We start from the raw sequence: 70792 nt of genomic DNA, 5'->3' as shown, positions 1-70792 counted from the left end.
TCTACTTTTGTTTTTGCTTTTCAGTTTGCACTCTCCAGTGGGTTAGGGCAGCACTACCCAATCATTTTTTTTTTTTCATGTTTCTCTTCTTTCTTCTGCCCACAGAGCCTTTTAGATATTTTTTCTTAATTGCCCTGCACTGTGAAATTTTGATAACACAGATATACTGTGTATGTATTTATGTACTCTATGAATATCTTTTCTCTGTACATAAAAAAAGAGGTGTAAATCTTACTCTTTGTATTCAGTGTAGTTTAGAATTACATAAAAATTTAAGCTATAATTTAAATTTAAAAGCTACTGAATTTTTTTTTCTTTATAAACTCAGTTTTCAGAGTGATTTTTAATGTCATATGTTTACTTTTATAAGTAGATATGTATCCAATTACATATTGAAATAAAATTTACATAAATACTTTTAATAATACCAAGATATAGACTACTTAAAAGTCATTCAAAGCTGCTCAAATCATTGAATAACTTAAAAATAGTTCTTTAATATTCAAAGTATTTATCATTGAATTTTCTTCATGTCAGAAAATAATTTTTAGTTTTACTGCCTGCTAGATATTCATCTGGATATTATCAACATTTTTTCTCTTTAATACTTTGACATATTGAACCATCTTTGTAGAATTTTGTAAGAAATGATAATATTTTTTGTATTTTATTTACAAATAAATTTTCCATTTTTATTTAATTTCTGGACCCCAAATCACACTGACCTTCAAACATAAGCAACATGCATGAGACGGACAATGGTTTCTCAGAAGTACAGAAAGGGAAATTCTCACAATATGACTTTGAGATCAAGCAAATGATGGAAAGTCCTCCAGTTACCTTAGGTTGTACCACTGATCTTGTATACAATTTGTTTATATTCCATAAACTCTATCTCACTGCTTCTCTTATGTATGATACACAAGAAAGGCCAAAGACAGAAATAAATACTAAGGGTTAGATTTTCTTGTATCAGGTTGAGCTTTGACGTGTAATAATTAATCATTGTAATGACAAGATTTGTTCATATTCCAGAAAACTAATGTCTGCATGCGTGGAAGTAGCATTATCCCCAGTGAGAAAGCATGATTTAGGAATCACCATCCATGTGAATCTTTCTCTCTGTTCCTTTGCATTAAATTTCAGATTTCCCAAATGACTTTCAAGTTCCAATCCAAGTCTATTGTTTTCAAATAAAAGGAAATCATCTTTGTAATTAATTCAGAATGGGGTAAATGTTGATTATTTCATGGGAAGATTTAACTTTTGGCTTTGCTCCTGAATTCTTTTGATTTTGCAGTGGATTTTATGTTGTCTTGTCCCCTTATGTTCCAAACTTCAAGTAAGAGGTAAGTGACCATCTTTGGCAAATCAGCTCTGTAGTGACTGAACTCTGTCTTCTTCTCTGTGGTATCCTCTGTACCAGGCCCAGTGTAATCGCTCAACAAGTTGTTTTGTGGTTATTTACTTATTTATTCACTTCTGGATGCACTGGGTCTTCACTGCTTGCCTGGACTTTCGTCGGTTGTGGCCAGTGGGGATCGCTCTTCCTCTCAGTACCCGGTTTACTTGCTGTGCGGTCCTCCTCAGGCTCTAGCGTGCAGGCTTCAGGACTTGCAGCGTGTGGGCTCTAGAGCAGGGTCTCAGTAACAGTGGAGCACTGTCTTAGTTGTTCCGTGGCAGGTGGACACTTCCTGTACCAGGGATTGAATCTGTCTCTCCTGAGGAAAGATTCTTCTTCACTGCACCATCAGGGAACTCCTCAACAAGTAATTGTAGCTGAAGCAGTTTCTCAGATTTCCTCCTACTACTGGAAGGCATTTGCAAGTGACCCAGCTATTTTTCTTCATCTGGACCCTATTTCCTGGAATTATAATAGACAGCATCTGGTATTTCCACTCTATTCCTGCTGGTACCAGTCATACTGAGTTTGTTGCTAAAACCAGTAGGAGTCTCCTTCCTTGAAGGCACATGTGGTCTGGGGGTTCAAGTAGCAAGTGCAACACATTTTGCAGCCTTTACCCAGCACTATGTTAAACTCCAGAGAAGGCAATGGCACCCCACTCCAGTATTCTTGCCTGGAAAATCCCACGGACAGAGGAGCCTGGTAGGCTGCAGTCCATGGGGTCACTAAGAGTCGGACACGACTAGGCGACTTCACTTTCACTTTTCCCTTTCATGCATTGGAGAAGGAAATGGCAACCCACTCCAGTGTTCTTGCCTGGAGAATCCCAGGGACGGGGGAGCCTGGTAGGCTACCGTCTCTGGGGTCACACAGAGTCAGACACGACTGAAGTGACTTAGCATAGCATAGCATATGTTAAACTCAGGAGGATGCCTCACCCCTAATTGTCCTCAACTAGGTCATGATTCCAGAAGACATCTACTTCTACTGCATTGACTGGGCTAAAGCCTTTGACCTTAGAATCACAACAAACTGTGGAAAATGCTTCAAGAGAGAGGAATACCAGGCCACCTTACCTGCCTCGTGAGAAACCTGTATGCAGGTCAAGAAGCAACAGTTAGAACCGAACATGGAACAAAGGACTGGTTCCAAAGTGGGAAAAGAGTACACCAAGACTGTATACTGTCACCCTGCTTATTTAACTTATATCCAGAGTACATCATGTGAGATGCTGGGCTGGATGAAGCAGAAACTGGAATCAAGATTGCCAGGAGAAATATCAATAACCAGATATGCAGATGACACCACCCTTAAGGCAAGAAAGGGAAGAGGAGCTAAAGAGCCTCTTGATGAAAGTGAAAGAGGAGAGTGAAAAAGCTGGCTGAAAACTTAAAACATTCAAAAAATTAAGAACATGCTTCCTGTACCATTGCTTCATGGCAAATAGATGGGGAAACAAAAGAAAGAGTGACAGATTTTATTTTCTTGGGCTCCAAAATCATTGCAGATGGTAACTGCAGACATGAAACTAAAAGACACTCGCTCTTTGGAGGAAAAGCCATGACCAATCTGCTGCTGCTGCTGCTAAGTCGCTTCAGTTGTGTCTGACTCTGTGTGACCCCAGAGACAGCAGCCCACCAGGCTCTACCGTCCCTGGGATTCTCCAGGCAAGAACACTGGAGTGGGTTGCCATTTCCTTCTCCAATGCATGAAAGGGAAAAGTGAAAGTGAAGTCGCCTAGTCGTGTCCGACTCTTAGCAACCCCATGGACTGCAGCCCACCAGACTTCTCCATCCATGGGATTTTCCAGGCAAGAGTACTGGAGTGGGGTGCCATTGCCTTCTCCGCTAGACAGCATATTAAAAAGCAGAGCTGTTACTTGGGCCTAAAGTTCTGTATGGTCAAAGCTATGGTTTTTCTAGTAGTCATGTATGGATGTGAGAGCTGGACCAGAAAGCTGAGTGCCAAAGAATTGATGCTTTTGAACTGTGGTGTTGGAGAAGACTCTTGAGAATCCCTTGGATCCCAAGGAGAACAAACCAGTCCATCCTGAAGGAAATTAGTCCTCAATATGCAATAGAAGGACTGATGCTGAAATTCCAATTCTTTGGCCACCTGTTGTGAAGAACTGACTCATTGGAAAAGACCCTGATGCTGGGAATGATTGAAGGCAGGGGGAGAAGGGGACGACAGAGGATGTGATGGTTGGATGGCATCACTGACTCAATGGACATGAGTTTAAGCAAGCTCTGGGAGTTGGTGATGGACAGGGAAGCCTGGTATGCTGCAGTTCAGGGGTCGTAGAGAGTCACCAGTGACTGAACGACTGAACTGAACTGAGGTCCTGACAGAAAAGAACATGCTGGGTGTTGTACACAGAGCCATGTATCTGAACTCAAACTCTCCCTGATGCTCATAGCTCACAGCAATGAGCAGGCAGTTTACCACAATACTCTCTGGTGGATGTTTACCAACATGGCAATTACTACTACACAGGTCAGGAAGCAACAGTTAGAACTGGACATGGAACAACAGACTAGTTCCAAATAGGAAAAGGAGTTCATCAAGGCTGTATATTGTCACCCTGTTTATTTAACTTACATGCAGAGTACATCATGAGAAACGCTGGACTGGAAGAAACACAAGCTGGAATCAAGATTGCCGGGAGAAATATCAATAACCCCAGATATGCAGATGACACCACCCTTATGGCAGAAAGTGAAGAGGAACTCAAAAGCCTCTTGATGAAAGTGAAAGTGGAGAGTGAAAAAGTTGGCTTAAAGCTCAACATTCAGAAAATGAAGATTGTGGCATCCGGTCCCACCACTTCATGGGAAATAGATGGGGAAACAGTGGAAACAGGGTCAGACTTTATTTTTCTGGGCTCCAAAATCACTACAGATGGTGACTGCAGCCATGAAATTAAAAGATGCTTACTCCTTGGAAGGAAAGTTATGACCAACCTAGATAGCATATTCAAAAGCAGAGACATTACTTTGCCAACAAAGGTTCGTCTAGTCAAGGCTATGGTTTTTCCTGTGGTCATGTATGGATGTGAGAGTTGGACTGTGAAGAAGGTTGAGCGCCAAAGAACTGATGCTTTTGAACTGTGGTGTTGGAGAAGACTCTTGAGAGTCCTTTGGACTGCAAGGAGATCCAACCAGTCTATTCTGAAGGGCATCAGCCCTGGGATTTCTTTGGAAGGAATGATGCTAAAGCTGAAACTCCAGTACTTTGGCCACCTCATGAGGAGTTGACTCATTGGAAAAGACTCTGATGCTGGGAGGGATTGGGGGCAGGAGGAGAAGGAGACGACAGAGGATGACATGGCTGGATGGCATCACTGACTCAATGGACATGAGTCTGGGTGAACTCTGGGAGTTGGTGATGGACAGGGAGGCTTGCAATTCATGGGGTCACCAAGAGTCGGACACGACTGAGCGACTGATCTGATCTGATCTGATCTGACCTGAGATACTTCAGAGACTCCTCACAAGGAATGATGAATGATCATTTCCATGCTCTTATTTTATTCCATTGCATGGCTGGTGAGCTTCATTTTAGTTTCGCTTCCAGTTTTTGACATGTAATAATTAAAGCCTTACAACAGGTTGAAAATCTAGAGTTTGGATCTGAATCCCTGGTCTCCTTATTTTGCCTACTAACCTGCTCATTCTTTTTTGCTCAGTGTGACTATTTTCTTCCTTCTACATGCCAAGCATGTAGACTTTAAAGACCTTTATGTTCTGAATGGTTAGGACCCCACCAAAGTCATATCATGAGGTCGTAAACCCCAAAGTAATGATATTAGGTGACAGACCTTTTGGGAAGTGATTAGGGTGTGAGGATGGAGGCCTCACAAAAGGAAATAGTGCCCTTATAAAAGAGTTGGATAAAAACTAGTCCCTCTCCTGCCCTGTGATGATACGAGAGAACTCTGCAGTGTGAGACCTGAAGCAGGCTCTGACCACAACTGCACCAAGCTGACACACAGTTCTCGGATATCCATACTTGAGAACTAACTTGCAGCAATACATTTCTGGTCTTTGCAAACTACCCAGTCTATGCTATTTTGTTGAAGAAGCTTGAATCGTAAGATATTACGTGCCCTGTTTTATCCTCAGAATACCTCCGGAGTCTGTAAAATTTCTGAAGGGAGAGAAATTATCTTACTGAACGCCGTTTTCTCAAAGTCGAGTCTGGGCTGAAACATTTCTTGAGCTCAATCAATATTCAAGTAACATCAGTTCACAAGGATGGTAATGATAGGAGAAACAATAAACCCAATATCTATTAGATATATATGATGTGAGAACACAATAATTTAGAGATTCTTCATGTTTCTCCAAGGGAAGATATGATGAAATATTGTGTGAGATACTTTTTAAAGATCATTTGCAGAAATATTTTCTTCAAGTTTGCATTTTCAATATTTGGAAGGTATGGTGAGTGGAGGACTCAGTGTCCACTTTTCGTTCAGTGATTCTCAAGTGCTTGCAAGGGGCTGCCTGATCACTCTTTCCTTGTCTCCCTCAGGCAGTAAGGAAACACTTTGTCTACACTTGTAGATGTTTTCCTCATTGGCCTATGCCTTTGGGAGTCAACCTGAATGCTTCTTTCAAATAGTCTATGATCCTGTGAACTCTGAGTGACAGCTCTGTCGTCTTCCCCAAGCTGAAACTGTGAAATAAGAGTTTAAATCAGACTGTGTGCAAGCAAGAACATTGGTTTTCCCCTTGCACACCCACGCAGAGCTCCATTAGGACAAATAGTGCGCAAAAATGAAAAAATGGTCTTGTGCACTGAACTTGTCTCCTTCTGTCTTAATCATCCAATTATTTCCAAATTTCCTTGCAGTGAGACTCCCATGAGGATAAGTCCGGGCCGGGTAATGTGAGCAGAAGTGCTATTACCCCTGTGTAGCCCTGGCCCTTGGAAACATCCCATGTGATCCACTAATCTTTTCCCTTTGCCTTCAAGGAGAATAGACTCAAGTACTACAGACAAAATTGAAGTCATGTGTTAATGATGGAAAAATTGCAAAACAAAGGGACCCATTTCCCTGACTCACTTTTTGGAGAAGAGCAAACTAGAAGATTCACTTGATCAAGAAGGCCTGCGTTGTGCTCTTCAAAGAAGGAAAGAACGGTTTTCTTTAGAATCAAATTCCTGACCCGAGTTTCTGTTTACCTCTTACAGAGGCTAAACATTAGGTTAACTGACAAATACCTTTAACAATATACTCTCCTAAAAACTTCCATAAAAAAGTAAACTTCAGATGTTGAAAATAGTAAATACCCCCAAATACATAAAGATCTTTTACATTATGTTATAAAATTGTTTATTTTAGAAAAGAGATTTTGTTTTTCTGTCTAAATGTTTTTGTAAAACTAGGATTTTTATTCCAGATATTTTTCAGCTTGTAAGCAAACGGAAGTCCAGATCACTTTGGAGAATTAAGAAAACAATCTGATTGAGGAGAGAGTTGTCACAAGTATAATTTTCATTGTATCTGTTGACGTTTCTTGAGGATTCTTACATGAGGGAAAGGCACTTTTCAGTTTCCACTCTGACAACCTCCCAGGCACAGGGGCCGTATTCCTTTTCCTTCAGGTAGAGATGGATTCCTTGGACATACTTCCGGACAGCAATTCCCAAATCAGGACAACCCAGAGTCACTTCTTCCAGCTGTTCCAGGCTCTGACCCAGGCTGGAGTAGTTTGTCGAGGAGGGCGCTGTTCCAAGTAGCACAGCTACTCCCCGTGGTGAAGAGGTCGAAGATCTGCTGGAGCGCCTGTTGGTGATAACAGGTGCCTTGAGTCATCTGGATTGGGGTGATATTCTCTCTTCTCCAAGGAAACTTGAAGTCGTGTCTGTGGTCTAGGCATGACTGAGAGGGGATCGTTTTCATCTGTCTCAAATGTATGAAGATATTTTTGTTGTCAAGAGGACAAGCAGGAATGGAGCAGAGCATCACTCCTGCCACTAGCAAATAGATCTTGGCCATAGGGAGTTTCCACAGTTTATTGGAAAACTATTTATAAACTGGAAAATTCTGAAAGAGAAGGGAATACCCGACCACCTGACTTGCCTCTTGAGAAACCTGTATGCAGGTTAGGAATCAACAGTTAGATCTGGACATGGAACAACAGACTGGTTCCAAATAGGAAAAGGAGTACATCAAGGCTGTATATTGTCACCCTGCTTATTTAACTTATATGCAGAGTACATCAGGAGAAATGCTGTGCTGGAAGAAGCACAAGCTGGAATCAAGGTTGCTGGGAGAAATACCAGTAACCTCAGATATGCAGATGACACTGCCCTTATGGCAGAAAGTGAAGAAGAACTAAAGAGCCTCTTGATGAAAGTGAAAGAGGAGAGTGAAAAAGTTGGCTTAAAGCTCAACATTCAGAAAACTAAGATTATGGCATCCTGTCCCATCACTTCATGGGAAATAGATGGGGAAACAGTGGAAACAGTGTCAGACTTTATTTTTTTGGGCTCCAAAATCACTGCAGATGGTGATTGCAGCCGTGAAATTAAAAGACGCTTACTCCTTGGAAGTAAAGTTATGACGAACCTAGACAGCATATTAAAAAACAGAGGCATTTCTTTGCCAACAAAGGTCCGTCTAGTCAAGGCTGTTGTTTTTCCAGTAGTCATGTAAGGATGTGAGAATTGGACTATAAAGAAAGTTGAGCACCGAAGAATTGATGCTTTTGAACTGTGGTGTTGGAGAAGACTCTTGAGAGCCCCTTGGACTGCAAGGAGATCCAACCAGTTCATCCTAAAGGAGATCAGTCCTGGGTGTTCATTGGAAGGACTGATTTTGAAGCGAAACTCCAATAATTTGGCCACCTGATGGGAAAAGCTGACTCTTTTGAAAAAACCCTTGTGCTGGGAAAGATTGAGGGCTGGAGGAGAAGGGGATGACAGAGGATGAGATGGCAGGATGGCATCACCGACTCAATGGACATGAGTTTGGGTAGGCTCCGGGAGTTGGTGATGGACAGGGAGGCCTGGCATGCTGCGTGGTGTTCATGGGGTCGCAAAGAGTTGGATACGACTGGACGATTGAACTGAAGTGGACTGAACTGAACTGATACAGAGTTTCCGTGATTCAGTGGAAGGCCAACAGGGGGCGTGCGGACACCACTAATCAATGAGCGAAAGGTTTCTTCGCCCGGTCCTGGGAGAGCGCTTCTCTATGAGGCCGCAAGAGGGCGCAGGATGTCTTCTTATCGGTTTTTTTTAGGGAGTTTGGGAGTTCTGAGACTTCGTTTCAGCGGGTTTGGCAGCCAGAGTAGAAAGGCGTCGCTGCTCAGAGATCAAGTTGGGGCTCCTTTAATAGTGCACTAAGAAATAGCTAAGAGTCGGAGACGACCGAGCGACTTCACTTTCACTTTTCACTTAAATGCATTGGAGAAGGAAATGGCAATCCACTCCAGTGTTCTTGCCTGGAGAATCCCAAAGACAGGGGAGCCTGGTGGGCTGCCGTCCATGGGGCACAGAATAGGACACGACTGAAGCGACTTAGCAGCAGCAGAAGCACCAAGAAATTTTCAATCCGCACAGAATCGGACACGACTGAAGCGATTTAGCAGCAGCAGCAGCAGCAGCACCAAGAAATTTTCAATCCGAGCCCTCTCCAGAGATGTTTTGTGTGATGGCAAGCCCGGAACCTTGCATTTCTGGCCGTCCAATGAAGGTTGTGCTTTCTTTTCGCACAGAAACTAGAGCAAGGCCATTTTTTACAAAGAAAAGGCGTTTACTGAGGCGTTTGAAGCGGAGAATTAGAGCGAGTTGGGGCCGATTTTACAGATTCGGGCTCGTTTCTGGCGCGAAGAAGGGACAGCTCAGGGAATGGGGAGCTTGGCGGCGGCTATGGGACGACTGGACGGTGTTGCGGACGCCCTGGGGGCGAGTCCGAGCGCGGTCCCCACCCGGGCCGAGGACGGGGGACCTGTGCGCCCCTGGAGATGCTCTGGGACTTTTAGGGTGTCGTTCAAGGAGCTGGCCTTGAAGTGAGGGAGTAAGTATTGAACAACTGAAAAGTAGGAATATTAAAAAACGAACAGGAATGTATGCCTTTAAATTTATACTTAATTATATTTGTCTCATTAAATATTTTAAAACTTTTATTTTTGCAATATTTTTATGAAAACATTTTAAACATTAGATATATGATGTTAAATGTATGAGTATTAAAACATTTATTTTAATTAAAATATTTTAAATATTAGGTATATGTTATTAGGTATGAATATTAAAATATGTATTAATATTTATTCGTATTTTATTAAATTCTTTTTAAGCTATGGTTTATTCATACTGAAACAAGAATTTAATATGATTTTACTTTCCTGGCTTTAATGGAAGCAAACTCAATATATTCAAGATCACTTCTATATTTGACAATTTCTTGTGACTCTGTGACAGTCTTAAATAATTTTTATTTAACCCGAGTTTCTGAAACACCACTGCCAGCACCCCACCTTGAGTGTAGTGTAGAAAAGAGAATTAGTGCAGATGTCCCTGGTCCAATGAGCAAGACTGAGCTTTCAAGGTAAGAGGTGCAAATCTGATGTCTGGTCTGGGAACTAAGATCCCACATGCAGTGCTGTGCAGTCAAAAAGAAAGGAAAGAAGGATGGAAGAGAGAGAGGAAGAGAGGAACCAAAGGAAGAAGAGGCAGTGTCCTGTACAAAGCATTGAGGGCATTTACAGGTCTGATCTTTTCATTTTCTTTGGGAAGAATTTTATTGGTGAAATGAAAATCGCCCAGATTTCATTGACAATGTGAAGCCTTTCTTTGTAAGACACATATGGTCTTGCAAATAAAAGGGCATTTCTTGTCTTTCTTGAAAATTTTGATGTTTTGTTTAGCATGTATATTTTGGCACTTTCGTTTTTTAATATTGAATTTATAATACTATTTATCTTGCTGTCTTAGACTTGGTGCCTTTTTACATATCACACTTAAGAGAAGTCCTTTCTCACTCTGCCCCAGTACTAACCCAAGAAATAGCTTTAGAAGTACTGTTGCCATCTTCCCTGGATGAAAGTATAGGAATGTCACATTTCGTTCCTGTTTCATTGTATAATCAATTTCCTGGTCTCTGTAACCATTAAAAAAATATTTGTCTTAAAATAATATCACCAAAGGTGGTCTGAGACTAACTGAGCATGATGTAAGGAACCGTTTCAGTTCAATTCAGTTCAGTTGCTCAGTCGTGTCCGACTCTTTTCGACCCCATGAACCGAGCACGCCAGGCTGCCCTGTTCGTCACCAACTCACAGAGTTTACCCAAACTCATGTCCATTGAGTCGGTGATGCCATCCAACCAAGGGACTGTTTACCTCATTTATACTCTTCACAGAGCAGCCATTATTTTGTCAGACAATTTTTGAAAATGCTGGTTCTCTGCAAAAGAATTCAAGGGCTGTAAGATTTCTTTCTATAATGTTCCAGGACTGCCATAAGCCTGGAATCTTGGGATGTGCTCCTTCAGAGACTTGCTGGCTGCCCTCTATCCTAGACTATGCTTTTGAGGGGGGGGCCCTCAAAACACAGCATTTTAACCATTTTCCTTCTCTCCATATCTTTTTTTAAAAAAAAATCTCTTTTTTTTCTATTAAGAAAAAATATTACCTTTAGACTGCCTTCATCTGATTTCCTCTTCAGCCACCCCTTACCTTTTGGTAACTACAAATCTGGTTTCTTTTTCTCCCAGTGTGATTTTGAAGTATAACATAATCTGTGTCTTAAAAAGTAGCATCAGAGGTGGTCTAACTGAAACTAACTGAGGTTGAGGAATGGGACGACTTATCTCATTTATTAACAGAGTTGCTGCTGCTGCTAAGTTGCTTCAGTCGTGTCCGACTCTGTGCGACCCCATGGACGGCAGCCCACCAGGCTCCCCCGTCCCTGGGATTCTCCAGGCAAGAACACCGGAGTGGGTTGCCATTTCCTTCTCCAATGCATGAAAGGGAAAAGTCAAAGTGAAGTTGCTCAGTCGTATTGGACTCTTAGCGACCCATGGACTGCAGCCCACCAGGCTCCTCCATCCATGGGATTTTCCAGGTAAGAGTACTGGAGTGGGGTGCCACTGCCTTCTCCATATTAACAGAGCAGTTGTGTTTCATTAGACAACTTTCCTAGAATCTGTTTCTCTGCAAAGAACTTCAAGTGCTGTGGGATTTCTCTCCATAATGTACCAGGCACTGATCAAAAGAGAGGAAACTCCGGCTCCTGGGCTCCTTCAGAGTCCTGAAGGCAGTCCCTCTCCTAGAATTAACATATGGGGCCTCAATATGCAGACCCTTGACAGTGTTAAGGGACTTTCAGGCACAGCTTCTCTTGGTTGGACTGAGGGTGGAGTAAACAGGTGACTCTTGGTTATATTGATATAAAGACTGCTATCATTCACTAATTTCCACGTGCTCAGCCTGTAATTTGCAAACTTTATATTATTTGGACTATACGATGTCCTCTGTGATGGTACTAAAGTTGTCTTCATCTCTCAGGAGAGGAAGTGAAAGTCTGGTGTCGGCTACACTCAGGACCTCAGTTAGTGTGAGAGTAGAGCTTCCTGCTGCTCCCAGTCCCTCCTCCGTCAGCTCTGAGTACTGGCCCTCAGCTGCTCTGAGCTCCTGCTGCCTCCTTCCTCCTCATCCTCCCTCCAGTGTCCACTCTCCTGCTCCCAGGAGGGCAGACACCATCCCTGCGTGACTCTCCTGGAATCCACATCTCCAGGCACACTGTCCCATGTGTGTGTGGTCAGCACACTTTGATACAGAATGAAGAGAATTGTATGAATTAACCCATGTTCAGTATTATGCCACTATTATCGTAGACCATCAGAAAATGAGAGCTATGGTCCTGTAAATAATTGTGGAAGAATTAAAACCTTATGTATTAGACCTTAAAAAGAAAATGCAGAGAGTTGTGGCTAGATTTATTTTGGTTCAATTTAAAAACTGTCAAAATAGACTATGGAGTCACACCTCTAAGTTCGCTTTTAGACTAAAGAAAAGAGTTAGACTGAGCTTCAGGTTTTTATTTCAAGCTGAGTTGACTCATATAGATGAATATCTCCTTTTGGATTGAGACTTTTCCATGAACAAAATTTCATTTCCAGTGTAATAACACAAAAGAAGCATCGAAGCTGTGACGTTCTCCGATGCCCAGAATAGAAGGGAAGTTTTTTAGTGGAAACAAAATTGAGAAAAGTGCAGAAAGTGACAATTCTGACCTATTTACAGATCTTATTTGCAGAAAGGTGCTGAGAACAGCTGGATAAAGCCTGGCACAGCCTGACATCTGCAGCATCACCAAGCCCACCAGATGCCAACCCCTTCCCTGATGACATGGAGGGTGGTGTTCTCCAGCCTCCATGATCATCACCATTGCCACCCTCTGAGAGACCAGGAATCACCCAAACTCAGTACTTCTGTGAAACTGAGGGCTACAGCTCAACGAGGTGCTCTAAGCTGCCTTCCCTGCGCCCCAGCTACCGGGAGGGCACCACAGAACTCCCTGTAACAGACCAACTGGCCTTGCTCGCCCAGCACACCTGTCTCCAGGTCCAGCGCCTCGAACTCCAGCTCCAAGTTCACGGGGAGAACCGGGGAGTCCCTATAGGCAGGAGCCTCCAGCTGAGCTAGGTGCTGCTGGGGCCCAGGGAGTGCGTGGGGCCCCAGGAGCAGTGACGAACCTTCCTTTTTGGGCCACACTAATACAGCCAAAGTACGTCCATGGCGGTGAATAAAAGATATGGTGGGTGTGCATGACATACTTCAGCCTATTTCAGATGGTGAAATATCAAAGTTTTGGCTTAGCTTCTGGTTCAAAATGGCAGAATAGAAGGAAATGCACTCATCTTGTCCTGTGAGAGCACCAAAATCGCAACTAGCTGTTGAAAACCATCCACAGGAGGACTCTGGAGCCCACCCAAAAAAGATACCCCACATCTAAAGCCAAAGAAGAAACTGCAACAAGGCGAAGGAGGCACTCAATCACAATAAAAATAAACCTCATACCTGCCAGATGGGAAACCGAGAAACTGGAAAACAGTAATACCAAAAAAGTTCTCCCACTGTTGTGAATGTTCTGAGCCTTATGTCAGGCTTTCAAGCCTGCAGATCTGGCAAAGGGACTGGGTATCCCCAAGGAATCTGACTCTTAAGGCCAGTGTGATTAATTACAGGACTTCCACAGGACTGTTGGAAAAAGACTCCATTCTCAAAGGGGACAAACAAAATCTTGAGTGCACCATGACCCAGTAGAAAGGAGCAGTGACCCCACAGGGTACCAAACCAGACCTACCTACTAAAGGTGGAGTCTCCTGTGGAGGTGGGTCAGCAGGGACTTGCCGTGGGGACAAGGGCACTAGCAGCAGCAATCCTGGAAGGTGGCCCTTGGCGTGAGTCCCCTTGGAGGTTGCAGAAAATCAAACACTTCATTCATTAATAATGTTTCTTACTTTTAGAGTACAAGAAGGGCAAAAATTGGCTTCTGAACTCTTTTGGGATTTGGTCTTTCACTAGCAATGCAGAGGCTCCATGAGGTGACATTACCAGCAAGGATGGACAAGGGACTTTATGGAAAAGAGAACTAGGATCCAACCCGAAACAGCCCAGGACTGGAGAGCAGAACCACACACTTCACAGCCCCTGCTCTTTGCTTCCTGCCTCTGTGTGTATTTCATTATCTGCATTGATATGATTTTTCTATTCTTTCCCTATTTTTCGTGTTTGTATTAGATCAAAGCATTTTCTACTAATCTTGCTTTCTCAAAGAGTTTCTTCCAAAGTCATAGCAATACTTTTAGAAGTATGAAACCCAGAAATTGGTATTCTCTTCAGCATACAGCAAAGGAAAGTTCTCACACTGAAAGCACTCTGAAACTAGCACCCAAGTTGAAAAGAAAATACCTTTGTCAGGGGCCAGCACCTTTCCATGCTGCCCTCCAGTCGCTGTCTCAGGGCGGCTGTCCTGTCTCGTCCCTGAGGGCAGCCACTCTGTGATTCTCACGGTCCTGATGATTTCTGCCAGGAGGGCTTGATGCCTCTTGTGTCATATGGACTCACTGAATCCAAACAATAGTTGTATGAAAACTACACTCATGTCCCCATATTAAAGATGAGGAAACTGCCCTGCAGAACCGTTCTCCTGGGTTCCCTTATCCTCCTGCTCTTGTGTGCTGTTAACACATGGCCGTTCCATCGCTGCTCCCTTGTGCCATTCCCTCCCTTTTAAGACTGAGGTCATGGGACTCCATTTTAAGTCCTTTTCTCATTCCATACTCTCGTCCTATTTGATGAGTTCTTCTGTTACGCCTTATACTTTATGAAATTGCTTGTAAATTGCCATCTCCAATATCCATTGAACATTTGCACTGAAATGTCTATTATAAGTAGTTACCTTTTATTTTTATGTCCTTTTATTTTTACATCACAGCTTGATCCACCTTCTACTGGGGGAATTACATTTTTCTCCCTTTCATTGTAGCATTCAAGCTAACTGATAGTCATTTCTACTACTAATTATACTATTTTAAAAATAGTTAACATTTTATTATAAATTAACTCATTATTGTTTTTTAGGTTCAGTTCAGTTCAGTTTAGTTGCTCAGTCGTGTCCTTCTCTTTGCCACCCCATGAGCTGCAGCATGCCAGGCCTCCTTGTCCATCACCAACTCCCGGAATTCACTCAAACTCACATCCATTGAGTCAGAGATGCCATCCAGCCATCTCATCCTCTGTGATCCCCTTCACCTGCCCCCAATCCCTCCCAGCATCAGAGTCTTTTCCAATGAGTCAACTCTTCGCATGAGGTGGCCTAAGTCCTTGTTCAGTTTTAGCATCATTCCTTCCAAAGAACGTCCAGGACCGATCTCCTTTAGAATGGACTGGCTGGATCTCCTTGCAGTCCAAGGCACTCTCAAGAGTCTTCTCCAACACCACAGTTCAAAAGCATCAATTCTTCAGTGCTCAGCTTTCTTCACAGTCCAACTCTCACATCCATACATGACCACTGGAAAAACCATAGCCTTGACTAGACAGATCTTTGTTGGCAAAGTAATGTCTCTGCTTTTGAATATGCTATCTAGGTTGGTCATAACTTTCCTTCCAAGGAGTAAGCGTCTTCTAATTTCAAGGCTGCAGTCACCATCTGCAGTGATTTTGGAGCCCAAATATAAAGTCTGACACTGTTTCCACTGTTTCCCCATCTATTTCCCATAAAGTGATGGGACCAGATGCCATGATCTTCGTTTTCTGAATGTTGAGCTTTAAGCCAGCTTTTTCACTGTCCTCTTTCACTTTCATCAAGAGGCTCCTTAGTTCCTCTTCACTCTCTGCCATAAAGGTGGTGTCATCTCCATATCTGAGGTTACTAATATTTCTCCTGACAATATTGATTCCAGTGTGTTTCTTCCAGCCCAGCATTTCTCATGATGTACTCTGCATATAAGTTAAATAAGCAAGGTGACAATATACAGCCTTGACGTACTCCTTTTCCTATTTGGAACCAGTCTGTTGTTCCATGTCCAGTTCTAACTGTTGCTTCCTGACCTGCGTACAGGTTTCTCAAGAGGCAGGTCAGGTGGTCTGGTATTCCCAACTCTTTCAGAATTGTCCACAGTTTATTGTGATCCACACAGTCAAAGACTTTGGCATAGTTAATAAAGCAGAAATAGATGTTTTTCTGGAACTCTCTTGCTTTTTCCATGATCCAGCGGATGTTGACAATTTGATTTCTGGTTCCTCTGCCTTTTCTAAAACCAGCTTGAACATCTGGAAATTCATGGTTCACATATTGCTGAAGACTGGCTTGGAGAATTTTGAGTATTACTTTACGAGCGTGTGAGATGAGTGCAATTGTGCGGTTGTTTGAGCATTCTTTGCTGTTGCCTTTCTTTGGGATTGGAATGAAAACTGAGCTTTTCCAATCCTGTGGCCACTGCTGAGTTTTCCAAATTGCTGGCATATTGAGTGCAGCACTTTCACAGCATCATCTTTCAGGATTTGAAATAGCTCAACTGGAATTCCATCACCTCCACTAGCTTTGTTCGTAGTGATGCTTTCTAAGGCCCACTTGACTTCACATTCCATTAAATGTGAATGTTACTTTCCGTTAAAAAAATCAAAGTTACAAAAATGATTGGATTCATTATCTTCACAGCTATGTCCTGAGAGCAACACACCACTGGGGTAGAGAAAGTATATTTTTACTTGTAATGGGAAAATTATAAAGATGGGGGAAGGAATTGTAAAATGCATTCTTTAATCAAGTTGCATATTCAGTCTTAATGTGTCTTTTTTAAAGAAAAACAAAGGAAGTTTTTTATAGTAAGGTTTAATGATATATATATATATAAACATATACAAAATATATTTTTCCCTTAAGTATACATACATAATTTTATGAACAAAATAATTTAATTCTTTATACATAAATAAATAAATATTAAATTAGATAAATGTCCAAATAGATAAATAAGTGGATGGATCAGCTTGAATATCTGCGACTGAGTAGTGCCTGTAGAGTAGATCATGATGTCACTTAATATACCTGAAATCATTTTACAAATTGATTCAGTTCAGTGCCTGATGACAGCAGAAATGAGAGTCCTTGGCAGCACAGGAAGAAGTGTGGTCTGTTGGTCCGAGACAATCATTTCCGTGTTGACCCAGGTGTGTGTCAGTCCTTTCTCCTGAATCTCTCCTGCAAGTTTGTTGAGGAAGAGAAGGCTCTCATGACTTGTGCTCTGACAACCTCCCAGGCACAAGGGCTGTGTCTCTTCTCTCGCAGATAGAGAGTGAGTCTGTGGAAGTATTTCCTCACAGCCAGGCTGGAGTCCTCCTTGAGCAGGGGAGCCCCTCGCAGCCCCTCCTCCTGCCTCAGACAGGCTTGCAGGTCAGTGAGCTGCTGATGCAGTGCAGCGCGGAGCTTGTCCAGGAGGCTCTGGTCCCACGTGGTGGCCAAGCCCTCTGTGCTGAAGAGCTGGAAGGTGTTCTGGGTCACCTCGTGGAGCACAGAGATGGCTTGAGCCTTCTGCAACTGGCTGCCACCCAGCGCCTCCTGGGGGAATGCGAAGTCATTTCTGTCCTGCAGGCAGGAGGAAGGGGAGACCCTCCTCAGTTGTCGCAGGAGTGTCAGGACCCTCCTGTTGGCCAGGCTGTGGGTGTGAGGCAGGTGGCAGCCCAGAGAGCAGATGGCATTGCAGCTGAGCAGCAGCAGGGCCAGGAGGAAGGACCAGGCTGGGGCCATCGGGATCCTTGCAGATGCTTCTGGTCTGGTGAGGTGGGTGACTCTGTGAACCTGCTCTTTTTGTTACCTGAAGACCTTCTTTCAGGCCTGTGTCTTAAATAGGAGCCCATGGTTTCCATTTTATGAAAGTTCCGTCTTTTGTTTTTGCTTTCAATTTGCACTCTCCAAATGGGTTACGACAGTGTTTCGCAAACATTTTTTTCATTATTGCCTTCCCTTCCCCTATTGACAAAGTCTTCTGAGATTTTTTTTTCCTAATTACTCCCACCATGAAATTTTGACAATACATTTATGCTGTGGATCCATCTTTGTACTCCATGCATATCTTTATACATAGAAAAGGAAAGTGCAAAGCTTCCTTGTTGTATTCACCCTAGGGTTAACAATGCCATAAAATGAAAGGTGTACAGTAAATGTAAAAGCTGCTGAGTTTTATTTAACTTTATGAATGAGTTTGAAGAATGACTGTTAATGGAGAATATTTACTTATATAAATAGTAATGTATCAAATTACATATTCATATGAGATTCATATAAAAATATATAATAATACCACAGTATAGATAGACTTAAACATCTTTCAAAACTCAAAATCATTGAAAATCTTAGCTTATTTTCTTAATATTTATTTTGAAGTACTTTTAACTTTGTTACATTTCAGAAATCAATTTTTAATTCCCTGTCTGCTGAATATTCATCTTAATTTTATAACATTTCTTTCTGTTTAGCTCTTGACATACTTATGGATGTTCTTAACAACTTTGATAGGAATAAATAATAAAATATTGTGATACCAATCCAATGGAGGAGAATGAAGAGGAACTAAAGAGCCTCTTGTTGAGGGTGAAAGGGGAGACTGAAAAGCTGGCATAACACTCAACAGTTAAAAACCTAAGCTTCTGACATCTATGGCAAATAGATGGGGAAAGAGTGGAAACAGTGACAGATTTTCTTTTCTTAGTCTCCAAAATCACTGTGGACATTGACTGCAGCTACAAAATTAGAAGACACTTGCTCCTTGGAAGAAAAGCTATGACAGAACTAGACAGCATGTTAAAAAGAGTAAACATCACTTTGACAACAAACGTCTGTATAGTCAAAGCTATGGTATTTCCAATAGTCTTGTTTGGATGTGAGAGGTGGACCATAAAGAAGGCGAGTGCAGGAGAATCAATGCTTTCAAATGATGGTGCTGGAGAAGACTCTTGAGAGTCCCTTGGACAGCAAGGAGATCAAACCAGTCAAGAAATCAACCCTGAAAAACATTGGAAGGATTGATGATGAAGCTGAAGCTCCAACATGTAAGTAAACGTTAGTTTCTTAGTCGTGTCTCATCTTTGTGACCCCATGGACTGTAGCCAGCCAGTTGCTCTTCTGTCCATGGAATTCTCTGAGCAAGAATACTGGAGTATGTTGCCATTCCCTTTTCCTGTGATCTTCCTGACCCAGGGATCAAACCCGAGTCTCCCACACTTGCAGGTACATTCTTTACCATCTGAGCTACCAGGGAAGCGCTGTACTTTGACTATCTGATGTACAGAGCCAACTCATTGGAAAAGACCCTGATGCTGGGGAAGATTGAGGGCAGGAGGAGAAGGGGGCTATAGAGGAGGAAATGGTTGGATGGCATTACCAACTCAGTGGTTATGGATTTAAGCAAACGCCAGCAGATGGTGAAGGACAGGGAATCCTGTCATGCTGCTGTCCATGGGGTCGCAAAGAGTCAGACAGGATTGAGCACAGGATTTAGCAACTCAAAAATAGCAATAAAATATCCTTCCCTTGAGCCCTGGACAGTGCGCTTCTCCAGGTAGCTGTAGGAGGGCCAAAGAGCTCTTTGTCTCGGGTTCCTTTGGGATGCCCACCTTGGAGAGTTTGCAGTTCTGGGCTCTGCAGACTGTCAGGGCACAGCATCCTGAGTGAGTCTTTTGATCCTGATTTATCACTGGGGGGGAAAACTTTTTGTTTTCACAGTGCTGAGAGCTGGAGAGGGAGCCTTGTAGCCCCCAGCGACAGTGTTCTCTGGTTGGAAGCTCCGAACCTTGCATTTTCCAAGCCTTCCCTAGAGTTTTTTGCTTTATTTTTCAGGAAGGATTCCATTTACTGAACTGCTTCAGGAGAGGAGTCAGCGAATTGGGGTCAAATTTACAGATTCGAGTCCCTTCTGGCGCCCTCCAGCAACAGCTCAGAGACAGGGAACCTGGTTGTGGTGATGGGACCTCTGGAAGGTGTCCAGGATGTCCTGGGGGTGAGTCAGAGCACGGCTACCACCAGGGCCAAGGACCGGGGAGCTGTTATTTCCTGCCTTAAGAATATTTATCCCTGTACAGATTCAATTAAAAAGAATATTTCCTGGCCTATTCATGGATAATAAGAAAAAAAATTTAGAACATGAAACCAACAGATTTCTTCTTGAACAAGTTGGCAGGAAAACTCAGGAATTAAGGGGAAATATTTTAATTCTCAAGATACTGAAATTTACTGACTTTCACCAAAACATGAAGTTAAGCAAACTGGTTAATTTCACTGCCCCCTCTCTGACTGGTTACTGATTAAAGGAATGGTTCATGCAAATATTTAGATCAAGCCATGGATAGGGAACAATTGGCTAAACAGTTAAATGATTTTTAAAATATCCAAGTGTTTTTCAAAAATATTAAAATAAAAATTATTTTAGGTTTTTTTTTTCTCATTATCCCTTGGGAAGAACCAGAAGGCAGAGCATTCTTCCCTGTTGCCTTATTTTTCTTGCTGTTTCCTTTCTTTCATCAGTACTCTTAATGTCCTTTAGATGGACCAGCATTCCTCTCTCTGATTCAGACTCTATGGTTTTTACTTGTGAGTGCAGATTATCAGTTTTCTTTCTGAAGAAGGGGGTTGAGAACAATTACACATGACAATGTCTTCTCTGTCATGTATGCTTTGAACATGAAATATTTACATACAACCTCAACTAGTGGACTGCAGGCGCTAAATGTGCCATGCCCTGGGTCTTGGTTCAGGCTGCTCTAACAAGGTCCCAGAGTCTGGTGGCTCATCAGTGATAGAAGTTTATTTGTCACAGTCCTGGGGGCTGCAAGTGTGAGATCAGGGTGCCAGCAGGGTGGAGTTCTGGTGAGAACTCTCTTCGGGGTTGCAGACTGCCAGCGTCTCTCTATGTCCTCACATGGTGGAGAGCAGAGACGAAGCCAAGTGTCTTGTGAGCCTCATGAAGACAGTAATGCTGTGCATGAGGAATCCCCCCTCATAACCTCCTCTAACCCTAATGATTTCTCTAATATCCCACCTCCTGATATGATCACATTGTGGGGGTAGATTTCAATATATGAATTTGGGGAACACACACACATTCAACCTGTTACATGGTAACAAGAAGATACCGAGGCATTGTGTTTATTGCAGATTCATTAGAATATATTTCATTCTTGATATTTATTTGAGGATAACACATTCCTTGATGCTGTCATCCCTCTTTATGGCTCATTCATCCTGAATTGATTACTAGTTAAATGTTACAATGCTACTGTGAACATGATTACCAAGAACTTGCCAAACAAATTCCACAGACTTTCAGTCTTTATAAAAAATCATGTTGACACCAATTACAAATTCCTTAACCCTTAAAAGGGACACTTAATCTTTCCAACATAGTTGAACCTGAGTTGTAAATAATCTCATTTCCAGGAACCACCTGCTAAGACTTTATTTGAATAAAACAATCTAATAAGAAAATGACATGTCCAGGTTTCAAAACCTATTATGTCAAATTCCAAACTCCACCTCTCTATCCATACCATAAATACCTGTGCAAATTGTATGTATTGAACCATCGCTTATTTTCCTATTTCACTAACACATGTTGTGCCTTTGTTTTCCTTACCTTGCTGTTACAGTACTCTATATTTTCATTAGTTTATCATCTACCTCCAAATTTCTAGATGAATTGAGCAATAGACAAAGTATCCTGATTATTTTATGTAATAAGCAAAATGAAATTATCAACTGGTAATTCTTTCTGAGAGTCTAAATGTGACTGACAAAATTAATATTTCTAATAATTATAAAATAATCATATTTAACTGTCCAAGATGATTCTTATAGATTGCTCAGTTAACCATCACCATAAACTTGAGATGCATGATAGATAAGACCCTTGAGAATTATAGCCATTGCAAGAGATTGGATTACAAACATTTTAGTGAGTCTCTGTAGGAAACAGGCTTCCCTGGTGGGAGAGAATCTTTCAGTGGATTAAAGAATCCACGTGTCCATGCAGGAGAGGGGTGTTAGATCCTGGATTGGGAAGGTCCTCTGGAGGAGGAAATGGCAACGCACTCCAGTGTTGTCTGGGAAATCCCATACAGAGAAGCCTGGGAGGCTACAGTCCATGGGGTCACAAAGAGTCGAATAAGACTTAGTGACTAAACAATGAGAACAACTGTAGAAAACACCAAGCTGACAGGGCTCTTGTGGATTTAGGTTAAAAATACTTAATGCTACCAAATTACATGAATATGGGAAAGGACTGGAAGAACAGAAGACGACATATAGTAACAGGTGAAACGTTAGGGATGGAGCAGAGTATCCCCGTTGCCATCAGCAGGGAGACCAGAGTTTCAGAAATTCAGCACTTCATCTGGGTCTCAGTGAAACAGCTCAGGTCCTGCACTAAGCTAAGTCTCCAAGCTCCCTTCGCTGCGCCCCAGCGGCCGGGATGTGCACCTGAACTCTCAGTAATGGACAGGACGCACCTCCAGGTCCAGCGCCGCGAACTCCCGCGCAGGATCCAGGGGAGAACCGAGGAGTCCCCGTCGACAAGCGCCTTGACCCCTCAAGGCGCCGCCATAGCCAAGCGAGCCCTTGGGGCCGCGGGAGCAGTGAGGAAACTTCCTTTTTGGTCCCACTGCCCAGGGGAGCTTTAATGCTACTTTGCTCAGATTCTTAGATTTCTGCACCTGCCCCCATGTCCTCCCTCCCCTTTCTAGGAGGAGATTTTGGCCAGAGTGGTTTACACGAGGCCATTTATGAAGCGATTGATGTCTGGAAATCAGAGCATGTTGTGAAGTATTTTCAAATTCAGGATTGCTTCTGGGGAGAAAGACTAATTCTTTCAGGGATTCAGGGAAAAGGGAAAGGCACCTGAAGTCTGGACAGGAATCTAGGAGATATTTGGACCCTCTAGTGGGAAGACTTGGGGACAAGACTGAGACTTAATTTAAAGGGAAAATTATTTCATTTAATATTAATATAAATGGTTAATTTCTCTTGCAATGTTAACTGGTTAAAAAATATTTCAAAATTTATAGTGAAAGCCGTTCAGTCATGTCTGACTCTTTGTGACTCCATGGATTATACAGTCCATGGAATTCTCCAGGCCAGAATACTAGAGTGAGTAGGAATTCCCTTCTCCAGGGGATCTTCCCAACCCAGGGATCGAACCCAGGTCTCCCACATTGCAGGCAGATTCTTTGCCAGATGAGCCATTAGGGAAGCCCAAGAACACTGGAGAGGGTAGCCTATTCCTTCTCCAAGGGAATCTTTCTGACCCACTCATCAACCTGGGGGCCCCTGCATTGCAGGTGGATTCTTATAATTTATAAGTAATTACAAATAACTTAAACTTTATAAGTCTTAAATATCAAGTTAAGATATTTTCTCTAAGACCAAGCAAAATTTCAAGTTCTTGGCTTCAGTGCAAACAAAATTATCAATAATGTTTCCAAAATTGCTTCCTAGTTTATCTCATTTCATTGTATGAGCCGTATTTGACTAAGAATGCCAAAGAATGCTAAAACTACCTCACAATTACACTCATCTCACATGCTAGTAAACTAATGCTCAAAATTCTCCAAGCCAGGCTTCAGCAATCCATGAACCGTGAACTTCCAGATGTTCAAGGTGGTTTTAGAAAAGGCAGAGGAACCAAAGATCAAATTTCCAACATCTGCTGGATCATCGAAAAAGAAGAGAGTTCCAGGAAAACATCTGTTTCTGCTTTATTGACAATGCCAAAGCCTTTGACTGTGTGGATCGTAATAAACTGTGGAAAATTCTTCAAGAGATAGGCATACCAGACCACTTACCTGCCTTTGAGAAACCTGTATGCCGGTCAGGAAGCAACAGTTACAACTGGACATGGAACAACAGAGTGGTTCCAAATAGGAAAAGGAGTCTGTCAAGGCTGTATATTGTCACCTTGCTTATTTAACTTATATGCAGAGTACATCATGAGAAACACTGGGCTGGAGGAAGCACAAGCTGGAATCAAGACGGTGGGGAGAAATATGAATACCCTCAGATATGCAGATGACACCACCCTTATGGCAGAAAGTGAAGAACTAAAGAACCTCTTGATGAAAGTGAAAGAGGAGAGTGAAAAAGTTGGCTTAAAACTTAACATTCAGAAAACTAAGATCATGGCATCTGGTCCCATCACTTCATGGCAAATAGATGGGGAAACAGTGGAAACAGTGGCTGACTTTATTTTTCTGGGCTCCAATATCACTGCAGATGGTGACTGCAGCCATGAAATTAAAAGAAGCATGCTCTTTGGAAGGAAAGATATGATGACCTGGACAGCATATTAAAAAGTAGAGACGTTACTTTGTCAACAGAGGTCCATCTAGTCAAGGCTATGGTTTTTCCAGTGGTCATGTATGGATGTGACAGCTGGACTATAAAGAAAGCTGAGTGCTGAAGAATTGATGCTTTTGAACTGTGGTGTTGGAGAAGACTCTTGAGAGTCCCTTCGACTACAGGGAGATCCAAGCAGTCCATCTTAAAGAGATTAGTCCTGGGTGTTCATTGCAGGGACTGATGTTGAAGCTGAAACTCCAATATTTTGGCTACCTGATGGGAGAAGCTGACTCATTTGAAAAGACCCTGATCCTGGGAAAGATTGAGAGCAGGAAGAGAAGGGGACAACAGAGGATGAGATGGCTGGATAGCATCAACAACTCAATGGACATTAGTTTGGGTGGACTCTGGGAGTTGGTGATGGACAGGGAGGCCTGGCGTTCTGCAGTTCACGGGGTTGCAAAGAGTCGGACACGACTGAGTGGCTGAACTGAACTGAACTGAACAGGTGACCCAGTAACTATCATAAATAATTAATTTCAGTTTACAAAATCCCTTTTTGTCTCATTTCTTTCAAACAAGGGTCTTCCCTTGTGGCTCAGACAGTAAGGAATCTCCCTGAAATACAGATTCCAGATTGCATCCTTGGTTGGGAAGATCCCCTGTAAATGGCAACATACTCCAGTAGTTTTGCCTGGAGAATCCCATTGTAGAGGAGGCTGGTGGACTTTAGTCTATGGGGTCACAAAAAGTCAGACTTTACCTAGCAAGTAAACATAAAATGGTAAAAAATTCAAGAAGTTCACCTTGATAATATTTAATAAATAAAACATTGTTACACATTTAATTAAATAAAAATGTGAATGTATTTGTTAAATTTTAATACAATGTAAACAAAAATATTTTATGTGGAAAAATAAATATGAGGAGACAAAACAATAAATATAACAAAATAAATAAGCAAACAAACAATAAAATAAGGGCAGTCTTCACTTCGGGACTGATGTACCTGCAGTCAAAAAAATTTATATATATTCATTTACTACTGACAAAGTATTGGCTGAAGTAATTCAATAAATTTTGTGGCTAAAGCAGAAATCAAGAGTCTTCTAAAATGGCCGCAAATGAGTGTGCAAAGATGATGGGGCATCTCAGTCAGTGAGAGTCATGTCAAGGTGAGTTCAGGTCTCCATCCATCATTCTTAACCTTTCTTGCAAGCTGGTTGATGAAGACAAGGATCTCATGATTTCCAGTCTGACGATTTCCCAGGCGCAGTCGCTGTATTCCTTCTCTTTCAGGTAGACATGGATTCCATGGAAGTATCTCTTCACAGCCAGTGTGGGGCCCGTCCTTCCCAGGGCAGAGTCTTCCTCTCCCATCACCTGCCCCAGGCAGGCGTCCAGGTCGTCCAGCTGCTGATGGAGTCCAGTGCGGAGCTGCTCCAGAAGAGTGGTGTCCCAGGCAGCAGAGGAGCGCTCTGTGTGGAAGAGGTTGAAGGTCTGCTGGAGCATCTCATGGAGCACAGAGATGTCCTGGGCCTCCTGGAGCTGGCCACCCTCCACCGTCTCCTGGGGGAAAGCGAAGTCTTTTCTGTCCTGCAGACAGAAGCGAGGGGAGAGTCTCCTCATTTGGCCCAGGAGCCTGAGGTTCTTCCTGCCAACCAGCACGTGGTTCTGAGACAGGTCACAGCCCAGGGAACCTCCCGGGCCATAGCTGACCAGCACCAGGGCCATCAGTAGAGAGAGCATGAAGGCCATGGGGAAGATGAGGCTGCTGCTGGGCTGGCTAAGACGGTGTCTGGTGGAACCTTGAGGTAGGTTCTCTGATGTCATGCTTTCTAAGCAAGGCCATTAAATAGAGAACACGGTAATTTTCATTTTCTAGTCATTTCTATACACTTTTACTTCCTCTTTTGATTTTCATGTATTTATTCTGAATATGGTCAAAGAAATTGTAATCCGTCTAAACTATTAATTTTATCTATTTCCCAATAACTTAAAATGTACCCATCCAAATGGATATTTATCAATAAAATGAGAAAGGTCTTTGTCTTACATCAGAAATGATGTAGCTTTCTTAGTACAAACATTATCACTCTTTCTCTTTCATGAGTAAATGTAGCTCTTCTCTGTTCCATGAACACATTTTTGGCCCTGATCCTAGGCTCAATTTCTGTTTCTTACTTTACTTTGGAAGGCAGGCTCTGTATTTATCAGGCATTTACCAGGTCACTCTAGCAAAGAAACTGTTTGAAACAAAGGATGGGTTTTCTTTAGTGTTTGATTCAGAGAAGAGGCTGATTATTGTGAGTCCATGAGCTCCTCCCATGTTTCTTTTCCTTCTAGAACACGTTCCTGCAGGTCCATGTGGTTGTGCTTCAGGGAACCATGAAGTCAGGACTATTACAGACATCACGCTTTCTTTCCACCATTTTCATACTGGACACCTATTGTCCTTTGCTGGCCCGGCCATTACTCCTACCAAGAATTCTGGTTCTTCTCAGATAATATGGGTGGGGAGACTCTAATTCCAGGATAATTGTATTTCCCCAGCAGCACCTCACTCACAAAGGAGAGATCACATGGAGCCACCCCCTGTCCTCTGGAGTGACAGAGTCCCCTTGCTCACCTGCTGGACTCCCTCCCTTAGGGTAGGCTCACCACATCCTGAGGACTCAAAAATGTCCTTTCTGTGGAGGGCTTGTTTACTTGTTGTGAAAATAAATCGTCTTCCTGAACCATCAACTCTCACCTGCAGTGTTTGTGTGAAGGACCCTAGTTCTCAGTGGTGACCTCCTCTTCTCTGACCCGATTCCCCAGGTGTCCAAAGTGTCAGCAAAGCTCAGTCCTTGAGAGCAAAAGTGCATTTGTGCAAGTTGGTGGAGGAATTTCCAACTGCAGTCATTCTGCTTTTAGTAGATAAATAATATCTACCCTGCTAAGTATAGTTTTTATTATTCAACTCTTTTACTTTAACTATTCAACACTTGTTCTGCTCAAACTTTCTGAGCTGGAGGATGGAGATTCAGTATTGGTGTTGTCTCTTGTTGGAAGCTTATGTCACAGAATCTAGTGAGTTACAGTTGTTCATTCAGGCAGTTGATTCCACCAGGCATCTCTGTTCCTCTGTCTCTGTTCCTCTGAGAATGCAGGGCAGTGAGAGCCAGCCTACTAGATCAGGAGAAATAGTCTTCTTTCCTTGAGTGTAATTTTTCATTTAAACTTTTTATATTCATTTAGTGACTTCTTTTGGGTAGGCTCTGGGAGTTGGCAGGAGAAGGCAATGGCACCCCACTCCAGTACTCTTGCCTCGAAAATCCCATGGGCGAAGGAGCCTGGTAGGCTGCAGTCCATGGGGTCGCTGAGGGTTGGACACGACTGAGCAACTTCACTTTCATTTTTCACTTTCATGCATTGGAGACGGAAATGGCAACCCACTCCAGTGTTCTTGCCTGGAGAATCCCAGGGACAGGGGAGCCTGGTGGGCTGGCTACCGTCTATGGGGTCGCACAGAGTCAGACACGACTGAAGCGACTTAGCAGCAGTTGTGAGTTGGTGATGGACAGGGAGGCCTGGTGTGCTGCAGTTCATGGGGTTGCAAAGAGTCGGACACGACTAAGCGACTGAACTGAACTGAACTGACTGACTTATTGGGCAAGATTTGTCTCATTGTTCCTGTTGTGGTTGCAATTCATGATGACGTGAGAACAACAAAGGGAAGTAAAGAAAGCCAGAGGGGCTGCATCTCTATCACTTTCAAGACGTCAGGTTTTTTTGTTTCTCTTTGCAACTTTTCTAGAAAGTAAAATTGTACAGTTTTTTTGTGGGCAACAAGAAAACAAGAGTAAGTCTCAATGTCATGAATATGAAAGAAGAGAAGTGGTTTTCCCCTGACCCAGCATGCATTGGAGAAGGAAATGGCAACCCACTCCAGTGTTCTTGCCTGGAGAATCCCAGGGACGGGGGAGCCTGGTGGGCTGCCATCTCTGGGGTTGCACAGAGTCGGACACGACTGAAGCGACTTAGCAGCAGTTGTGAGTTGGTGATGGACAGGGAGGCCTGGTGTGCTGCAGTTCATGGGGTTGCAAAGAGTCGGACACGACTAAGCGACTGAACTGAACTGAACTGACTGACTTATTGGGCAAGATTTGTCTCATTGTTCCTGTTGTGGTTGCAATTCATGATGACGTGAGAACAACAAAGGGAAGTAAAGAAAGCCAGAGGGGCTGCATCTCTATCACTTTCAAGACGTCAGGTTTTTTTGTTTCTCTTTGCAACTTTTCTAGAAAGTAAAATTGTACAGTTTTTTTGTGGGCAACAAGAAAACAAGAGTAAGTCTCAATGTCATGAATATGAAAGAAGAGAAGTGGTTTTCCCCTGACCCAGCATGCATTGGAGAAGGAAATGGCAACCCACTCCAGTGTTCTTGCCTGGAGAATCCCAGGGACGGGGGAGCCTGGTGGGCTGCCATCTCTGGGGTCGCACAGAGTCGGACACGACTGAAGCGACTTAGCAGCAGCAGCAGCAGCAGCAGTGACGTATTCTGAGTTAGCAAACTTCAGTGCAGCACAGCTGGGGACACGTCTGAGGTAGAGGGAAATGATGAGGCCAATATGAACAACAGAAAGGCTGGGACAGGGCTGCTTCTTACAGAAGCTCAAAGGACAAGTCCTTGATCTGTTGACTGCCGTCAGCTTTGTAAGACCAGCCACCTAATTTTTCTTTTCTTTAATCAACATTTGGTCAGTATAAGGGGAGAACGAAGAAGTCACACTCACCAGGTCACAAGAGACAGGCAATCAAAGCCCCAGTTGCTCGAACACTAATCCTCTCTGGCAGGGTCAACAAGACCAGCCTTGCTGAGCATCTGCGTAGGTGATAAATCCACCTGGGCAAAGAGAATATGCTTTGAAACAACTAGAATGAAAGGGAAGTAAATGATTCCAAAAGATCCTGATCGTAGTCTAGCTAATAGTAGTTATGACATTAAAAATAATAACTGAATTTTATTGATTACTAACCCTAATGATCTCCCTAATATTCCATCTCTTAATACTATCACATTATTGGGTTGGGTTTCTGTGGGGTTTTTTAAAGAATATTAAAAATATTTATTTCATGTGTTTATTTGGCTGAGGCATGTCTTAGTCAATGTATGCTGGTTTTTGGATCTTGGTTGCTTCGTGCAGGATCTTTACTTAAGCCATGGGAAGTCTTGCTTGCCATGCAGAACCTAGTTTCCTGACCAGAGATCCAGCTCAGGCTGCCTGCTTTGGGAGCATGGAGTCCTGGCCACTGGACCATCATGGAAGTCAGGGGGTATGGTTTCAATATATGAATTTGGGGAACACACACACATTCAGTCTGTAACACGGTAGTAAGGAGATACCAAGGTATTGTGTTTATGGCAAGGATTCATTAGGGTCTATTTCATTCTTGATATTATTGAGGAGTAAGAACACATTCCCTGATGCTGCCCTCACTTTTTATGGCACATCCATCCTGAATTGATTACTAATTAAATGTTACAAGACTACCGTGGACATGATTACCAAGGACCTGCCAGACAAATTCCACAGACTATCAGTGCTTATCAAAAATGACAGTGACAACAACTACAAACTCCTTAGCCTTTGTGAGGGGCTCACGCAATCCTTCCAACAGAGTTGAAACCGAGGTAATATCTTTGTTTCGAAGAGCCTCCTGCTAAGACTCTATTTGAATAAAATAATCTAACAATGAAATGGCAAATCCAGTTTTCAAAACCTAGTATGTCAGATTCCAAACTGCTTATCTAGAGCGTCACACCTGCACACACTGCATGTGCTGAGCCCTCACTTAATTTCCTATTTTATTTCTAACACAAGGTGCACTCTTGTTGTTTCAAACTCGATGGTACAAACCTCTTGTTTCCATTAGTTCACATCTACCTCCAATTCTAGATAAGCTGAGTGATTTACAACACATCTGATTATTTTGTATAAGAAGCAAAATGAAATTATCAACTGGTAGTTATTACTGAAAGTCTAAATGTGATTGACAAAATTAATAATTCTAATAATTATAAAATAATCATATTTAACTGTCCAAGATGATTCATATAGATTGTTCAATGAATCCTCACCATAAATTGGAGATACATGATGGACAAGATCCTTATGAGTTATGACCCCAGCAGGAGATTGGATTACAAACATTTCAGTGAATCCTCTGTAGAAAACACCAAGCTGATAGCTTCATGAATGTAAGTAAAAAAACTACTGAAATCTTTTGAGAGGGTAACAGACAAGAAGGCCAGGGGTTTCCAAACAGAGGAAACAAGCTGCAAGTGTCAGACACTTTCTTTCTCTCTCTTCAGCGGCAGGAGGAAACAAACTGGTGTTAGATTTGTTCCTCTTCTCCATACACATTTAAAAAGAGGTTTCTCTTAAAATTCTGTGTTTCCATAATGACACCTGGTTCCACCTGAACTGAACTTTTCCCAAACCTTGAGCTAACCAATGCATTTTTCTTATGGAAATGTTTGTCTTAAGCTGTTAATGTACTGTGTATTTACCCTAGACTCTGTGTTTAAGTCAGTTCCACCTAAAGGCTCAGAACCAACTTGACAAACCAGTATGTTATACTCATACAGTGTTCTCCTAATCTGTGTTAATGAAACTGTATATTTGTTTGAAAATCTGCCTTTCTTCAAGATTCATGTCAATCGTTTTATGGCCAGGAATGACTCACCTGGTGCCAACGTTGTCTCAATGCATGTTGTGGGTGAGGGGCCTGGTGCCATTCTCTGAGTTTTGAGACATTTCCTTTCTCTAATTAGCAGAATGCTAGTAGCTAGTAGCTATATAGGAGAAGGCAATGGCACCCCACTCCAGTACTCTTCCCTGGAAAATCAAATGGACAGAGGAGCCTGGTAGGCTGCAGTTCATGGGGTTGCTAAGAGTCAGACACGACTGAGCACTTCACTTTGACTTTTCACTTTTCTGCATTGGAGGCAACCCACTCCAGTGTTCTTGCCTGGAGAATCCCAGGGACGGGGAGCCAGGTGGGCTGCCATCTCTGGGGTTGCACAGAGTCGGACACGACTGAAGGGACTTAGCAGCACCAGCAGCAGCAGTAGCTATATAACATCTGGCTGAAGACTAGCACGGGGCACTCTTTCTGCCCCCTTCTGATGTCTATGTCAGAAGCCTTCTCTATCTCTTTTATACTTTAATAAAACTTTATTACACAAAAGTTCTGAGCGATCAAGCCTCGTCACTGGCCCTGGATTGAATTCTTCTTCTCTGGAAGCCAAGAATCCTGGTGTCTTTCGTGGTTCAGCAACAAACTTTTGCTTCCAAATTATATGAATTTGGGAAATGACAGAATAGAAGACGACCTAAGCTAACCGGTGAAATGTGAGGGATGGAGCAGAGCCTCCCCATTGCCATCAGCAGGGAGACCAGGAGTCCAGAAATTCAGCCCTTCACCTGGGCCTCTGTGAAACAGTTCAAGCCCTGCACTAGTAATCTCCTGAGCCCTCCAAACTCCTTTTGCTGTGCCCCAGCGGCCGGGAGGGGGCGCCCGATCTCTCAGTATGTTTGTTTGAAAATCTGCCTTTCTTCAAGATTCATGTCAATCGTTTTATGGCCAGGGACCGGCACCTCCCACCCGGCGGGACCCGCCTCCAGGTACAGCGCTGCCAGCTGGGGCATCAGATCCACAGGGACAACTCGCGGGTCGCCGTGGGCAGGAGCCGCGACAGGAGCGAGGCGCTGCCGGGGCCCAGGGAGAGCTTGGGGCCGCGGGAACAGAGAGGAAACTTCCTTTTCGGGCCCCACTGCCCAGGCGAGCTTTGCGCCGCGTCGCTCAGAGCCTTTGATTTCTGCACCTCCAAATTCTAGATAAGCTACCATTGCGTCCATCCTCCCCTTCCTGGGAGAAGATTTTAGCCAGAGCGGTTCCACCGGTGCCCTTTTATGCCGCGATTGACGGCTGGAAATCACAGCATGTTGTGGTATGTTTTCAGATTCAGGATTGTTCTGGAGTGACTGAAAGTCCTTCAGTCTGTCTGACTCTTTGCGACCCCATGGACTATACAGTCCATGGAATTCTCCAGGCCAGAACACTGAAGTGGGTAGCCTTTCCCTTCTCCAGGAGATCTTCCCAACTCAGGGATGAACCCAGGTCCCCCACATTGCGGGCAGATCTTTACCAGCTAGCCACAAGGGAAGCCCTTGTTTATGGGGCAAAGGAGTAATTCAGGGAAAGGGGAAAGGTATCTACAATCTGGGAGGGAATCTACTAGATATTGGGACCCTCCAGTGGGAAGACTTGGGGACAAAACTGAGACTTAAAATGAAGCTCCTTGGTAAAGGGAAAATTATTTCATTTAACATTAATATAAATGGTTAATTTCTCCTGTAATGTTAATTGGTTGGAAAATGTTTTAAAATGTATAAGTCTTCAACTCACATCAAATTCAAATATTTTCCTTATGCCACAACAGTACTTTAAGTTCCTGGCTTTAATGGAAGCAAAATCATCAGTAGTGTTTTCAATATTACTTCTTTGTCTATCTCTCTTCATCTGATTGAAAGCCATATTTGACAAACTTATGACCCAGTAACTACTTAGAATAACTCATCTCAATTTACAAAATCCTTTTTTGCTTTCATTTCTTTTAACCAAAGGTCACCTATTAAGCATTTTTTTTTAGTCAGTTTGTCATTGGAGAGTTTCATGAACTTTTCAAAATGTCTTCTCATATGGATGCATTGTTTTAAAAATTGCAGTTAAAATGCTTTTGATTTCAGCATAATGTGTGCTCAGTAGACACCAACTGTGAAATAGGCAGTGGGCATATGATTCCAGCATGCGTCTTTGGAAGACATCATCATCAAGATAGATTTTTAAAGGCCTGAAAACTAGAGCAGGTCATGACCTAGTTCATCAGTTTGAACAGAAGACAGTTCTGGGCCCTGAACACAGCAAACCACAAGTGTCTTTGTCACACATGAGACTCAGCCTGGATACCAGCCAGATGGCAGGAGTGCAGTGTGAGTGTGGAGCCTGGGATCTGGTTGAGGACCTTGCAATCTGTGTGTCTTCTAGCTGGAGATCACGGAGTTTGAACAAAAATGAGTCATGACCTTCTTTACGTGAGTAAAGTCACAGTGCAGGAGCAGCGGGTGCGTCTGTGTGCATCAGAAATTCACCGGGAAGCCGCGCTTCCAGTGGGTGTGATGGGGAAAGGCTGTCCTCTATCCTAGTGCAGCGGTCTTAGAACCAACGTCTCAGCTCCACAGCTCTTCTCCTCAACCCTACTCTGTGATGCTGGGGCTCTAGTTCCTTCCAGTACATTTCTCCTTTGCCTGCGGATTGGTTTCCTTTCCCATACCAGTTCCAAGGGTGGACTAGAAGGCTGGAAGGAATTTTCTGTTTTCCTGACTGGAGTATGACTGATAACAACCGCCATCAATTAGGAAAAGGAAAACTAATGGTTGCTGCTAGATGCTATGTGTCACCAGTCAGATTAGCAAAAACTAAAAAGGATGATAAGATCCTGTTTTGGTCAATGAGTGAGAACATATAAGTGCTTATATGGTCTTGAATATGAATTAATGTAGCCATTGTTGTCATGGACAGTTGGCAGTATGCATGTTTAAGGTTTATGTGTTTTGACCAATAAAATTGACTTCATGGCCCCTTGTTCAGGGAAAGACTCTCGCTTGGGTATAAGACACCTGCATGCATTGTAGCAGTCTCTCCTCTAAAGGCACTGATTTCTGAGAAGGACCGGCTCTAGGAGGTGACACTGCCGGCACTTAGGGACTGAAGTCTCCACGGAAACAACTGGGAGCAAACCCAGGACGGCCCAGGGCTGGAGAGCAGAGCCTCACCCTGCATGGCCCTTGCTCTTTTCTTCCTGCCTCTGCTTTACTGCTGAAAGACTGAAACCCAACAGCGAGTTGAGAAGGTAAGTTTAGAAATGTCTTCTATAAGTATTAGAGTTGTACTCAGACTAAAGAAGCAAGAAACATTATTAATGAGTAATGTGTGTGATTTTCTGCATTCATATGAGATCTCTGTGATTTCCCTATTATTCATTTTTATAGTAGATCAAAGCATTTTCTACTAATCCTTCTTTCTCAAAGAATTTCTATGAACTCCTAAGAATGCTTCTAGAAATCTGAGATACTGAAATTGGAATTGTCTTCAGCATTGAGCACAAAAGAGTTCACAAACTAAACTGTGAAATTAGCACCCAAGTTAAATATTTTTACCAAGGACCTCACATCTTTTCAGTGTTACCTTCCAGTCACTGCCTCAGGCCAGCTGTCTGTCTGCTCCCTGTGGGCAGCTACTCTGGGACTCGCTGTCCTGATCATTACTGCCAGGCACTCTTTTATGCTTCTTGTAATATGGGCTCATCGATCCTAACAGTAATCCTATGAAAAACTACTCTTATTTCCCCCATATTAAAGAGGATCAAGACAGCGTGCGTGCCTGCGTGCATGCTAAGTTGGTTCAGTCGTGTCTGACTCTTGTGACCCATGGACTGTAGCCCACCAGGCTCCTCTGTCCATGGGATTTTCAAGAAAGGATACTGGAGTGGGTTGCCATTTCCTTCTCCTTAGTGTTTGTGATATTTTGCAGGGTCACACTGCTGTTAAATAGCAGAGCTGCAATTCAAAGGTTTTGAAATTTCTAGAACTCTCCTTTCACTCGCGCTCTCTTCCAGTGATTTCCACTCAGAGACACTTTGAACCAGAAACCACCACAGAACAGAGCTCCTGTGTTGGAGGCAGTGAGGAGATTGTGTAAGGGAGTGGATTGCTCAGTAAAGCAGGACTGAGGGGAAGGTGGGAGGAAGAGTAACAGGTGTCGGGATCAGCCACTCAGCACCACATGCCGGCACCTTTTCTGGAGGAGACGAGTCTTCCCCCCAGATACTGACTCCAACAGTTCTTTGCTGACTGGGTATAAATTAGTTTATCTGTGACTTCAGGACTAATCATTTTCCACAGTTTCAGAACTCCTTTCTACCTTTTTTTTTTTGGAGGGGTGGAATGGAGGGCTGCCCTCTGTAGCCTGCAGAATCGTAGTTCCCTGAGCAGATATCCATGGCACCTGCGCTTCCTATACTGGAAGCGTGGAGTCCAAACCACTGGACTACCAGGGAATTCCAGGAATTCCACCTTTTGACAATCAAGTCCTGAGAAGTAATAGAGCCATTCCATAGTATACAAGGGCAAATGCTATTCCACAATAGGTTTATGTAGACAAAATAAAGATTTAGGTCTTCAGAATGAAGAAACAAGTTTACCTTCATAAGAATTTAATAAAAACAAATTAGAAGATTAAGGAAATGAACATGTTTTCTAAATTTTATTACAATGTAAGCAAAAATTTTATATGAAAATAAATATGATGAGATAAAATAATAAATGAAAATATGTACATAAGAAACATAAATAACATTAGGGCAGTCATCGCTATGTACTGATTCCTGTGCAGCTGAATAATTTTATACCTACTTGCTTATAACTACTGAGAAAGGATTTATTGATTTAATTCAATAAATATTGTGGCTAAAGCAGAATTCACAGTCTCTTAAATGGCTGCAGTTGAGCGTACAAGGGTGATGTAGCATCTTAGTCAGTAAGAGTCATATCAAGGTGAGTTCAGGTCTCCATCCATCATCTTAACCTTTCTTGCAAGCTGGCTGATGAAGAGAAGGATCTCATCATCTCCACTCTGACAATTACCCAGACGCAGTTGCTGTATTCCTTCTCTTGCAGATAGATATGGATGCCCTGGAAGTACCTCTTCACTGCCAGTGTGGGGCCCCTCCTTCCCAGGGCAGAGTCTTCCTCTCCCATCACCTCCCCAGGCAGGCGTCCAGGTCGTCCAGCTGCTGATGGAGTCCTGTGCGGAGCTGCTCCAAAAGGGTGGTGTCCCAGGCAACAGAGAAGCGCTCTGTGTGGAAGAGGTTGGAGCTCTGCTGAAGCATCTCATGGAGCACAGAGATGGCCTGGGCCTCCTGGAGCTGGCCGCCCTCCACCATCTCCTGGGGGAAAGCGAAGTCTTTTCTGTCCTGCAGACAGAAGCGAGGGGAGAGTCTCCTCATTTGGCCCAGGAGCCTGAGGTTCTTCCTGCCAACCAGCACGTGGTTCTGAGACAGGTCACAGCCCAGGGATCCTCCCGAGCCATAGCTGACCAGCACCAGGGCCAGCAGTAGAGAGAGCATGAAGGCCATGGGGAAGATGAAGCTGCTGCTGGACTGGCTGAGACGGCCTCTGGTGGAACCTTGAGGTAGGTTCTCTGATGCCATGCTTTCTAGCAAGGCCATTAAACAGGGAACATGATAGTTTTCATTTTCTAGTCATTTCTGTGCACTTTTACTTCCTTTTTTGATTTTCATTTATGTATTCACAGTATGATCAAAGAAAATGTCATCAATCTAAACTATTAATTTTTCCTACTTCCTAATAACTTCAAATGTACCCATCTAAATGGATATTTATCAATCAAATGAGAAAGGTCTTTGTCTTAAGTCAGAATTAATGGACATTTGTAATTATATACCTTATTGCTCTTTGTCTCTCATGCATAAATGTTGCTCTCCTCTTATCTGTGAACACATCAGGAACCCTGATATTAGGCTCCTTTTTCCCCTCTTACTTTACATGGGAATAGAGGCTCCCTCAGCTCTGTGGTTTCCGTATTTATTCAGGGATTTACCAGATCACTCTGTCAATTAAGTTCTTCGAAACAAATGATGAGTTTTCTTGAGTGTTTGATTTAGAGAAGAGGCTGATTATTATGAGTCCATGAACTCCTGCCCTGTTTCTCTTCCTTCTGGAACACATTCCTGCAGGTCCATTTGGCTGTGCTTCAGGGACCTGAGGTCAGGACTGTTACAGATACCATCATTTTTTCCCACCATTTCTTACTGGAGACTTGTCGTCGTCCACAGACTGGGCCAGTACTCCCACCAGAATCCTGGTTCTTAGAGAACATTGGAGAGGAGACTCCAAATCCAGGATAATTGTATTTTCCCAGCAGCACCTCACTCACAAGGGAGAGATCACATGGAGCCACCCCCTGTCCTCTAGAGTGACAGAGGCCCTTCCTCCCCTTCTGGACTCCCTCCCTGAGGACAGGCTCACCACATCCTGTGGACTTGAAAATCTCCTTTCTGTGGAGGGCTTGTTTATTTGTTGGGAGAATAAATCATCTTCCTAAACCCCCATCCTCTCCCCTGCAGTGTTTGTGTGAAGAACCCTAGTTCTCAGTGGTGACCTCCTCTTCTCCTGACCCATGTCCCCAGACGTCCAAAGTGTCAGCAGTGCTCAGATACTGAGAGCAAATATGTATTTCTGCAAGTTGGTAGAGGAATTTCCAACTGCAATTATCTGCTTTGCCAAGTATAGTTTTATTATTCAATCCTTTTACTTAAACTGTTCAAGACTTGTTCTGCTCAGCGTTTCTGAGTTGGAAGAATGAGATTCAGTGATGGTGTAGTCTCTCACTGGAAGCTTATGTCACAGAATCTATTGAGTTACAGTTGTTCATTCAGGCAGTTGATTCCACTGGGCATCTCTGTTCCTCTGTTTCTTTCTCCCTCTGAGACTTTAGGATTGTGAGAGCCAGGTTCTCGTTCAGGGAGAAATAGCCTTCTTTCCTTTACTTGAGTGTAATTTTTTACTTAAAGTTTCTACATTCTTTTAGTGACTTGTTGGTCAGGATTTGTCTTGCTGCTCCTGCTCTGGTTCTAATTCACGTTGAGGTAAGAAGAATACAGCAAAGAAAGGCAGAGAGGCTGTAGCTCTATCATTTCAAAACTTTAATTTTTTTTTTGCTGTTGTTGTTTCCCTTTGACACTTCCCTGGAAAGTAAAAGTCCACAGTTGTTTTGTGGGCAAAGAGAAAACTAATGTATTCTGAATGTCTGAAAGAAGGGAAGTAGTTTCCCCTGATAGAATGACTTATTCTGAGTTAGCAAATTCAGTGCAGCACAGCTGGGGACGAGGCTGTGGCAGCGGGGAAGCATGAGGCCAGTATGAACAACACGGAGCTTGGGGCATGGCTGCTTCTGACAGAAGCTCAACGAAGGCCAAATCCTGGGTCAGTTGACTGCCCTTTGCTTTGGAAGATCGGCTATCTCAGTTTTCTTTCAGTTAATCCATGTAGGATTAGTTTCAGGAGAGAAGGAAGAAGTCAAACCCACCACCTAACAAGAGGTGAACAACTAGAATGCCAATTGCTAGAACACTAATCCTCTTTGGCAGTGTCTTGGAGCCCAACCTTCCTGAGCATCTGCCTAGGTAACAAATCCACCCAGGCAATGAGAAGATGCTTTGAGAAAAACTAAAAGGAAATGGAATTAAATGATTCCAAAAGACCCTGGTCTTAATGAGGGAAATAGTAATTATGATATTAAAATAATCACTGAATTTTATTGCTTGCTACTAATGGACTAGCCACTTTCCAAGTTCTTTAGAATTTTAACTGAATCCTCTCATTAACTCTTAGGTCACACGTACTTATAATCCTGGAGGACAACATAAATCTGGACAAATGAACTATTCCAATAGTAGCAAAGATTCAATGGCAAACCTTGGGGGCTTTGATTTGTCTGAAGGATCCCATTAAAAAAATTAAAGAAAGGGTGAAAATCAACATGACATTAAGGAACCAATGAAGTAAGTGAGGAGGAGAATGAGATGACAAAGACCCCTTCAGTTCAGTTCAGTTCATTCGCTCAGTCGTGTCCGACTCTTTGCAACCCCATGAATCACAGTACCCCGGGCCTCCCTGTCCATCACCAACTCCTGGAGTTCACTCAGATTCACGTCCATCGAGTCAGTGATGCCATCCAGCCATCTCATCCTCTGTTGTCCCCTTCTCCTGCCCCCAATCCCTCCCAGCATCAGAGTCTTTTCCAATGAGTCAACTCTTCGCATGAGGTGGCCAAAGTACTGGAATTTCAGCTTTAGCATCATTCCTTCCAAAGAACACCCAGGACTGATCTCCTTCAGAATGGACTGGTTGGATCTCCTTGCAGTCCAAGGGACTCTCAAGAGTCTTCTCCAACACCACAGTTCAAAAGCATCAATTCTTCGGTGCTCAGCTTTCTTCACAGTCCAACTTTCACATCCATACAGGACCACTGGAAAAACCATAGCCTTGACTAGACAGACCTTTGTTGGCAAAGTAATGTCTCTGCTTTTCAATATGCTGTCCATTTCAAATGCCAAGGGGCCAGTATCTATTGTTTTGTAGGGCCACAGGGTGTGGTCTGAAGTCAGCAGAACTAAGATTTAATTTAAATAGACGAAATCACTATTAAGTAGTTAGAAGGGAATAGATTGTTCTGCCAGCTTAAAAAAAAAAAGCAGGTGTTTGCTCATTGGCTAGTGGTTAGGATCCAACACTTTCACTGCTGTGACCTGATTTCAATCCCTGGATCCCTAGTTGGGGAAGTGCAATCACACAAGCCGCGCAGAAGGAAGTCTAAGCTTTTATGAGTGGTTTCTTCAATGAAATATAGTGAAATAACTTTATTATCCCTATGAGAAGTGAGCCCTCTTTTCTATATATTTTAAACTCTTGACCTTTCTTGTGAGTTTAAGTACAAAGAAAAAGCATCCAACAGTTTCTCGCCACATGAGCTCTGACGTTGCTCCTTCAGGATGACAATGAAAACATCTTTCATGATCAGGTTCTGCAGAATGAAGTCACTACTCACTGCAGTCCCTGACCTCCAACACACCCTGATAGGAGTTCAGGACGGAGATCAGGAACGAGGCACTCTGTGCTCTGACAGCAGGTCAGCAGAGAGTCAGATAATTTCCAGAGGAAATTTATGAACCCAATTTTGCACCTTCTCATGGGTAGAAAAGCTCTAAAATCCTTCAGAGAGACATCTGTTCCTCCGGATTCTCAGCCACATTCTCCCAAGATGTGAGCTTATCTGCACGTCACCCCTTCACCACAATCACATGCGTACTGACCTCCCCAACATCCGTGGAGCAGTCCCTTAGAGCAGAAGAGAGGCTGACCTCCAGCCTGTAGTCCTCAGCAAGTCCTCCTGAAAAAATGAACTCCCACAGCCTGCTGTTCTCATTCTAACGGAGGACACCTGCATTGCTCACCTCCAGTCCAGATGGGTCATCCTGGTGTCGAGTCCAGTGAAGAACCTCTGCTCCTTGTTTTCCAGCTTCTGCTCAGGATGTGGCTGTTGAGGAGGCCTGTGTGTGACAAAGAGGGAAAAATATATGTGCTTCCTAGACAGAAGCAGTGAAGATTTTTCTCCTTAGCAGGGAGAGACTGGCTTGACTTGTGAAGTAAGCCTCAATGCCTTATGTAGTTATCTTTTTTTTTAATTTCTAGATCAACTTATTAAATATCATTAAGTAATAGTATAGAATTGACATTGAAAAGTTATTTAGAAAATAATTTGTTAATAAACTGATACTTTTACCAGTAATAAAGGAATGTTTTTTACTTGTTTTAGGACCCTAATCCTCAAGAAGGTTTTAACACCTCTCAATGTACTTTAAATGTCCTCTGAGGAGCTCCCCTGGTGCCTCAGTGGTAAGGAATCTGCCTGCCAAGGCAGGGGACACATAGGACTACAAGTGGTCTAGAGGCTGTGAAGCCCGTGCACCACAGCCATTGAGCCTGTGCTCCAGACCCCGGGACCGCCACCACTAAAGCCCGAGTGCCCTAGAGCCCAAGCTCCTCAACGAGAGAACCTACTGCAATGAGAAGCCTGTGCACCACCACTAGAGAGAAGCCCAGCTTTGGGCAAAAGTTCATGCAGCTATGAAGACCCAGTACAGTGAAAAATGAATAAATAAATTAAATTATATAAAAAAATGCCCCTCTGACTTTACATGTAGCTATATGTGCTATGTGTCCCAACTGGGAAGAAGAGAAAGATGATTGATCCATCAACGTCCTCCTTCAAAATTGCCTAGATTAAATACACGAATTTCCACAAAGATCTTTGTTACTTTGAGAAATTGCGATCTCCCAGTCTGCACATTACTGACATATGTCCTGGGGGGATGGCTCTGTCCCACTGTTAATGAATGTTCTAAAGGCCTGCCTGTGCGGCTTTTATTCAAGCTCGTTTGATTTTGTCTCTCAAAGATGCAAAGACATTATGGAGGAATTTAAGAACTTCCTTGGATTGCATTGTCCCCAGGTACATCTTGCTCTGCTCTGAGGTACCTTGCTGGGTCCTAAGGAGGAAACGTGTCTGCAGCTGTGACAGGAGTGGCCCTCTTGCCCCAGTGCAGCTCATCTGTGTTGTTCCATGTCCTGAGGACCTGCCGCTGTTCCAGGGAACACTTTACACTTCTCTGTTCTCCTTCAGATTTCTCAAACTGCTGCTGACTTTCAACTCCAAGTTTCCTGCGCTTTGGGCTTTTTGAGCAAGTGAGACTCCTGACCCAGGAAAGCTCCTCCTAGTGCAATCAGCACGTGGAAGAGCCAGGTGGAGGCACAGAGGAGCCCCTGGAGTCTCCACCATTGTTCACTGTGGTGCGGGGTTCCCTCTATTTACCATGTTTCTCTTTGAGGCTGGGCAGTCTGGACCTGCAGTGCTTGGCAGGCAGAGCAGGTGATTTCATAGGGGAGTGCCTGACAAATCTAGAAGTTTCACTCAGGTTCTGCTTTCAGTTGGTGGCTTTGCAGTCTTAAAGGAAACCAGATGACAACCAGAAACCATAATGGAGAATGAAACAGCTATATGAATGAAGAGGACACCTTCATGCAGAGTGAATGAGGAGAGCATGCTGGGGATTCCTACACCGGGAGGAGGTGAATGACTGTGATATTTGAGTGTAAAGGTAAGATATTCACCTGACCTTTTGCCAACTGACCACCATCTCTTCAAGCATCTCTACCACTTCCAGGGAAACAACTTGGACAATCAACAAGAGGCAGAAAGCCCTTCCCAAGCCCTCATCAAATCCTGAAGCATGGATTTTTATGATCATTGCTTTTAGGTTACTTTTCTTTTGAAAAAATCTGAGTTACAAAACGTATTGGAGTAGTTGTGTTCACTTCGAGGTCCTCAGAGCAACAAAAAACATAGGTAGAGCTCGTGATTTTTTACTTCTAACATCCAAATCCTAAAGAAGGGACAAGGACTTACAAAATGCATTTTTTAAATCAAGCAGCCATTCAGGCTTGGTGTTTTAGGGAAAAAACAAAGTAAGTTTTTTACAGTAAGAATTTAATGAGTGAAAAAAAATCACAAACTAACTAAATACAAAATATACATTTTCCCATAAATACACATACATAATATTATAACAATAAGATCACTTAAATATTTATAAATAGATAAATACTAAAAGACATAAATAATGGTCCAGGTAGTGAATAAGTAGATAGATCAGCTTCAGCATCTGTGAGGACCAAGTGCCTGTAGAGTAGAACATAATGTCACTTAATATTCCAGGAAATATTCGACAAATTGAATCAATTCAGGCCATGATGACAGCAGAAATGAGTCTTCCACATGGCAGCGCAGGAGGAAGTGTGGTCTGTTGGTCCATGAGAATCATTTCCATGTTGAACCAGGTGTGTGTCAGTCCTTTCTCCTGAATCTCTCCTGCAAGTTTGTTGAGGAAGAGAAGGCTCTCATGACTTGTGCTCTGACAACCTCCCAGGCACAAGGGCTGTGTCTCTTCTCTTGCAGATAGAGAGTGAGTCTGTGGAAGTATTTCCTCACAGCCAGGCTGGCGTCCTCCTTGAGCAGGGGAGCCCCTCGCAGCCCCTCCTCCTGCCTCAGACAGGCTTGCAGGTCAGTGAGCTGCTGATCCAGTGCCGCGCGGAGCTTGTCCAGGAGGCTCTGGTCCCACGTGGTGGCCAAGCCCTCTGTGCTGAAGAGCTGGAAGGTGTTCTGGGTCACCTCGTGGAGCACAGAGATGGCCTGAGCCTTCTGCAACTGGCTGCCACCCAGCGCCTCCTGGGGGAATGCGAAGTCATTTCTGTCCTGCAGGCAGGAGGAAGGGGAGACCCTCCTCAGTTGTCGCAGGAGTGTCAGGACCCTCCTGTTGGCCAGGTTGTGGGTGTGAGGCAGATGGCAGCCCAGAGAGCAGATGGCATTGCAGCTGAGCAGCAGCAGGGCCGGGAGTAAGGACCAGGCTGGGGCCATCAGGGGCCTTGCAGATGCTTGTGGCCTGGGGCGGTGGGTGACTCTGTGAACTTGCTCTTTGTTCTCTGAAGACCTTCCTTCAGGCCTGTGTCTTAAGTAGGAGCCCATGGTTTCCATTTTCTGAAAGTTCCCTCTTGCTTTCTACTTTTGTTTTTGGTTTTCATTTTACACTCTCCAAATAGGGTAAGGCAGCATTTCTCAATCATTTTTTTTTTCATGTTGCCCTTCTTTCTTCTGACCATAGAGCCTTTTTAGGTATATTTTAGGTGCCCTGATTGTGAAATTTTGATAGCACAGATATACTGGGTATGTTTTTATGTACTCTATGGATATCTTTTCTCTGTACATAGAAAAAGGAAGTGTAAATATTACTCTTTGTATTCAATGTAGAGTTGAGAATCACATAAAATTTTAAGCTATAACTTAAATGTGAAAGCTACTGATTTTTTAAAATTTATTATTTTATTGAGGATAATTGCTTTATAGAATTTTGTTGTGTTCTATCAAACCTCAACATTAATCAGACATAGGTATACATATATCCGCTCCCTTTTGAAACTCCCTCCCATCTTTCTCCCCATCCCACCCCTCTAGGTTGATACAGAGCCCCTGTTTGAGTTTCATGAGCCATTCAGCAAATTCCCCTTGGCTATCTAATTTACATATGGTAATGTAAGTTTCCTTGTTACTCTCTCCATACATCTCACCCTGTCCCCTCTCCCCATGTCCATCAGTTTATTCTCTATGTCTGTTTCTCCATTCAGTTCAGTTCAGTTGCTCAGTCATGTTTGACTCTTAGTGACCCCATGAATTGCAACACGCCAGGCATCCCTGTCCATAACCAGCTCCTGGAGTTCATCCAAACTCTTGTCCATCGAGTTGGTGATACCATCCAGCCATCTCATCCTCTGTCATCCCCTTTTTCTCCTGCCTCCAATCCCTCCCAGAATCAGAGTCTTTTCCAATGAGACAACTCTTCACATGAGGTGGCCAAAGTATTAGAGTTTCAGCTTTATCATCATTCCTTCCAAAGAACACTCAGGACTGATCTCCTTCAGAATGGACTGGTTGGATCTCCTTGCAGTCCAAGGGACTCTCAAGAGCCTTCTCCCACACCACAGCTCCAAAGCATCAATTCTTCAGCGCTCAGCTTTCTTCACAGTCCAACTTTCACATCCATACAGGACCACTGGAAAAACCATAGCCTTGACTAGATGGACTTTTGTTGGCAAAGTAATGTCTCTGCTTTTGAATATGCTATCTAGGTTGGTCATTACTTTCCTTCCAAGAGTAAGCATCTTTTAATTTCATGGCTGCAATCCCCATCTGCAGTGATTTTGGAGCCCCAAAAAATAAAGTCTGACACTGTTTCCAGTTTCCCCATCTATTCCCCATGAAGTGATGGGACCAGATGCCATGATCTTAGTTTTCTGAATGTTGGGCTTTAAGCCAGCTTTTTCACTCTCCTCTTTCACTTTCATCAAGAGGCTCTTTAGTTCCACTTCACTTTCTACCCTAAGGGTGGTGTCATCTGCATATCTGAGGTTATTGATATTTCTCCCGGCAATCTTGATCCCAGCTTGTGCTTCTTCCACCCCAGCGTTTCTCATGATATACTCTGCATATAAGTTAAATAAGCAGGGTGACAATATACAGCCTTGACGTACTCCTTTTCCTATTTGGAACCAGTCTGTTGTTCCATGTCCAGTTCTAACTGTTACTTCCTGACCTGCATACAGATTTCTCAAGAGGCAGGTCAGGTGGTCTGGTATGCCCATCTCTTTCAGAATTTTCCACAGTTTATTGTGATCCACACAGTCCAAGGCTTTGGCATAGTCAGTAAAGCAGAAATAGATGTTTTTCTGGAACTCTCTTGCTTTTCCCATGATCCAGCGGATGTTGGCAATTTAATCTCTGGTTCCTTTGCCTTTTCTAAAACCAGCTTGAAAATCTGGAAGTTCACGGTTCACATATTGCTGAAGCCTGGTTTGGAGAATTTTGAGCATTACTTTACTAGCCTTTGACATGAGTGCAATTTTGCGGTAGTTTGAGCTTTCTTTGACATTGCCTTTCTTTGGGATCGGAATGAAAACTGACCTTTTCCAGTTCTGTGGCCACTGCTGAGTTTTCCAAATTTGCTGGCATATTGAGTGCAGCGCTTTCATAGCATCATCTTTCAGGATTTGAAATAGCTCAACTGGAATTCCATCACCTCCACTACCTTTGATCATAGTGATGCTTTCCAAGGCCCACTTGACTTCACATTCCAGGATGTCTGGCTCTAGGTCAGTGATGACACCATCATGATTATCTGGGTCATGAAGATCTTTTTTGTACAGTTCTTCTCTGTATTCTTGCCATCTCTTCTTAATATCTTCTGCTTCTGTTAGGTCCATACCATTTCTATCCTTTATCGAGCCCATCTTTGCATGAAATGTTCCCTTGGTATCTCTAATTTTCTTGAAGAGATCTCTAGTCTTTCCCATTCTGTTGTTTTCCTCTATTTCTTTGCATTGATTGCTGAGGAAGGCTTTCTTATCTCTCCTTGCTCTTCTTTGGAACTCTGCATTCAGATGCTTATATCTTTTCTTTTCTCCTTTGCTTTTGGCTTCTCTTCTTTTCACAGCTATTTATAAGGCCTCCCCAGACAGCCATTTGGCTTTTTCGCATTTCTTTTCCATGGGGATGGTCTTGATCCCTGTCTCCTGTACAATGTCATGAACCTCATTCCATAGTTACAAACTCATAGGAGTGCTTTTTAGAGATATGAAACCCAGAAATCGGAATTCTCTTCAGCGTACAGCAAAGGAAAAGACTCACACTGAAAACACTATGAAACCACCGAAGTTGAAAGAAAATACCTTTGCAAAAGGGCCAGCACCTTTCCAGTGCTGCCCTCCAGTCGCTGTCTCAGGGCGGCTGTCGTGTCTCCTCCCTGAGGGCAGCCACTCCGTGATTCTCACAGTCCTGATGATTTCTGCCAGGAGCACTTGATGCCTCTTGTGTGATATGGACTCAATGAATCCAAACAGTAATCCTGTGAAAACTACTCTTACTGTCCCCATATTAAAGATGAGGAAACTAACCTGGTGTGTTTGTGAGATTTTTCAGGGTCACACTCTTGGTAAATAGCAGAACTGGGATTCAGAGGTTTTAGAATTTTTAGAACTCTCCTTTCACTTGGGCTCTCTTCCTGTGGCTTCTACCCTGAATACACTATGCAGCTAGAAGAAACCAGCACAGAACAGAGCTCCTGTGTTAGAGGTAGTGAAGGTATTGTAGAAGGGAGTGAATTGCTCAGTAAGGCAGTGCTGAGGAGAAGGTGGGAGGCAGAGTAATAGGAGTCAGGAGCAGCCAGTCAACACCATATGTCATCAGCTTTCCAGCAGGAGGTGACTGCGTCCCTCAGATATGTCTATCCATCATTCTGTTATGAATGGGTATAGATTAGTTATGCCTATGACATCAAAATTAATCATTTTCTACAATTTTATAATCTCCTTTCTACCTGTTTTCTTTTTGGCACCCTCGACAGCTTATAGGATCTTAGTTCCCCACCAAGGCTCCCTGGAGGGAAAACTCAAGTCCTAGAAACTGTGCCACCAGAAAGCTTGAAGAATTCCACTTTTTGACAGACATTTGTTAGAAAGTGATGGAACTGTACCACAGTATAAAATGAACAATTACTGTTTTGTGATAGGTATATATAAACAAAATAAGTATTTAGATTTTCAAAATAAAAAAACCTCAAGAAGTTTACCTTGATAAGTATTTAATAAATAAAACAAATTACATTTAATCAAAGAGAAAAGGGAATATATTTTCTATATTTTAATGCAATGTAAGCGTACACATCTTTTATATGAAAATATAAAATATTGAGATAAAATAATACATTAAATAAATAAAATATAAATAAATAACATCAAAGCAGTCATTGCTTATAGACTGATACCCTTGCAGCTGGGTACTTTTATATCTACTTGCTTACTAATACTGTATTACTATGCACTGGCCTAATTCAATAACTTCCGTGGCTAAAGCAGAACCAGAGTCTTCCAAAATTACTACACTTGAGTGTGTAGGGATGATGTGGCATCTTAGTCAGTGAGAGTCATGTCAAGGTTAATTCTGGTCTCCATCCGTCATTCTTAACCTTTCTTGCAAGTTGGTTGATGAAGACAAAGATCTCATGATTTCCATTCTGACTATTTCCCAGGCGCAGTCGCTGTATTCCTTCTCTTTCAGGTAGACATGGATGCCCTGGAAGTACCTCTTCACGGCCAGTGTGGGGCCCATCCTTCCCAGGGCAGAGTCTTCCTCTCCTATCACCTGCCCCAGGCAGGTGTCCAGGTCGTCCAGCTGCTGATGGAGTCCAGTGCGGAGCTGCTCCAGGAGGGTGGTGTCCCAGGCAGCAGAGGAGCGCTCTGTGTGGAAGAGGTTGAAGGTCTGCTGGAGCATCTCATGGAGCACAGAGAAGGCCTGGGCCTCGTGGAGCTGGCCGCCCTCCACCATCTCCTGGGGCAAAGCGAAATCTTTTCTGTCCTGCAGACAGAAGTGAGGGGAGAGTCTCCTCATTTGGCCCACGAGCCTGAGGTTCTTCCTGCCAACCAGCACATGGTTCCGAGACAGGTCACAGCCCAGGGAACCTCCCGGGCCGTAGCTGACCAGCACCAGGGCCATCAGTAGAGAGAGCACGAAGGCCATGGGGAAGATGAGGCCGCTGCTGGCCTGGCTGAGATGGCGTCTGGTAGAACCTTAGGTAGGTTCTCTGATGCCATGCTTTCTAAGCAAGGCCATTAAATAGGGAACATGGTAGTTTTCATTTTCTAATCATTTCTATGCACTTTTACTTCCTATTTTGGTTTTCTGTTATGTATTCTGAATATGGTCAAAGAAATTGTCATCAATTTATAAACTATTAATTTTACCTTTTCCCAGTAACTTCATATGTGCTATCCAAATGGATATTCATCATCAAATGAGAAAGGTCTTCATCTTATGTTAGGATTGAAGTACATTTGTAATTACACACATTATTGCTCCCTTTCTCTCATGCATAAATGTTCCTCTCCTCTTGTCCAGGAACACATTTGTAGCCCTCATGTTAGGCTCCATTTTCCCCTCTCACTTTACCTAGGAAGCCAGGCTCCCTCAGCCCTATGGTTTCTGTATTTATTTAGGGATTTACCATATCACTGTGACAGTTGAGCTCTTTGAAACAAGATGGGTTTTCTTTAGAGTTTGATTTAGAGAAGAGGCTGATTATTATCAGTCCATGAGCTTACCCCACGTTTTTCTTCCTTCTAGAACACGTTCCTGCAGGTCCATGTGGCTGTGTTTTAGGGAACCACAAGGTCAGGGCCATTACAGACATCATCCTTTCTTTCCACCATTTTCTTGCTGGAGACCTGTCGTTCTCCACAGACTGGGCCAATACCCCCACGAGAATCCTGGTTCTTCTCAGGGAACATGGGTGAGGAGACGCTACATCCAGGATAATTGTATTTTCCAGCAGCACCTCACTCAGAAGGGAGAGATCACATGGAGCCACCCCCTGTCCTCTGGAGTGACAGAGTCCTTTCCTCACCTGCTGGACTCCCTCCCTGTGGGCAGGCTCACCACATCCTGTGGCCTCAAAATCTCCTTCTGTGGAGGGCTTGTTTATTTGTTGGGAAAAAAAATTGTGTTCCTGAACCTCATCTCTCCCCTGGAGTGTTTGTGTGAAGGACTCTAGTTCTCAGTGGTGACCTCCTCTTCTGATCCCAGGTGTCCAAAACATCAGCAGTGCTCAGATGCTGAGAGCAAAAGTTTGTTTGTGTAAGTTGGTGAAGGAATTTCCAACTGCAATCATTTTGCTTTTAGTAGATAATAATATCTACTTTGCCAAGTATAGTTTTTATTATTCAACTCTTTTACTTAAACTGTTCAACACTTGTTCTGCTCAGAGTTTCTGAGCTGCTGGAAGGAGATTCAGTGCTGGTGTTGTCTCTCGTTGGAAGCATATGTAACAGAATCTAGTGAGTTACAGTTTGTTCAGGCAGTTGATTCCACCCGGCATCTCTGTTCCTCTGTTTCTGTCTCCTCTGAGATTGCAGGGCAGTGAGACCCGGGTACTAGACCAGGAGAAATAGCCTTCTTTCCTTTACTTGAGTGTAATTTTTCATTTAAACTTTTTAGATTCACTTAGTGACTTATTGGACAAGATTGGTGTCACTGATCCTTCTCTGGTTGTAATTTATGATGAGGTGAGAACAAGAAAGGGAAGAAAAGAAAGCCCGAGGAGCTGCATCACTTTCAAGAGGTTAGATTTTTTTTTGTTTCTCTTTGCAATTTTACTAGAAAGTAAAATCCCACAGTATTTTTGTGGGCAACTAGAAAACAAGGGTAAGTCTCAGTGTCATGAATATGAAAGAAAGGAAGTGGCTTCCCCTGACACAGTGATGTATTCTGGGTTAGCAAACTTCAGTGCCGCATAGCTGGGGCCTAGGCTGTGGCAGAGGGGAAGGATCAGGTCAATATGAACAACAGAAAGGCTGGGACATGGCTGCTTCTGAGAGAAGCTCAACGAAGGCCAGGTCCTGAGACCGTGGACTGCCCTCAGCTTTGTAAGACCAGCCACCTGATTTTTCTTTCCTTTAATCCATATGTGGTGTGTAAGGGGAGAAGGAAGAAGTCACACACCAGCTCATGGGAATCAGGCAATCAGAACCCCCGTTGCTAGAACGCTAACCCTCTCTCACAGGGTCAAGGAGACCAGCCTTGCTGTGCATCTGTGACAAATCCACCTGGGCAATGAGAAGTTGCTTTGAAAAAACTAGAATGAAAGGGAATGAAATGATTCCAAAGATCCTGATCTTAATCTTGGTAAAAAATAATTATGTTCTTAAAAATGATAACTGAATTTTATTGGTTGCTAACCCTAATCTCCCTAATATCTCACCATATGATATGATCACATTGATGGGATGGGTTTCTTTGTTTTTTTTAATAATTTAAAATGCATTTATTTTATGTATTTATTTGGCTGTGCCAGGTCTTGGTTGCGGCATGCTGGCTTTTCCATATTCCTTGCCTCAGATAGGATCTTTACTTGTGGCATGGGAAGTCTTGGTTGTGGCCTGTAGGATCTAGTTCCCTGACCAGGAACAAGACATTGAAATTCTAGGAGAGTGGACAACTTTCCTAGAATCTCTTCCTCAGCAAAGAACTTCAAGTGCTGTAGGATTTCTCTCGATTATGTACAAGGCCCTGCCCAAAAGGGAGGAAATTTGGGCATAGAGGGCATAGAGGGAATAGTCCTGCGGGCATTCCCTCTCCTAGAATGAAGACTTAGGGATTCAACATGCAGACCCTTGACTGTGTTAAGGAACTTGCACTCAAAGTTCTCTTGGTTGGACTGAGGGTGGAGTAAAGAGGTTACTATTGGTTATACTGATATGAAAGACAGCTATCATTCACTAAGTTCCACATTTTCAGGCTAATTTGCAAACTTTGAATTATTTGAATTAAAGGATGTCCTCTGTGACTGCTACTAAAGTTGTCTTGATGTTTTAGAAGACGAAATGAAAGTCTGGTGCCGGCTACACTCAGGAGCCCCAGATTGTGTGAGAGTAGAGCTTCCTGCTGCTCCCAGTCCCTCCTCTTCATCAGCTCTGAGTACTGGCCCTCAGCTGCTCTGAGCACATGCTGCCTCCTTCCTCCTCGTCCTGCCTCCAAAGTCTTCTCCCCTGCTCCCAGGAGAGCAGTCATGATCCCCTCCTGACGCTCCTGGAATCCACATCAACAAGCACATTGTCACATATGTGTATGTGGTCAGCACAGTTTGGTGAGAGAATGAAGAGATCTCTATGAATTAACCCATGTTCGTTATTATGCCACTATTATCTGTAGACCACCAGAACACAGGAGCAATAGCCCTGTAAATAACTGAAGAATTCAAACCTTATGTATTAGACCATTAAAAAGGAATTGCAGAGAGATGTGGCAATTTAAAAATTGGTGCAATTTAAAAACTGTCACAATAGACTATGGAGTCACACCTCTAAGTTCTCTTTTAGACTAAAGAAGAGAGATTGAGCCTCAGGTTTTTCTTTCAAGCTGAGTTGACTCATATAGATGAATATCTCCTTTTGGATTGAGACGTTTCCATGAGCATATTTCATTTCCAGTGTAATAACACAAAAGAAGCATCGAAGCTGTGACATTCTCTGATACCCAGAATAGAAGGGAAAAGGTTTTCAGTGGAGACAAAATTGGGAAAAGTGCAGAAAGTGACAATTCTGACCTATTTAAAGATCTTATTTGTGGGAAGGGGCTGGGAATGGCTTGATAAAGGCTGGCACAGCCCAACATCTGCAGCATCACCAAGCTCACCAGATGCCAACCCCTTCCCTGATGACACGGAGGTGATGTTGTCCAGCCCTGGAGAATGGTGATCATCACCATTGCCACCCTCCAAGAGACCAGGAATCCCCCCAAATCAGCACTTCAGTGAAATTCAGTCCCACGGCTCCAGCTCAACAAGATGCTCAAATCTGCCTTTCCTGCACCCCAGCAACCGGGAGGCCACCACAGAACTCCCTGTAACAGAGCAACTGTCCTTGCTCTCCCAGTAGACCTGTCCAGGTCCAGCGCCTCGAACTCCAGTGCCACATCCACCGGGAGAACTGGGGAGTCCCTGTAGGCAGGAGCCTCCAGCTGAGCTAGGTGCTTCTGGGGCCCAGGAAGCGCGTGGGGTCCCAGGAGCAGTGAGGAACCTTCATTTTGGGAACAGACTGCCCACGGGAGCTTTGCAGGGGTTTTGCTCAGAACTTGATTTCTGCACCTGCCCTGCTTCCATCCTCCCCTTCCTGGGAAGAGATTTTAGCCAGAGCGGTTTACACTGGTGCCCGTTTATGCTGCAACTGATGGCTGGAAATCTGAGCATGTTGTGGCATGTGTTCAGATTCTGGGTTATTTCTGGGGAAAAAGACTAATTTCGGGAGAGGGGAAAGGCATCTACATTCTGGACAGTAATCTAGATATTGGGACCATGCATTGGAAAGACTTGAGGACAAGACTGAGACTTACAAGAGCCCCTGGGGAAAGGGAAAATGATTTTATTTAATATAAATGGTTCATTTCTCCTGCAACGTTCAAGTAGTTGGAAATATTTTAAAATGTACAAAGAAGTCTAAAACTCACATCAAGTCTAAATATTCCTTATGCCCAAACAAAACTTTAAGTTCCTGGCTTTATTGGAAGCAAAACATCTGTAAAGTTTTCAAAATTACTTCTTTTTCATCTCAGTTCAATTGAGGGAAAGCCATATTTGAGAAACTTATGACCCAGTAGCTACCTTAAATAATTAATCTCAATTTTCAAAATCTTTTTTTCTTCTCATTTCCTTTATCTAAGGATCTTATGTTAAGCTTTCAAATTTATACATAGTTTTGCATTGGAGAAAAATACGTATATGTATATGTAAAAAATATACATAGTTTTATTAACTCTTTTAAAAGGTCATTTTGCATAGGTAAGTTGCTTTAAAATTCATAATCAAGATGTTTTTATTTCAGCATAATATATATTTTCACTTAATATACCATTTCCTAACTAATAAGCATCTTATATGCCCTGATTGCATGTTGACTTGATGCCCACTAAATATCTCGGTGTGCTTGGTACAGTCATGTGATTATTTTATTTGCTAGTAAAATTTCAAAATGTGTAGATATTTTTTGTACAATACTAGCAAAGATTCAGTTCAGTTCAGTTCAGTCAGTTGCTCAGTCGTGTCCGACCCTTTGCGACCCCATGAATTACAACACGCCAGGCCTCCCTGTTCATTGCCAACTCCCAGAGTTCACCCAAACCCACATCTGTTGAGTCGGTGATGCCATCCAGCCATCTCATCCTCTGTCGTCCTCTTTGCCTCCTGCCCCCAGTCCCTCCCAGCATCAGAGTCTTTCCCAATGAGTCAACTCTTCGCATCAGGTGGCAAAAGTACTGGAGTTTCAGCTTTAGCATCATTCTTTCCAAAGAACACCCAGGACTGATCTCCTTTAGAATGGACTGGTTGGATCTCCTTGCAGTCCAAGGGACTCTCAAGAGTCTTCTCTAAGACCACAGTTCAAAAGCATCAATTCTTCGGTGCTCAGCTTTCTTCACAGTCCAACTCTCACATCCATACATGACTAACATTCTAATTTGCAGAGGTAGAATTTTTGCATTAAAAATTGAGTTGAGCAAGTCACAGATATGGTCTAATCATCTTTAGGGTAGACATGAAATAATGGCAAAAGCTTAATACACACCTGTCATAGTAACAACTCTCACAGCTGTTTAATGTGTTCTTGATGCTTTATATAATCTACTTGTTTAAGATAATTTTGTTAGTTGTTATATTAATATCATATAGAGTACAGAACATGAGATGGTATATTGAAAGGAGTAAAATAACCTCATTATCCCTATTTTGATTTTAATTGGAGAATAATTGCTTTACAATGTTGTGCTGGTTTCTGCTGTACAACAACGTAAACCAGCAATAAGTACACATATATCCACTCTCATATCCTTATTTTAAAGCTGAGAAAACTGTAGCATAGGACAGAAAAATCAACTGGACTAAATGATGCAGGAACTTGAGGGAAAACTAAAGAGATGCCCAGATAACAAATATACTGGTCACCTGAGAGGACAAGAGTAACCCACAAAAAATAAAAACAAAAAATGTAGCAAGATTGTCATTTTCAAACAGTTTAACTGGTAAAATTCTTTTAAGCTTATCAATAGTATTATTAATATTCATTACACTTACACTTTTATAGATAACTCTGAGGACCAGTAGTATCCTACCATTTTGAAGGATGCTGGGTGTGAATAGGAAATGGAGACATGCTCCTGCTCTGGGGAGTCAATTCCTCCCCATTTAAGGGACTCTCAGTTAGAAGGTCCTGATGGAGGATGTGTGTGGGGGAGGGGAGTTTAAAATGAAAAGAAAGACTTTGACTTGAAAAGTACAGATTATAGGAAATTCTTAAAATAATAAAAGTTGAAATATGCTGAATGAAATATATAAATTGGTGGGATCTTTGTTAATCAGTTTTTATAAATGATCCCACTTGTTACTGTGGGAAATTGGATATACCTCAATAACAATGTTTTCTGTGCAGCAGATTGATGTATTGATTTTTAAAATCTTTCTTAGAAAATGATACTATTCAAAGACAGACAACATACCTATTTCCAGCAATTAACCCCCTGTTCAAATCTCAGCCACACGTATGTTAGTTATTCCTATGACATCAAGACTAATCACTTTCTGCAATTTCATAATTTCCTTTCTAACTTTTTTGTTTTTGTCACCCTCCACAGCTTAGAGGATCTTAGTTCCTCAACCAAGGCTCCATGAAGGAAAAACAGAGTCCTAACAATGGCACCCACAGAAAACTCTCAGAATTCCACCTTCTGACAAACATTTCCTAGAAAATGATAGAACTGTTCCACAGTATAAAATGAACTAATACTATTTTGTGATAGGTATATGTAGACAAAATAAGGATTTAGGTTTTCAAAAGAAAACCTCAAGAAATTTATCTTGATAACTATTTAATAAATAAACCACATAACAATTTTAATGAAATATGGAAATATATTTTCTAAGTGTTACTACAATGTAAACATACACATCTTTTATATGAAAATATAAATATGATGAGATAAAATATTACATTAACTAAATAAAGAATAAATAAATAACATCAGGGCAGTCATTGCTTATGGATTGATACCCCTGCACTTGATTACTTTTATGTGTACTTGCTTATTACTACAGACATGTATTGGCTGAGTTAATTCAACAAATCTGGTGGCTAAAGAAGAAACCAGAGTCTTCTGAAATGACAACACCAGAGTGTGCAGGGGTGATGTGGAATATTAGTCATTGAGAGTCATGTCAAGGTGAGCTCAGGTCTCCATCCATCATTCTTAACCTTTCTTGCAAGTTGGTTGATGAAGAGAAGGATCTCATGATCTCCACTCTGACGATTTCCCAGGCACAATTGCTGTATTGGTTCTCTTTCAGGTAGACATGGATGCCCTGGAAATACCTCTTCACGGCCAGTGTGGGGCCCGTCCTTCCCAGGGCAGAGTCTTCCTCTCCCATCACCTGCCCCAGGCAGGCGTCCAGGTCATCGAGCTGCTGATGGAGTCCAGTGCGGAGCTGCTCCAGGAGGGTGGTGTCCCAGGCAGCAGAGGAGCGCTCTGTGTGGAAGAGGTTGAAGGTCTGCTGGAGCATCTCGTGGAGCACAGAGATGGCCTGGGCCTCCTGGAGCTGGCCACCCTCCACCATCTCCTGAGGGAAAGCGAAGTCTTTTCTGTCCTGCAGACAGAAGCGAGGGGAAAGTCTCCTCATTTGGCCCAGGAGCCTGAGGTTCTCCCTGCCAATCAGCACGTGGTTCTGAGACAAGTCACAGCACAGGGATCCTCCCGGGCCATAGCTGACCAGCACCAGGGCCATCAGTAGAGAGAGCAGGAAGGCCATGGGGAAGATGAGGCTGCTGCTGGGCTTGCTGAGATGGCGTCTGGTGGAACCTTGAGGTAGGTTCTCTGATGCCATGCTTTCTAAGCAAGGCCATTAAATAGGGAACATGGTAGTTTTCATTTTCTAATCATTTCTATGCACTTTTACTTTCTTTTTTGGTTTTCTGTTACGTATTCTCAATGCAGTCAACGAAATTTTCTTCCTTCTAGACTATTAATTTTGCCTTTTCCTAGTGACTTCAGATGTGCCCATCCAAATGGATATTTTTCAATCAAATGAGAAAGGTCTTTCTCTTAAGTCAGAATTGATGGACATTTGTAATTACACATGTTTATTGCCCTTTATCTCTCATGCATAAGTGTTTCTCTCCTCTTATCCATGAGCACATTTTTGGCTTGCTCTTAGGCTCCATTTTTCCCTCTTTGGTTCCATTGGAAGCCAGGCTCTGTCCGCTCTATGGTTTCCATATTTATAAGGGGTTTACCAGATCATCCTGGGAGTTAAGCTCTTGGAAACAAATGATGAGTTTTCTTTAGTGTTTGATTTAGACAAGAGGCTGATTATCATCAGTCCTTGAACTCCTCCCACATTTCTTGTCCTTCTAGAACACATTCCTGCAGATCCCTGCCCTTCAGGGAACCATGAGGGCAGGACCATTACAAACATCACTCTTTCTTTCCACCATTTTCTTACTGGAGACCTGTCATCCTCCACAGACTGGGCCAATACCCCCACCAGAATACTGGTTCTTCTCAGGGAACATGGGTGAGGAGACTGTAAATCCAGGATAATTGTATTTTCCCAGCAGCACCTCACTCAGAAGAGAGAGATCACATGGAGCCACCCCCTGTCCTCTGGAGTGACTGAGTCCCCTTGCTCACCTGCTGGACTCCCTCCCTGAGGACAGGCTCAGCACATCCTGAGGACTCGAAAATCTCCTTTCTGTGGATGGCTTATTGATTTGTTGGGAAAATAAATTGTCTCCCCGAAACCGCAACCTCTCCCCTGGAGTTTTTGTGTGAAGGACCCTAGTTCTCAGTGGTGACCTCTTCTTCTCCTGACCCGTTTCCCCAGGTGTCTAAAGTGTCAGCAGTGCTCAGATGCTGAGAGCAAAAGTGTGTTTGTGCAAGTTGGTGGAGGAGTTTCCAACTGCAATTATTTTCCTTTTAGTAGATAAATAATATTTACTTTGCCAAGTATAGGTTTTATCATTGAACTCTTTTACTTAAACTCTTCAACACTTGTTCTGCTCAGAGTTTGTGAGCTGGAGGAAGGAGATTCAGTGATGGTATTGTCTCTTATTGGAAGCTTATGTCACAGAATCTAATGAGTTTCAGTCATTGATTCAGGCAGTTGATTCTACTGGGCATCTCTGTTCCTCTGTTTCTGTCTCCTCTGAGATTGCAGGGCGTTGAGACCCGGGGTACTAGACCAGGAGAAATAGCCTTCTGTCCTTTACTTGAGTGTAATTTTTCATTTAAACTTTTATATATACTTAGTGACTTATTGGACAATGTTGGTATTCCTCCCTCTGCTCTGGTTGTATTTCATGATGAGATGAGAACAAGAAAGGGAAGTAAAGAGAGCCAGAGAGGCTGCATCTCTTTCACTTTCAAGACGTTGGATTTGTTTTTGTTTCTCTTTGCAACTTTCCTAGAAAGTAAAATTCCACAGTTGTTTTGTGGGCAGGAAGAAAACAAGAGTAAGTCTCAATGTCCTGAGTATGAAAGAAGGGAAGTGGTTTTCCCCTGATGTAATGATGTATTATTCTGAGTTAGCAAACTGTAGTGCAGCACAGCTGGGGAGTGGCTGTGGCAGAGGGGAAGGATGAGGCCAGTATGCACAACACAAAGACTGGGACAGGGCTGCTTCTTACAGAAGCTCAATGAAGGCCAAGTCCTGGGTCAGTTGACTGCCTTCAGCTTTGTAAGACCAGCTAGCTGATTTTCCTTTCCTTTAATACACATGTGATCAGTATAAGCGGAGACAGAAGAGAGACGGGCAATCAGAACCCCAGTTGCTAGAACACAAACCCTTTCTGGCAGGGTTTAGGAGACCAGCGTTGCCTAGCATCTGTGTAGTTAATAAATCCACTTGGGTAATGAGAAGATGCTTTGAAAAAACTAGAATGACAGGAATGAAATGATTCCAAAAGATCCCGATCTTAATCCCGGTAATAGTAAAATTATGATATTAAAAGTAATAGCTGAATTTTATTGATTGCTAACCCTAATGATCTCCCTAATATTCCAGTTTGTGATATGATCACATTGATGGGTTGGGTTTCTACAGGTTTTTTAAGAATTTTAAAGTAAGCCAGAAAGAAAAACACCAATACAGTATACTAACGCATATATATGGAATTTAGAAAGATGGTAACAATAACCCTGTGTACGAGACAGCAAAAGAGACACTGATGTATAGAACAGTCTTATGGACTCTGTGGGAGAGGGAGAGGGTGGGAAGATTTGGGAGAATGGCATTGAAACATGTAAATATCATGTATGAAATGAGTTGCCAGTCCAGGTTCGATGCACGATACTGGATGCTTGGGGCTGGTGCACTGGGACGACCCAGAGGGATGGAATGGGGAGGGAGGAGGGAGGAGGGTTCAGGATGGGGAACACATGTATACCTGTGGCGGATTCATTTTGATATTTGGCAAATCTAATACAGTTATGTAAAGTTTAAAAATAAAATAAAATTAAAAAAAAAAAAAAAAAAAAAAAAAAAAGAAAATGCAAAAAAAAAAAAAAAAAAAATATTTATTTTATGTACTTATTTGGCTGGGCCAGGTCTTAGTTGAATCATGCTGGATCTTGGATCTTCCTTGCTTCATGCGGGATCTTTACTTGGGCCATGGGAAATCTTGCTTGCCACATGCAGGATCTACTTCCCTGACCAGAGATCCAACTCAGGCTCCCTGCTATGGGAGCATGGAGTCCTGGCCACTGGACCATCAAGGAGTCTCGAGGGGTAGGGTTTCAATATATGAATTTGGGGAACACACACACATTCAGTCTATAGCATGGTAATAAGAAGATACCACGGTATTGTGTTTATGGCAAGGATTCATTAGGATCTCTTTCATTCTTGATATTTATTTGAGGAGAAAGAACACATTCCCTGATGCTACCCTCACTTTTTATGGCACATCCATCCTGAATTGTTTACTCATTAAATATTATAAATGTTATACTGTGAACCTAATTACCAAGGACTTACCAGGCTTCCCTGGTGGCTCAGGTGGTAAAGAATCCACCTGCAATGCAGGAGACCAAGGTTCAATCCCTGAGTCAGGAAGATCCCCTGGAGAAGGAAATGGTAACCCACTCCAGTATTCTTGCTTGGAGAATTCCATGGGCAGAGGAGCCTGACAGGCTACAGTTCATGGGGTCACAGAGAGTCGGACTCGACTGAGCGACTAACACTTTCACCAGACAAATTCCACAGACTATCAGTGTTCATCAAATGACAGTGACAACAGCGACAAATTCCTTAGCCTCTGAAGGGACTCAATTAATCCTTCCAACATAGTGAAACTGAGTTAATGTTCTCCTTTCCAAGAGCCCCCTGCTAAGACTTTATTTGAATGAAATAATCTAATAATGAATTTGTAAATCCAGATTTCAAAACCTAATATGTCAGATTCCAAACTCCCTGTCCACAGCATAAACACCTAAGCACACTGCATGTACTGAACTCTCGCTTATTTCCCTCTTTTACTTCTAACACAAGATGTCCCTTTGTTGTTTCATACCTCGATGTTACAAATCTCTTATTTCCATTAACGTCTCCCTCCAAATTCTCAATAAGTTGAGTGACTTACAAAGTATCCTGATTATTTTGTATAAGAAGCAAAATGAAATTATCAAGTGGTAGTTATTACTGAGAAGGAAATGGAGAAGGAAATGGCAACCCACTCCAGTATTCTTGCCTGGAGAATCTCAGGGACAGAGGAGCCTGGTAGGCTGCTGTCTATGGGGTCGCAAAGAGTCGGACACAATTGAAGTGACGTAGCAGCAGCAGTTAGTACTGAGAGTCTAACTGTGCTTGACAAAATTAATAATTCTAAAATAATTCTAAAATAATCGTATTTAACTGTCCAAGATGACTCATACTTTGTTAAGTGATCCTCACCATAAAATTGAGATACATGATGGACAAGATCCTTGAGAGTTATGACCCCTGCTCAGATTGGATTACAAACATTTCAGTGACTCCTCTGTAGAAAACCCCAAGCTGATGCTACTTGTGGATATAGGTAAAGCATACTTAATGCTACCAAATTACTCGAATATGGGAAATGACTGGAAGAATAGAAGACGACGTATGCTAACGGGTGAATTGTGAGGAATGGAGCAGAACGTCCCCATGGCCATCAGCAGGGAAACAGGAGTCCGGAAACGCAGCACTTCCCCTGGGCCTCAGTGAAACAGCTCAGGTCCTGCACTAAGCTAAGCAGCCCTCTGAGCTCCTTTTGCTGAGCCCCAACGGCCGGGAGGGGGCGCCCGATCTCTCAGTAACTGAAAGACCGGCGCCGCAAACCCAGCTGGATCCGCCTCCAGGTACAGAGCCGCCAACTCGGGCGGCGGATCCACGGGGAGAACTCGGTGGTCGCCCTCGGCAGGAGCCGCGACCCGGGCAAGGCGCCACCGGGGCCCAGGGAGCGTGTGGGGCCGCGCGAGCAGAAAGGAAACTTCTTTTTCGGGCCGGACTACCCAGGGGAGCTTTGCCGCTGCTTCTCCTAGAGCCTTTAATTTCTGCACCAGCCCTTGTATCCACCCTCCCCTTCCTGGGAGGAGACTTTACCCAGAGCGATTTAACACCGGTGCGCATTTATGCTGCGATTGATGGCTGGAAATCCAATGGCAACTCACTCCAGTATTCTTGCCTGGAAAATCCCATGGACGAGGGAGCCTGGTAGGCTGCAGTCCATGGATCGCGAAGAGTCGGACAGGACTGAAGCGACTTAGCAGCAGCAGCAGATGGCAGAAAATCAGAGCATGTTGTGGTATGTTTTCAGATTCAGGACTGTTTCTGGGGAAAAGGGCTAATTCAGGGACAACGGGAAAGGCATCTACAATCCGGACAGAAATCTACTCGATATTGCGACCCTCCAGTGGGAAGGAAGACTTGGGGACAAGACTGGGACTTAAAGGAGCCCCAGGGGAAAGAGAAAATTATTTCATTCAATATTAATATAAAAGGTAAATTTCTCCTGTAATGTTAATTGTCTGAAAAATCTTTTAAAATATATGTGTTAAACTCACATCAAGTTGAAATATTTTCTTATGCCACAACAGTACTTTTAAGTTTCTGGCGTTAATGGAAGCAAAATCATCAGTAATGTTTTCAAAATTGCTACTTTGTATATATCTCTCTTCACGGAGGGAATGCCATATTTGACAAATTATGACCCAATAAGTACCTTAAATAACCAATCTCAACTTAAAAATTCCTTTTTCCTCTTTTAACCAAGGATTATCTATTAAACATTCATTTTTTTATGTAGTCAGTTTTTCACTGTAGAGTTTCATTAACTTTTTCAAAATGTCAAATCATATGGATAAATTGCTTAAAAACGTGCAGTCAAAATGCTTTTGATTTCAGCATACTGGGTGCTCAGTAGGTACCAACTGTGAAATAGGCAGTTGGGTATATGATTCCAGCATGCATCTTCGAAAGGCATCACCATCAAGACAGATTTTTAAAGGCCTGAAAACTAGAGCAGGTCATGACCTAGTTCATGAGTTTGAACGGAAGACAGTTCTGGGCCCTGAACACAGGAAACCACAAGTGTCTTTGTCACACATGAGACTCAGCCTGGATCCAGCCAAATGGCAGGAGTGCAGTGCGAGTGTGGGGCCTGGGATCTGGTTGAGGACCTTGCAATCTGTGTGTCTTCTAGCTGGAGATCACGGAGTTTGAACAAAAATGAATCATGAACTCCTTTACATGGGTAAAGTGACAATGCAAGAGCAGTGGGTGCATTGTGCATGGATCAGAAATTCACAGAAGAAACCTGCATTTCCAGTGGATGTGATGGGAAAGGCTGTCACCTGCTCTAGTGCACTGGTCTAAAAACTGAAGTCTCAAGTCCACAGCTCTTCTCAGCTCTACACTGTGATGCTGGGGCTCCAGTTGTTTTCAGTACATTTCTCCTTTGCCTGCAGATTGTTTTTCTTTCAGAGTTCTCCCGAACCAATTCCAAGAGGTGGACTAGAAGGCTGGAGTATGACTGATGACAACCGCCATCAGTTAGGAAACGGAAAATTAATGGTTGCTGCTAGATGCTAAGTGTCACCAGTCAAATTGGCAAAATTGAAAAGGATGATAAGATCCTGTTTTGGTCAATGAGTGAGAACATATAAGAGCTTATATAGTCTTGAATATGGATTAATGTAGCCACTGTTATCATGGACAGTTGGCAGTATGCATGTTTAAGGTTTATGTGTTTTGACCAATAAAATTGACTTCATGGCCCCTTGTTCAGGGAAAGACTCTCGCTTGGGTATAAGACACCTGCATGCATTGTAGCAGTCTCTCCTCTAAAGGCACTAGTTTCTGAGAAGGACCGGCTCTAGGAGGTGACACTGCCGGCACTTAGGGACTGAAGTCTTCACGGAAAACAACTGGGATCAAACCCAGGACGGCCCAGGGCTGGAGAGCAGAGCCTCACCCTGCATGGCCCTTGCTCTTTTCTTCCTGCCTCTGCTTTGCTGCTGAAAGACTGAAACCCAACAGCGAGTTGAGAAGGTAAGTTTAGAAATGTCTTCAAGAAGTAGTAGAGTTGTACTCATACTAAAGAAGCAAGAAACATTATTAATGAGTAATGTGTGTGATTTTCTGCATTCATATGAGATCTCTATGATTTCCCTATTATTCATTTTTATAGTAGATGAAAGCATTTTCTACTAATCCTTCTTTCTCAAAGAATTTCTGTGACTTCCTAAGAATACTTCTAGAAGTCTGAAACACAGAAATTGGAATTGTCTTCAGCCTTGAGCACAGGAGAGTTCACACACTGAATATACTGTGAAACTAGCACCCAAGTTAAATATTTTTACCAAAGACCTCACATCTTTCCAGTGTAGCCTTTCAGTCCCTGCCTCAGGCCAGCTGTCCTGCCTGCTCCCTGTGGGCAGCTACTCTGGGACTTGCCCTGTCCTGATTATTTGACCAAGCACACTTTTATGCTTCTTTTAATATGGAGTCATTGATCCAAACAGTAGTCCCATGAAAAACTACTGTTATTTTCCCTATACTTGAGAAGAAGATCAAGATATAATGCATGCATGCTAAGTTGGTTCAGTCATGTCCAACTCCTGTGATCCATGGACTGTAGCCCACCAGTCTCCTCTGTCCATGGGATTTTCAAGAAAGAATATTGGAGTGGGTTGCCATATCCATATGCTTAGTGTTTGTGATATTTTGCAGGGTCACACTGCTGTTAAATAGCAGAGCTGCAATTCAAAGTTTTTGAAACTTCTAGAACTCTCCTTTCACTTGCACACTTTTCTAGAGATTTCCACTCAGAGAAACTTTGAAGCTAGAAACCATCACAGAACAGAGCTTCTGTGTTGGAGGCAGTGAAGATATAGTGTAAGGGAGTGGATTGTTCAGTAAAGCAGGACTGAGGAGAAGGTGGGAGGAAGAGTGAAGTCAGGATCATCCACTCAGCACCACATGTTCGCAGCTTCCCTGGAGGAGGGGAGTCCTCCCCCCACATACTGACACCAGCCATTCTCTGTTGATTGGGTATAAACTAGTGATACTTGTGACTTGAGGACTAATCATTTACCACCGTTTCAGAGACTCCTTTCTACCTGTGTTTGTTGTTTTTTTTTTGAGTGGATGGGCTGCACTCCACAGCTTGCAGGATCTTAGTTCCTTGACCAGGTATCCATGGTACCTGAGCTTCTCACACTGGAAGCATGGAGTCTTACCCACTGGACTGCCAGGGAATTCCAGGAATTCTACCTTTTGGCAATCATTTCCTGAAAAGTGATACGACTATTCTGTAGTATAAATGGACAAATGCTATTCCACGATAGGTTTCTGTAGACAAAATAAGTCTTTAGTTCTTCATAATGAAAAAAGAAATTTACTTTCATAAGAAATTAATAAATAAAACAAATTAGAAGATTAAGGAAATGAACATATTTTCTAAATTTTATTATAATGCAGACAAACATTTTTACATGAAAATATAAATATGATGAGATAAAAGAAAATAAATACATAAATAAACATAAATAACATCATGGCAGTCATCCCTTATGGACTGATCCCCGTGCAGTTGAATACTTTTTATATCTACTTGCTTTTTGCTACTGAGAAAGTACTATTGATTGAATTCTGGAAACATTATGGCTAAAGCAGAAATCAGAGTCTTCTGAAATGACTTCAGAGGAGTATATGAGGGTGATGTGGTGTCTTAGTCAGTGAGAGTCGTGTCAAGGTGAGTTCAGGTCTCCATCCATCATTCTTAACCTTTCTTGCAAGTTGGCTGATGAAGAGAAGAATCTCATGATTTCCAGTCTGACAATTTCCCAGGCACAGTTGCTGTATTCCTTCTCTTTCAGGTAGACATGGATTCCGTGGAAGTACTTCTTCACATCCAGTGTGGGGCCCATCCTTCCCAGGGCAGAGTCTTCCTCTCCCATCACCTGCCCCAGGCAGGCGTCCAGGTCATCGAGCTGCTGATGGAGTCCAGTGCGGAGCTGCTCCAGGAGGGTGGTGTCCCAGGCAGCAGAGGAGCGCTCTGTGTGGAAGAGGTTGAAGGTCTGCTGGAGCATCTCGTGGAGCACAGAGATGGCCTGGGACTCCTGGAGCTGGCCGCCCTCCACCATCTCCTGGGGGAAAGCGAAATCTTTTCTGTCCGGCAGACAGAAGCGAGGGGAGAGTCTCCTCATTTGGCCCAGGAGCCTGAGGTTCTGCCTGCCAACCAGCACGTGGTTCTGAGACAGGTCACAGCCCAGGGATCCTCCCGGGCCATAGCTGACCAGCACCAGGGCCATCAGTAGAGAGAGCATGAAGGCCATGGGAAAGACAAAGCAGCTGCTGGCCTGGCTGAGCGGTGTCTGCTGGCGTCTGGTAGAACCTTGAGGTAGGTTCTCTGATGCCATGCTTTCTAAGTGAGGCCATTAAATAGGGAACATGGTAATTTTCATTTTCTAATTGTTTTAATACACTTTTACTTCCTTTTTTGATTTTCATTTATGTATTCACAATATGATCAAAGAAAATGTCATCAGTTTAAATTACTAATTTTACCTGTTTCCCAATAACTTCAAATGTACCCATCCAATGGGATATGTGTCAAGAACGTTTTTATTATTCAACACTTTTACTTAAACTGTTCAACACTTTTCTGTTCAGAGTTCCTGAGCTGGAGGAAGGAGATTCAGTGATGGTATTGTCTCTCACTGGAAGCTTATGTCACAGAATCTAGTGAGTTTCAGTCATTCATTCAGGCAGTTGATTCCACTGGGCATGTCTGTTCTTCTGTCTCTTTCTCCCTCTGAGAGCGAAGGATGATGAGAACCAGGCTACTCGTTCAGGGAGAAATAGCCTTCTTTCCTTTCAGTCAGTTAGTCAGTTCAGTCGCTCAGTCATGTCCGAGTTTTTGCGACCCCATGAATCGCAGCACGCCAGGCTTCCCTGTCCATTACCAACTCCCGGAGTTCACTCAGACTCACGTCCATCGAGTCAGTGATGCCATCCAGCCATCTCATCCTCTGTCGTCCCCTTCTCCTCCTGCCCCCAATCCCTCCCAGCATCAGAGTCTTTCCCAATGAGTCAACTCTTCTCATGAGGTGGCCAAAGTACTGGAGTTTCAGCTTTAGCATCATTCCTTCCAAGGAAATCCCAGGGCTGATCTCCTTCAGAATAGACTGGTTGGATCTCTTTGCAATCCAAGGGACTCTCAAGAGTCTTCTCCAACACCACAGTTCAAAAGCATCAATTCCTCCGCACTCAGCCTTCTTCACAGTCCAACTCTCACATCCATACATGACCACTGGAAAAACCATAGCCTTGACTAGATGGACCTTTGTTGGCAAAGTAATGTTTCTGCTTTTGAATATGTTATCTAGGTTGGTCATAACTTTCCTTCCAAGGAGTAAGCTTCTTTTAATTTCATGGCTGCAATCCCCATCTGCAGTGATTTTGGAGCCCCCCAAAATAAAGTCTGACACTGTTTCCACTGTTTCCCCATCTATTTCCCATGAAGTGATGGGACCAGATGTCATGATCTTCGTTTTCTGAATGTTGAGCTTTAAGCCAACTTTTTCACTCTCCACTTTCACTTTCATCAAGGGGCTTTTTAGTTCCTCTTCACTTTCTGCCATAAGGGTGGTGTCATCTGCATATCTGAGGTTATCGATATTTCTCCTGGTGATCTTGGTTCCAGCTTGTGCTTCTTCCAGCCCAGCGTTTCTCATGATGTACTCTGCATATAAGTTAAATAAGCAGGGTGACAATATACAACCTTGACGTACTCCTTTTCCTATTTGGAACCAGTCTGTTGTTCCGTGTCGAGTTCTAACTGTTGCTTCCTGACCTGCATACAGATTTCTCAAGAGGCAGGTCAGGTGGTCTGGTATTCCCATCACTGTCAGAATTTTCCACAGTTTATTGTGATCCACACAGTCCAAGGCTTTGGCATAGTCAATAAAGCAGAAATAGATGTTTTTCTGGAACTCTCTTCTTTTTCGATGATCCAGCAGATGTTGGCAATTTGATCTCTGGTTCCTCTGCCTTTTCTAAAACCAGCTTGAACATCAGGAAGTTCACGGTTCACATATTGCTAAAGCCTGGCTTGGAGAATTTTGAGCATTACTTTACTAGCATGTGAAATGACTACATTTGTGTGGTAGTTTGAGCATTCTTTGGCATTGCCTTTGTTTGGGATCAGAATGAAAACTGACCTTTTCCAGTCCTGTGGCCATTGCTGAGTTTTCCTAATTTGCTGGCATATTGAGTGCAGCACTTTCAGGATCATCATCTTTCAGGATTTGAAATAGCTCAACTGGAATTCCATCACCTCCACTAGCTTTGTTCGTAGTGATGCTTTCTAAGGCCCATTTGACTTCACATTCCAGGATGTCTGGTTCTAGGTCAGTGATCACACCATTGTGATTATCTGGGTCTTATAATAACTGTATTATTTTGTACAGTTCTTCTCTGTATTCTTGCCACCTCTTCTTGATATCTTCTGATTCTATTAGGTCCATACCATTTCTGTCCTTTATCGAGCCCATCTTTGCATGAAATGTTCCCTTGGTATCTCTAATTTTCTTGAAGAGATCTCTAGTCTTTCCCATTCTGTTGTTTTCCTCTATTTCTTTGCATTGATCGCTGAAGAAGGCTTTCTTATCTCTCCTTGCTATTCTTTGAAACTCTGCATTCAGATGCTTAAATCTTTCCTTTTCTCCTTTGCTTTTCGCTTCTCTTCTTTTCACAGCTATTTGTAAGACTCCGCAGACAGCCATTTTGCCTTTTTGCATTACTTTTCCATGGGGATGGTCTTAATCCCTGTCTCCTGTACAATGTCATGAACCTCATTCCATAGTTCATCAGGCACTCTATCTATCAGATCTAGGCCCTTAAATCTATTTCTCACTTCCACTGTATAATCATAAGGGATTTGATTTAGGTCATACCTGAATGGTCTAGTGGTTTTCTCTACTTTTTTTCAATTTCAGTCTGAATTTGGCAATAAGGAGTTCATGATCTGAGCCACAGTCAGCTCCTGGTCTTGTTTTTGCTGACTGTATAGAGCTTCTCCATCTTTGGCTGCGAAGAATATAATCAACCTGATTTCAGTGTTGACCATCTGGTGATGTCCATGTGTAGGGTAAAGAGTCTTTCCTTTACTTGAGTATAACTTTTCACTTTAGTTTCTACATTCATTTAGTGACTTGTTGACCAGGCTTTGTCTTGCTGCTCCTGCTCTAGTTCTAATTCACATTGAGGTAAGAAAAATAAAGTGAAGTAAAAAAAAGGCAGAGGGGCTATAAGCTCTATCATATTTAAGACTTTAGTTTTTTTTGTTGTTGTTTCCCTTTGCCACTTTCCTAGAAAGTAAAACTCCACGGTTGTTTTGTGGGCAAAAAGAAAACTAATCTAAGTCTGAATGTCTGAATATGAACGAAGGGAAGTGGTTTTCCCCGACACAATGATGTCTTCTTAGTTAGCAAACTTCAGTGCAGCACAGCTGGGGATGAGGCTGTGGCAGAGGGGAAGCATGAGGCCAGTATGAACAACAGAAAGGCTGGGCCATGGCTGCTTCTGACAGAAGCTCACGAAGGTCAAGTCCTGGGTCAAGTGACTGCCCTTTGCTTTGCAAGATTGGCTACCTCATTTTTCTTTCAATTAATGCACATAGGATTAGTTTCAGGAGAGAAGGAAGAATTCAAATCCACTACCTAAGAAGAGATGGACAACTAGAACGCCAATTGCTGGAATACTAACCTTCTCTGGCAGTGTCTTGGAGAGCAGCCTTGCTGAGCATCTGTCTACGTAATAAATCCACTCAGGCAATGAGAAGATGCTTTGAAAAAAACTAGGATGAAATAGAATTAAATGATTCCAAAACATCCTGAACTTAATCTGGATAATAATAATTATGATATTAAAAATAGTAGCTGAATTTTATTGCCTGCTACTAATGGACTAGTTCTTTAGAATTTTAACTGAATCCTCTCATTAACTCTTAGGGTCACACTCACTTATACTCCTGGAGAAAAAAATAAATCTAGACAAATGACCTATGCCAATCATAGCAAAGATTCAAGAGCAAATCTTGGGGGCTTTGATTTGTCTGAACAATCCAATTTTAAAAAAAAAGGAAGGCTGCAAATGAACATGACATTAAGGAACCAATGAAATAAGTGATAGGAGGAGAGTGAGTTGACAAAGACCCCTTGTCCATTTCAGATGCCAAAGAGTCAAGACCTACTGTTTTGTAGGGCTGCAGTGTGTGGTCTGAAGTCCGCAGAATTGAGATCTAATCATAAATAGAGAAAATCACTATTAAGTAGTTGGAAGGGAGTAGATTGTTCTGCCAGCTAAAAGAAAAGTAGGTGTTTGCTCATTGTCTAGTTGTTAGGATCCAGTACTTTCACTGCAATGACCTGATTTCAATCCCTGGTTGGGGAAGTCCGATCACACAAGCCTCCCCAAAGTCTAAGCTTTTATGAGTGGTTTCTTCAATGAAATATAGTAAAATAATTTTATTGGCCCTATGAGAGGTAAGCCCTACTTTCTATGTATTTAAACTTCTTGACCTTTCTTGTGAGCTTAAGAACAAAGAAAAAGCAGGTAACACTCTCTCGCCACATGAGTTCTGATGTTTCTCCTTCAGGATGACGATGAAAACATCATTCCACATCAGATTCTGCAGAATGAAGTCTCTACCCACTGCAGTAGACCCTGACCTCCATCACACCCTAATAGGAGTTCAGAGTTGAGATCAGGAACGAGGCACTCTGTGCTCTGGGAAAACTGACACAACAGGCCTTCTGATAGTTAAATAATTTCCAGAGAAAATTGATGAACCCAATTTTACAACTTCTCATGGGTAGAAAAGCTCTAAAATCTTTCAGAGAGACATCCTTTCCTCCTGATTCTCAGCCACTTTCTCCCAAGATGTGAGCTTATCTGCACGTCACCCCTTCACCACAATCGCATGCATACTGACCTCCTCTCCGTCCATGGGGCAGTTCCTCAGAGCTGAGGGGAGGCTGTCCTCTGGCCTGTAGTCCTCAGCAAGTCCTCCCAATAAAATGCACTCTTGGGAGTCATGTTTTGGGTTTTGTTTTTTTTTTTGGTTGACAAGGACCCCTTCCAGGAGACCTCTTCAGGTAACCTGCTGTTCTCATTCTCAAGGAAGACACCTGCGTTTCTCACCTCCAGTCCAGCCGGGTCATCCTGGTGTCTACTGATGGAGTCCAGTGAAGCACCGCTACTCTATTTCCCAACTTCTGGTCAAGATGTGGGTGTTGAGGAGGCCTGTGTGTGTGACCAAGATGGAAGCACACGTGTGCTTCCTAGACAGAAGCAGTGAACATTTTCCTCCTTGGCAGGGAGAAGCTGGCTTGAATCGTGAAGTAAGCCTCAAAGCCTTGTATAGTTTATCTTTTTAAAAAATTTATAGTTCAACATATTAAACATCATTAAGTAATACTATAGAATTGACAAGAAAAGGTTATTTAGAAATTAATTTGTTAATGAAATGATATTATTAGCAGTAATATTGGAATGTTTTTTACTTGTTTAGGACCCTAATCCCCAGGAAGGTTTCCAAACCTCTCTATGTACTTTACATGTTCCCTGAGGGGCCTCCATGGTGGCTCAGTGGTGAGGAGCCCACCTGCCAATAGGACCACATGCGGCCCTAGAGGATGCGCATGCTGCAGAACAGCTGAGCCGTGTGCCGCAACTCTTGCCCTGTGCGCTAGACCCCAGGACCCCCACTACCCAAGCCAAGTGCGTGGGAGCCTGTGCTCCCCAACAAGAGAAGTTCCCACAGGGAGAAGCCTGTGCACCACAAGTAGAGAGGACCCACCTTTGCCACAACTAAAGCAAAGTGCAGGCGGCAATGAAGACACAGCACAGTGAAAAATGAATAAATAAATAAAATTATTTTAAAAGTCCCTCCAACTTTACATATAGCTACTTAGTGCTGTATGTCCCAACTGGAAAGAAAAGAAAGATGACTGATCCATCAATGTCCTGAAGATTGTCTACACTAAATACATGAATTTCCACAAAGATCTTTGTTACTTTGAGAAACTGTATTCTTCCAGTGTTCACTTTACTAACATATGTCCTAT

The 70792-nt window shown here is 42.9% G+C and overlaps 6 protein-coding genes and 1 pseudogene across 6 annotated transcripts; all 7 read right to left on the bottom strand.

The window, feature by feature from the left end:
* Positions 1 to 17110: 17110 nt before the first annotated feature.
* On the bottom strand, positions 17111 to 17680 carry LOC129651523 (interferon alpha-H-like). Its single transcript, XM_055580213.1, has one exon. The coding sequence runs from the start codon at positions 17678 to 17680 to the stop codon at positions 17111 to 17113; it is 570 nt and encodes a 189-aa protein (XP_055436188.1).
* A 7746-nt stretch (positions 17681 to 25426) lies between these two features.
* LOC129651522 (interferon omega-1-like) lies at positions 25427 to 26014 on the bottom strand. The gene has a single exon (XM_055580212.1). The coding sequence runs from the start codon at positions 26012 to 26014 to the stop codon at positions 25427 to 25429; it is 588 nt and encodes a 195-aa protein (XP_055436187.1).
* A 9900-nt stretch (positions 26015 to 35914) lies between these two features.
* On the bottom strand, positions 35915 to 36500 carry LOC129651812 (interferon omega-1-like; annotated as a pseudogene).
* Positions 36501 to 42702: 6202 nt separating this feature from the next.
* On the bottom strand, positions 42703 to 43420 carry LOC129651521 (interferon alpha-H-like). The gene has a single exon (XM_055580211.1). The coding sequence runs from the start codon at positions 43418 to 43420 to the stop codon at positions 42851 to 42853; it is 570 nt and encodes a 189-aa protein (XP_055436186.1). The 3' UTR covers positions 42703 to 42850.
* Positions 43421 to 47545: 4125 nt separating this feature from the next.
* Positions 47546 to 48127, bottom strand: LOC129651519 (interferon omega-1-like). Its single transcript, XM_055580210.1, has one exon. The coding sequence runs from the start codon at positions 48125 to 48127 to the stop codon at positions 47546 to 47548; it is 582 nt and encodes a 193-aa protein (XP_055436185.1).
* A 7234-nt stretch (positions 48128 to 55361) lies between these two features.
* On the bottom strand, positions 55362 to 55949 carry LOC129651518 (interferon omega-1-like). The gene has a single exon (XM_055580209.1). The coding sequence runs from the start codon at positions 55947 to 55949 to the stop codon at positions 55362 to 55364; it is 588 nt and encodes a 195-aa protein (XP_055436184.1).
* An 8459-nt stretch (positions 55950 to 64408) lies between these two features.
* Positions 64409 to 65198, bottom strand: LOC129651517 (interferon omega-1-like). The gene has a single exon (XM_055580208.1). It carries the CDS (start codon positions 65078 to 65080, stop codon positions 64409 to 64411), a length of 672 nt encoding a protein of 223 aa, XP_055436183.1. The 5' UTR covers positions 65081 to 65198.
* Positions 65199 to 70792: the final 5594 nt, after the last annotated feature.

This window comes from Bubalus kerabau, chromosome 4 (genome assembly GCF_029407905.1).
Source record: "Bubalus kerabau isolate K-KA32 ecotype Philippines breed swamp buffalo chromosome 4, PCC_UOA_SB_1v2, whole genome shotgun sequence".
Taxonomy (NCBI): domain Eukaryota; kingdom Metazoa; phylum Chordata; class Mammalia; order Artiodactyla; family Bovidae; genus Bubalus; species Bubalus kerabau.
Note: the sequence above shows the minus strand (reverse complement) of the source record. Positions and strands in the feature narration are given on the sequence as shown.

Excerpts from the sequence above, each read along its gene's own strand:
- LOC129651523 (XM_055580213.1), bottom strand. The coding sequence starts at position 17,680 with ATGGCCCCAGCCTGGTCCTTCCTCCTGGCCCTGCTGCTGCTCAGCTGC.
- LOC129651522 (XM_055580212.1), bottom strand. The coding sequence starts at position 26,014 with ATGGCCTTCATGCTCTCTCTACTGATGGCCCTGGTGCTGGTCAGCTAT.
- LOC129651521 (XM_055580211.1), bottom strand. The coding sequence starts at position 43,420 with ATGGCCCCAGCCTGGTCCTTACTCCCGGCCCTGCTGCTGCTCAGCTGC.
- LOC129651519 (XM_055580210.1), bottom strand. The coding sequence starts at position 48,127 with ATGGCCTTCGTGCTCTCTCTACTGATGGCCCTGGTGCTGGTCAGCTAC.
- LOC129651518 (XM_055580209.1), bottom strand. The coding sequence starts at position 55,949 with ATGGCCTTCCTGCTCTCTCTACTGATGGCCCTGGTGCTGGTCAGCTAT.
- LOC129651517 (XM_055580208.1), bottom strand. The coding sequence starts at position 65,080 with ATGGCATCAGAGAACCTACCTCAAGGTTCTACCAGACGCCAGCAGACA.